This window comes from Helianthus annuus, chromosome 7, assembly GCF_002127325.2.
Source record: "Helianthus annuus cultivar XRQ/B chromosome 7, HanXRQr2.0-SUNRISE, whole genome shotgun sequence".
NCBI classification, from domain to species: Eukaryota; Viridiplantae; Streptophyta; class Magnoliopsida; order Asterales; family Asteraceae; genus Helianthus; species Helianthus annuus.
In genome coordinates this window covers 148679531-148751619 of record NC_035439.2, presented here as the reverse complement: position 1 = coordinate 148751619, position 72089 = coordinate 148679531, and the positions used below count along the sequence as shown (strand labels likewise).

Sequence of the window (72089 nt, the reverse complement as noted above, 5' to 3'; positions counted from 1 at the left end):
ATGTTCAAGAAGTGGTTAAAAATGAAGTCATCAAACTACTCGACGCCGGACTAATCTACCCTATCTCCGATAGCCCGTGGGTAAGTCCAGTCCAAGTAGTCCCAAAGAAAGGAGGTATGACGGTAATAACTAACGAGAAAAATGAATTAATACCCACAAGAACCGTCACAGGATGGAGAGTCTGTATAGACTATAGGAGATTAAATGAAGCAACAAGGAAAGACCACTTTCCTTTGCCCTTCATTGATCAAATGTTAGAAAGATTATCCGGTCATAAATTTTATTGTTTCTTAGATGGTTTTTCAGGTTACTTTCAAATACCGATAGCACCAGAAGACCAAGAGAAAACAACTTTCACATGCCCCTACGGAACTTTTGCATATCGACGCATGCCATTCGGTCTATGTAATGCGCCTGCAACATTCCAACGTTGTATGGTCGCCATTTTCCATGATATGATTGAAAAAACCATGGAAGTCTTCATGGATGACTTTTCCATCTTTGGAGACTCATATGATCAATGCCTCGATAATCTTGAACGAATGCTATCCCGATGTGAGGAAACTAACCTCGCCCTTAACTGGGAAAAATGCCATTTCATGGTAACAGAGGGAATAGTACTCGGACATAAAATCTCAAGCGAAGGAATGGAAGTTGATCGAGCAAAAATCGAGACCATATCTCGATTACCTCCTCCATCCTCCGTGCGAGCAATCAGAAGTTTCCTAGGGCATGCCGGATTCTATAGAAGGTTTATCAAAGACTTTTCGAAAATTTCAAGACCTCTAACAAAATTGCTTGAAAAAGATGCACCCTTCATCTTTGACAAGGAATGCAATCAAGCATTTCTGACCCTCAAGGAAATGCTAGTCAATGCACCTATCATGATAGCACCAGATTGGAAATTTCCTTTCGAAATCATGTGCGATGCAAGCGACTTTGCTGTTGGAGCAGTCTTGGGACAAAGAAAAGAAAAACATTTCCACCCAATCTATTATGCTAGTAAAACTCTAAATGATGCACAAGAAAATTATACAACTACAGAGAAAGAGTTACTAGCGGTGGTGTTTGCTTTTGATAAATTTCGTTCTTATCTTGTTCTTTCTAAAACAATAGTTTATACAGACCATGCAGCCATCAGGTACCTCTTCAAGAAGCAAGACGCAAAACCCCGTTTGATAAGGTGGATTCTACTCCTCCAAGAATTCGACATCGAAATCAAGGACAAAAGAGGAGCGGAAAACACTGCTGCAGATCACCTCTCACGCTTAGAAGACCCAGCTTTGGAGACAACCAGGGACGAGCAAATCAACGAAAAATTTCCCACGGAGTCCCTGGAAATGATGGAAAGCAGACAAGAACCATGGTATGCCGACTACGCTAATTTCTTAGCCAGCGGTATAGTCACCAAAGGATGGCCACATCATCAAAGAAAGAAATTCTTTGCTGATGTAAAGCATTACTTTTGGGAAGACCCCTATCTTTTCAAAATGTGTGCTGATCAACTCATCCGAAGGTGTGTCCATGGTAATGAAGCACGAAGAATACTCCGTCATTGTCATGAAGGTCCATACGGAGGACATCATGGTGCCGCAAGTACCGCAAGAAAGGTATTTGATTCGGGATTTTACTGGCCAACCATTTACAAGGATGCACAAAACCTTGTAAAGACATGTGATGCCTGCCAAAGATCGGGTAATATTTCTTCCAAAAACGAAATGCCTCAAAATGGCATTCTCGTTTGTGAAATCTTTGATGTGTGGGGACTCGATTTCATGGGACCTTTCCCACCTTCAAAAGGAAACAAATATATACTTGTGGCGGTCGATTACTTGTCTAAATGGGCAGAGGCCGAAGCTCTTCCAACAAATGATGGAAGAGTAGTGGTAAAATTCCTAAAAAAATTGTTCTCACGTTTCGGCACACCAAAGGCATTAATAAGTGATAGAGGTACCCATTTTTGTAATCATCAACTCGAAAAAATCTTAACAAGATATGGGGTCTATCACCGGGTCTCAACAGCATATCATCCTCAAACAAATGGGCAAGCCGAAGTGACTAATCGAGGTTTAAAACGAATACTTGAGAAAACCGTAGGGATAAATAAAAAAGAATGGGCTGACAAACTAGACGACGCTTTATGGGCTTTTCGAACCGCTTATAAAACCACTATAGGCACAACCCCATATAAACTAGTCTATGGAAAAAGTTGTCACTTGCCAGTAGAAATTGCTCACAAAGCCTACTGGGCAATTAAAAACGTAAACTTAGACTTAGAAGTTGCCGGTAAGAATCGATTTTGTCAAATAAATGAATTAGAAGAACTTAGGAATTATGCATATTCTAACTCCGAAATTTATAAGGAAAGAATGAAAAATTTGCATGATAAATATATTAAATCTAATGAATTTCGGATTGGAGATCAAGTTCTACTGTTCAATTCGCGACTTCGATTGTTTCCTGGTAAGTTAAAATCTAGGTGGTCGGGACCTTTTTCAGTCACACATGTTTTTCCACACGGTGCAGTAGAAATTAAAACTCGAAATGGAACACCATTCAAAGTCAATGGCCAACGGCTGAAACTCTACAGAGGATCCATTGAGGATGAGGAAGAGGAAATCGCACTTCAAACGGTCAACGAATAAACTCATACCCGACATGTTACAGGTAAGTATACATTCGAAACTGGTAAAATCATCTAACCATTATTCGGAGATAAGGGGCATGCACACAAGCACGTTAAAAAAAAAAAAAAAAAAAAAAAAAAATTAAAATTTCACCCGGCACGGGGCCGTGTCGAGGCGACTGTCGGGATAAAACCCTCTTTTTCTATCAGTTACACCATTCCACACGCCCCGTTTCGCCGAAAACTCTCTGGTTTAGAGCGATTTTCTGCCGATTTCGAACGTTACCACCAAGCCTAACAACGTCAAGGTATGATTCTATCCTTCTTAGTAGTTAGATTAGTTACTTGCATGTAGTTAAAACATCAAAAATTGGGGGAAATCTAGGGTTCTTCATGTTCATCCGGATCGAACTCAAAATTTTTGATGAAAATTGTTAGTAGTAGTTTAGAGTAGAGTAATAGGAAGTAAATAGCCATGTATTGTTGATAGATTTGTCCGATTTCCAACTAAAAACACAAACCCTTGTTCTTGAACCGAAAAACTCAAAATTGAAAGAGTAAATGGTTTGATTTTGGAAAAATGACACTTAGGGTTTCATTTTCGGGGGAAACCGCTGCTATTAGGCTAAAAATTTTCAGGTTTTCGAAACCGGGACGAAAAAATAAAAATTAGGTGTTACAGACGCCTGAACACGGGGCCGTGTTCGCTGAACACGGGGCCGTGTCCAGCCCACTGTTTGCAGTTTTCAACCCGAATTTCCATGTTTCGCACTAACTTTTGTTGTATTCTTTTCAGATGTCCAAATTCACACGGTTCAATGCCAGCGAACTTGACGCCAGGGCTCGCTATGAGGTCCTACAAACAAGGCCCGAAGAATATCCAAGGCGGGCATGTACCGATCTTCTGACAATGGTAAACCAACTGGACCGCTTCAACAACATAGTGACGGGTCCACTGCACGTTGCATTGACTACCCGACTTTGGTCGGTCCACCAATGCACATTGGAATTCTATAGCACGTTCATCTTCAACTCGAGACGCGACCCGTTTGATCACGAGGCGGTCGAGTTTCGATGTGGGGGTACGACCTATAGAACCTCCATGGCGCAGTTCGGATCAATCATTGGGCTGTACAAAGACGAAGAAGCGGGGAACGAAGAGAATACCGGGGGATTGCGAGATTTGGACGCAACAGAACGCCAAGCCGCATGGGCTCAAATCGGTGAGGGGATCTACAACTCCAGCAGCACAAAGAGTACCAAACTGAGAGACCCGTTATATCGCTACATCCACAGGCTCCTCACGTACTCGCTAAACCAACGCCATGACAGTAGTGGCGTTGTTGGGGTTAGAGATTTGGTTGTCCTTCACTGCATCCACAACCGGAAGCCTCTCGATGTTCCTTACCTCCTACTGCGGAACATGCACTTGAACCGCCTTGCCTCTGCTCCTACACCAATCTTCTTCGGGGGATGGGTGTACCGTCTTTTCAAGCACTTCGCGAACATCCCGAAGTCCTTCGAAAGGAGCCCATGGTCGGGACGGGTTGATTACCATATCTGCCGGGCCATGAACTTGCTCTATGAAGCGGAGGATGGGACGGTGAGCTTTCAGAGGACGCAAGGCTACGCATGGAACCCGCAAGAGGCTCTAGTTCTTCATGCACCACCTCCACAGTACCAATACCCTCCCCAAGGCGAACAGGGTCAATCCTCCTCTCAAGGAGGCGGTTTTCCTAATTTCCAAAGTTTGCATGATCTTTTGCAGGAAAACCTCATGTGCACCCGGAACACCTACAACCTCGCCAACAACACACACCTCCGGGTAGGAGCTATCGAACGCAGCGTCAACGACATACAAGATGACATCGGTAGCATCCGGGAGTACATGGCGAGGCAGGGAGGCGGAGGTGAAGACAGTGATGAAGATATGGAGTAGGAGGCCGGGAGGAGCAAAGGGCTAGCTGGTTATGAGCCCACAGGTTTGATTACCCTTCCTATCGAACAATTCATGGCCTGCGTGCCATTTGTCAAGACAATTTACTTTCCTTAACTCTTTTCTTTTTATTTTTACTTTGTTTTTACTTTGTGTTGGATAATGTTTAACTATGGTAAGATTAGGATGTTTGGTGCTTGGTTGGATGGTATTGAATGCTTGAACAGGTGCAATGCAAGGGTTAGAATGCTAAACATTAGCACTCGCAGCCCTAGGAGGAAGAAACCGGGAGAAAACCCTATTTTTTCGGCTAACAGACTGTCACCACGGGGACGTGTTCACCCAACACGCCCCCGTGTCCATCTCCCAGTTCTGCTGTTTGGCTACTGACCTGCAGATTTTTGTCGAACACGTGGCCGTGTTCACCCAACACGCCCCCGTGTTCACCCTCTGTAAGTTCTTCGTTACTGGCAGTTCTCCACGGGGCCGTGTTCAATGGACACGGGGCCGTGTCCAGAGCGCCAGTAACACAAATCTTTGTTTTTAAACACACTTTTACATATTCTAATCAACCAAAAACTCTATTTTTGGACACATTGAGGACAATGTGTAATTTAAGTGTGGGGGGGATGCTAAAACCTTGGAATTTTGCAAAATCCTAAAACAAGCCTTACACAAAACTCTATTGGAACCGCTAAACACCCCAAATTTTTCAAAAACTTTTTCATTTTTTTATTTACTTGTCTTAGTTTAAGTTGGGAATAACAAGTTATAAAAGGGTTATATTTTTACAAACTTACAACCGATAGCGTCGTGATAAAAAGAACTAACATAAGAAAATTATGAAACGGTATAACAAGTCTAGCTAAAATTCGATTATATATGCTTGGTCACATTAAAAACCCATTCCCACAAAAAAGTGAGTTTTGAGCCTTTATTGAGCATAAAAATACACATATTTAGATTAAATGCTCATTTTTCGTTTCTTGTGTGAATAGCCGCTCGGTCTTTACAAATCTAGAACTTGCCACGACGATACATTCCCGGTCCTTACCAACTTAAACCCAAGTAAGTAAATGATGGAGGCATTAGGACTAACTATTTTTCTTTCAAAACCATTATTTTTCATTTTTTTTACCTACCCAAAATCCCCCTAGAAAACCCCTTTGAGCCTAAACCTTTCATTTCATTACCCCCAAAACAATTTTCTACCCACCAAAAACCTTTTTCATTTTTTCACCTTTATTTTAGTAACATACTCGGTTTTTCATAAACATACCCTTTACGTGACGAAAAAAAAAAAAATATATATATATATATATATGAAGTCAAAAACAAACATAAGCTACAAAAAGCTTGTTTGGAGAAATACTTCAAAAATAAATGTCACCAAAAATAAGGTATTTCACGAAAAACCGACACTTGTTACAATTTTCGCCCTTTTTACTAACCACTAACCAACCACCCACCTTTAAACCCAAGCCTTCACCCCAAAAAGACCTCTTGATATTTACAAAGGTAAAAGTTAAAAAGGAGGAGGATTGATCGCTTGGCAAGCATATGGAGAATGTAAATCCGTGCCGCTCTCGAGCGATTCACTTAAATATACACCTTCGGCCGAGTGATTGAGTGATCTCCCGTGAGGTATGTGAACTTGTATATAAATGGAATTTTAATAAGGCATGCTATGCCAAATTAAGTAGTTTATCTTATGGAAAGTTCAAAATAAACCATGACGAATAAGATTGTAAATAAAATAAAAATAGAACCTATCTAAACCTTGGATTCCCGACACTCTAGGACAAGTTGAAAAACTTCTCTTCTACCTATTCCATTTGGGAGTGTAAGCCACATTAAAAGAGTTTTGCTTGAGGACAAGCAAAAGTTCAAGTGTGGGGGTATTTGATGTGTGTAAAATGCAACATATAAAACACATCAATTAAGGCATAAAACTAACCCTTTTTAAGTACTAATGTTGGAAAAAGAGTGTTTTTGTCTTCCTTTTGTATTTTCAGGATGAAATGAGCTCAAAATCATAAAAGAAGCAAAAAGACCACTAATTCTACCATAAATACAAGAAAAGGAACAAAAGTAAACTGCCCGGACCCTCAACGGCACCTCCCAAGACAAAGAGAAGAGAACAGAGCCTGAACACGCCCCGTGTCCAGTGAACACGGGGGCGTGCCCAGGAAGCAGCAGAAAAGACAAACCAGCAGAAGCTTCCATTGCTCACCACGGGGCCGTGCCCAGCGGACACGGGGGCGTGTTGAAAGTACAGCAGGCGCATTAATTGTAATTCGCAATTACAATTAATGAAGAGAGAGAATGTCAGACGGGCACGGGGCCGTGTTCAGCGAACACGGGGCCGTGTCCAGCGTTCTGTTCAGCCTATAAATAGAGGAGCTTGGTTTCATTCTCTCTCATCCCTTGGCACACCACCTCTCTCACACTTCATCCACCACCCACCACCACCATAACACCATCATCCACCACCATCATCCATTGTCCATCATAGAGTGTGTGAGTCGTCTCGGGATCCAAGATTGATCGTAAGAGTTCTTGACAATCAAGGCCATGTTTGCCTAAGTCTCTTACATCACTTGGTGAAGACAAGTGTTTAGTATAATACTTTTTATTTTTAATCTTTTGCACTTTTTATTTGGTTTTGTATTAATGACTTTAATAACTAGTTACTTATGTTGAAGGTGATCTTTCCTTATCGTTTGTCCGTGGTGTCTTGGCATTATTTTACTGTCTATATAAAATAAAAGATTTTCACCATTCATATCTCCACGGTCTATATGGAGGTATGTTGACTACCTGGTCGGGGGTTAAGGGAACGGTTTGGTAAAGGTCTTGCCCTTGTTCAGCGTTTAGAGGTCCTGCTTGGGACCTGGGTCAAATTTAGTAGGATCTCCTTCAATGCCCATAGGTATTGGATGGCGGGGATCCAAACTCTTTGACCCCCTCATAAGCTAACTACTATTAATACTATAACCCGGCTATTTAGGACTGTATCCCTGCTGACTCAGACTACTTAGCCGAGGGTAACGTCACCGCCAAAAGCGGGGCCTACCATAATTTGCATTAATAACTTAATTCATTATCTTTCAATAATCCGACCCTTTAGGATTGTATCCTTGCTGACTCAAACTACTGGGTTGAGGGTAACGTCACCTCCGAAAAAGGGGCCTACTACAATAACTAAGATAATCTCTTAAACAAGTGCAAAAGTGCGAAAATAATCAAAGGTTATACTAATACACGTGTCGGATCCAAGTGATTCATCTTGTCTATCTGTTTTTATTTTATTTTATTTTTCAGCATTTAGTTAGTTTTTATTTTTCTTAGTTTAAAACATTTTTCTAACTTTTTGATTTGATTAGACGTTGAGGATAAACCGGTATTAAAAGCTCTTGTGTCCTTGGACGACCTCGGTATCTTACCAACACTATACTACGTCCACGATGGGTGCACTTGCCCATATGTGTGTTTAGTGTTAGTAAATATCGTGTTTTATAAATTTAAAACTTGGCTAAAAGTGTAAAAAGGGCTTAAATATATATCTAAAAATATAACACACTTCACGCACATCATGGCCCGGAATGCATCTCGATGCCGTGAAGGAATTAAGGAAATGCAGCGGCTGCCAACGGCATGCACCAAAAACCATGCGTCCAAAAAACGAATTGGTACCAGTAACAACCGCATGGCCCTTTCAGCAATGGGGCATAGACATGGTGGGCCCTTTCCCAGAAGCTCCGGGGGCAGTCAAGTTCATCATCGTCGCGGTCGATTACTTCACCAAGTGGGTGGAAGCAAAAGCACTTGCGTCAACCACGTCGGCAGTCGTTAAACGATTCATTCGGGAACAAATCATATGCCGGTTCGGCGTGCCACTCCGGATCATCACCGACAATGGTACAAACTTTGCAGCAGATGATCTCGAGCGATGGTTCAAGGAACTAAACATTGAACATACCTTCTCGTCGGTCGCACATCCGCAAGGGAATGGTCAAGTTGAAGCGGTCAACAAGAGCATCGTCGATGGCATCAAAGCAAGGCTCGGTGAAAAAAGACGCGGGTGGGTTGACGAACTACCCAGCATATTGTGGGCCCATAGAACAATGCCAAAAACAAGCAATGGAGAAACAACTTTCAGCTTGGTCTATGGGTCCGAGGCTGTGATACCAGCGGAAATCGGGCTTCCATCTCCGAGAATGCTCTCCATGAATCTGATCAATAACGAAGAAGAAAGGAGGATCGACCTGGACCTCCTAGAAGAACGGAGGGAGATGGCAGCAATCAATGAAGCCAAATACAAATCAAAGCTCGAAAAGTATTACAACTCCCGAATCCGGATCTACACCTTCAACCCAGGAGATTATGTCTTAAGGGACAATGAAGCATCCAACGCAGAAAAACCAGGAAAACTGGCTCCCAAATGGGAAGGCCCGTACATCATTGATGAGGTCCTCGGCAAGGGGGCATACAAGCTACGCACCATGAACGACAAAGAGGTTCCACGAACCTGGAATGCTCAACAGTTACGAAAATGCTACATATAATGCAAACATGTAATCGTATAGGGCGAATCGCCGACACATTTAACTAAATACAAGAAGTGTTTGGCTACCTTTATTTCATGCAAATTTTTTGTCACAACTGCATTTATTACTTCGGGCGTACACGAAAACATCAATGGCTTGACCATAGGAAACGTTGTAGACCTCCAAGGCTCGTCACAACCAAGTGAACAGCCGGGTCAGAAACACAACCAAAGCCTACAAAACGCCAAAAAAACATAACTTCGTGCCCACATAAACACGAAAATATCGATAGCAAGGTAACTAAACATTGTAATGCTCCCAAGGCTGTGATCCCAGCCGAGCTCACACAATAACCTGCAACTCGATCACTTCGTATGTCACATACAAGCGCGCATACTTAAACGACAGAATAAAAACGTTGTAGTAACACAACATCACCTGTCAGCGCCATCATTCATTCGTGACACCTAATCAAAGTAATTAAACATGCACATATTATGACGATTTCAAAATTTGCATAGCCATAATCAAGGTAACAACATATCTGTCAAATACATAACACCACAGGTAAGAAATTTCAAATTGTCTCAAAAACAACCATTACAAGCCCATTCAGGGCCATACACGGCACGCAGGCCGGAAACAACCTATCAAGTATGGCTGGAGCCAGCACCCCCCGCAGCATCCTCGCCATCTTCTCCCAAGGCTTTTTTCAACAAAGCCACCTCATTCGCTTTGTGCGCCAACTTGCCAGCAGCACGAACAACGGCAAAATCAAGCATCGAGAACTCTTTCCGTTTCTCCGCATAAGCACCATCACAATCCTCCTTGTACAACTCAAAGTTGTAATCCTTCTCGTTGTTAGAAGCTGCAAATCTACCTTCCGCATAACCAAACTTGCGCCCACTGTTATAACCTACCCTACCCAATTCAAACATGTAGCGGGCAAGTTCAGATGACTGCACGATGCGATCAGCAAGCTACACAAAAAACAAAAGCGAGTAAGGTCGCAGAAAGGAACACACAAAAGCAAAAATAAAAAGGAAGAAGACAACGGGGCAAGCAAAGAACATTACCAATGGAACGCCACGGGACAGTAACCACCTACTATCAGCTTGGGCTTCCTCAGCAAGCAGCTCAGACGCACGACACTCAGCCGTTTTCTCATCAAGAAGGCGCTGAGCAGCCTCACATTCCGAAGCCTTCTCCTGCACAAGAAGCTCCAGCTTGTCGATCCGCGCAACATACTCCTTTTCTTTCTTCTCCGCAGCAAGTCGCGCCTGATGCACCTCATCCGCAAGGGTTGTCTTCTCACCAGACAGCCGCACAATAGCTTCACGCTGCGACTGCATTTCAGAATTCGTACGAGCACATGCAGATTCCCAATCTTTCTGTTTTTGCTCGTTCAACTGCTTCTGCTCTTCGAGCTTCCGCTCCGCCTCAGCAACCCGCCATTGCAAACCTTTTTTCTCTGTATTAGATTTCTCTCTCTCTTCAGAAAACGACTTCTTAGCCTCTTCAAACTCAAGAGTTTCTTCCCCCATTGATCGCGATTCGCGAAGAATCTCTTGCGAAGTGGCAAAGAAGTTAACTCCAGCTCTAACATGATCATCTATAAGGGCAAAGCGGTTGCGGTTTTTCTGAAACATTCTCTCCGCAGGCGGAAGAGACAAAGAGAAAAACTCATGACAATTCTTCAAATCTTCCATGCGAGAACCCTGAGTAAGGCTCCAGCGGTGAACGTGAGGCATATCATCACAAGCTGGATTGCCCCATGAATCATCAGGAACATGTTCAAAGTGGGAGTCCCGCACGGTGCCAGATGTGGCCCCACCCCCACCAGGAGGACGCTTTGTGTAAACGGTTTGTTGCGGAGTAGTCTCACTAGACTCCATCTCCACTTCAACACCTTTACCCTTATCACCCCCAGCAACATCACCTCCGACACCGTCACCTCCAGCAACACCACCTCCAACATCACCTCCAGCAGCATCACCTCCCTCAAATGTACCTCCAACAAACCCTTCACCACCCTCCACATTCGCACCAACACTGTCTCGTGGAGGGGTCAAGCCAACAGTCCTCGAGGGAGGAGAAGTAGGTGGAGTAATCTGAGAAATATCCACCGGCCGAGGTTTCTTGCTTGTCTTAAACACTGCAATACGACAACAATTAACGAAAAGACCCAAAGAACAGATACCAGAAACATACAATGAAAATAAGTTACCAGGGCGGGGAGCAGAGGCAGCATATATCTCCTCCAACAAATTCCCATGACCCCCACTAAACACACCCAAATCAACTTCAGATTCAGAAGGTGCTGGGGGGGCATCCTTTTGAAGCTTAGCTCTCTTGACCGCAAGAAGGGCAGCAGCTTGTTCATCAAGATGATGCTTATGATCATCAAGAGCCTTCTTCTTCATATGCTCAGTCAAAGTGGCCTTATCGTCAGGATCCGACCCCTGACGCACCTCCCCAGGGCCTAGGCCAGACAATGTATCAGACACTACCACATAATCTAGATATGGAAGAGTAGAAGGTTGCTTACGAGAAGATCCAGCAGCTCCGCTTTCCTTCTTCTCTTCCCTCCTTCCAGATCTATCAGTCCGTGCCTTCTTTCTCGTCTCCAACTGGGAAGACGGATCAACAGAGGCCTCCGCATCATCATCATCCTCAACAAATTCATGTACCGGCTCAGCAGCACCACCAGGCGCGGTACCTGCACGCGCAGAATGAGATATTAGATCTTCAACATCCCGGTCAGAACTTCATTCGCGTATCTGCTCAAACTAGCATCGGTAGGATGCAGAAAACGGTCCCGTATCTGGTCCAACCACGTTGGGTTCCTGTCAGCCTGGATGGCCTCAACCATAGCACCCGCCGCCTTAGGGTCCAAAGCGTTCAACAAACTATAACCAACTGTAACATGACAACAAAATAAAGGATACATGATAAAAATAAAGGAAGATAACCAAACGGCAGGATAAGAGAGAATCATACATTTGCCCTTATGGCTGTACACAGGTTGACCCAGCGGATGCTTGGGCACCCACAACATACTCATTCCAGCACCAACTAAGGCCATTTCATCCAACTGAGAAATAGCAGTCGGCTTAGCGGTTATCTTCCCATACCATTCTTGAGAAGCATAATCAGGCAACGCATCCACTTTAGGGACCCCTTGACCCACCTGCCTATACGACATATCCGTCGGAATCACACCACGGCGGATGTAAAAAAACTTTTGTTTCCAATCATGAATGCCCTTTATCGGCACCGAACACACCTGAGTAACCCCCATCCTAGCTTCAAAAGAGTAAAACCCGCTGGCATACGAAACGCTGTAGAAAGCGTTGAACATCTCAAACGTAGGCTCAACGCGGTAAGACCTACAGACAAATTCGAAATGAGTAATCCGAGGGAGCCCAATCGCATTTATCTGAGAAATATGGAGCCCATAACCCCTCAAAACAACAACAGTGAACTTCGTAATCGGCAACCTAAAATTGCCTTCCTGGAAAAAAGCAGCGTACAACGTGATAAAACCCGGAGGGGCATCCAATGCGGTGGATCCAGAGGGAGGGTACCGAGCCCCCCACTCGGGACGAAAGTTATGCCCCCTCACAAGCATCTGAAATTCCTCCTCCTTCCAGTTAATAACGGCTTGGTCTGGACCAGGAGGAGCCCTGCCTCTATGCTTCCTTTTCTTCTGAGTTGGATTCTTCTCAGCCATGATAAAGGTCAAGAAGAAGATGTTTTGAACTCAAAAAAATATGAACGATGAGAAAACACAAGAAGAAGGTAGAGAGAAAATCACACTTAGAATTCAAGAATGAAGGAAGAAAGGGATAACCGCCCCCTATTTATACCCATCGCATTTAATGCGATGGATAGTGGACCGTCAGGAAACAGGAAAAGCACCCAATAGATGACTGACACGTCACAAGAGAGAGAAGACGTCGGCTCGTTTTTCGGGAAGCATGGGTGACATGGTCTGCTGATGTGACAGAAAGTCACTGCAAAAGCAACTGTTCGCCTCCGAAAAGACAGGGACGTCAGACGGTCACACCAAACACTTCCCCATAACCACCAAACTTCCAACAGAAGGAAACACAAGAAAGCCAAAACCCATGCGACATGCGTCCATTTGGCTCACTTTATCCATAGAGCCAAAACCCATGCGGCATGCGTCCATTTGGCTCACTTTATCCAGAGAGCCAAAACCCATGCGGCATGCGTCCATTTGGCTCACTTTTTCAAAGGGCCAAAACCCATGCGGCATGCGTCCATTTGGCTCACTTTTTTCAAAGGGGCAAAACCCATGCGGCATGCGTCCATTTGGCTCACTTTTTGAAGAGGGCCAAAACCCATGCGGCATGCGTCCATTTGTGTCACACCCCGATTTCCACGTGTCTCACCGGTGGGCCCGGTGGGGGATTACCGTGACGATGTTGGCAACAATATAGTCAAACCACACAATTATATAATGCACAGCGGAAGCTTAATTTAAATATATAATTTCAACCTCTGATTCTAATATCAAAATGTATTACAAAAGTTGAATATCCACAGTGGATCGTAAATACAGATAAAGTATTGTTCCATTAGATACTGCAATCAAGCTTGCGAGGCTTATCCCGACGCTAGGGAGCTAATACCAGCCAATTACGTTTAGGAACCTGCACTTAATCTTTTTGGGGAAAATACGTCAGTTTACACTGGTAAATACATTCAACTGACACATTTGAAAATGTTTATTTAAAATTGATTTGAATGCACAAGGCACAAACTCTTTTATAACTTGGGAAAATTCATAATGATCTTGTGAACGTTTTACATGTTCTTTTATGCATTCAGTAGCCCGGGTCGTGCCGGGTTAAAGATTTATAGACACACCACGTTTGCGTAAAACCGTAGTACAGAAACCAACGGCTACGTCTTTTAGTTTTAATGTCGACACTTTATACCGGGTGTACGCCTACACCGGGATGTCGATGGTCGTGGCCATTTCGTAAAATGATGCCGAGGATATCCGGGACAACGGTCATAAAACCCCCCAAAGGCTTATAAGCAACAAAACTGTTTAAATGAGCCGATCATATTTAATCAATTAACCACCTAAGCGATGGAATTATATAATGCTCAATCAAGCGGTATTAATATACCGTAACCCAAGCCCATATAGGGGAAATAAGTTAAAGTATTTACCTTTGCAAGTATTAATCCTTAATTTAGATCAAGTCACCGATAGCTTTTACTGGGGCTCCTAATCTGGAACGAAGGTTTTAATTAACCTCTTGGAATCCTAACGGTCCTTGTATTAGCCGTAGCTTAAACCGGTTGATTCCGATATATATGGATATGGTTAATTCGCACGAAAAGGCGAAAACCGAGAATGGAGTATGATTTGGACCCGACAAGTTCAGTGACTTGTTTTATATGGGTTTATAGTTCATACTCTGGATTTTGGGGTTCAATTAGTATAATTTGACCCATATCGGCTATTGCACGAAAACTAGTTCCGTGGGCCGTACCGTGTGCGCAAATAGGCGAAACGGTTAACCATAAGAGTCGTACGCTTATTTCCTAAGTCAATACGTCTTAAAAGTATTTTGGTATCAGTAGGATACCTTCCGTAATGCCCGTAACGAGTTTAAGTTTATATTATGCCCCGTAGGGGCTTTTCGGTCATTTTAAAGACTTTAAAAGGGATTTTCGAGTTCTACAGGAATTCTGAGATTCCCGAACAGCTTATAAAGCTTAAAATACTTTATTTATTATTTAAAACCAGTAGCAACTGGAATCGGGTCAAAAGACCTTGTAGAACTCCCGTTTTGGTCAAAAAGGGCATATTCGGTATTTACCGAACCGTAGCCATAACCGCAGGTTATGAGCAAGGTAAAAATTATTAAAAATCTTTAAAATTCCCAAAATATTATTTTACCACAGTGGGTAAAAGTTTTGGTGACGAAAACTTGGGTTAGATGGGCGTTATGCTAATTGCGCCGTTAATTACAAAACTTTCTTAAAAGTGCGCCTTTTAGCATAATTCTCATTCTAGACCTCGGATTGACGTGAAACTTTAGGGACATGCTTATAATTTAATAAGCAAGGTTTTGGTCCGTTCACGTGTCCGAAATACTCGTTTTAATTTTAAAAGGCCGTTACGGTCAACTTTTAGGCGAATGACGGAAATGTGCTAAAGACTCGGATAACTCATGAACCGACCACAGAGGCTTATACCAACATGTGACCTGGTCCTAAGAGAGTCCTAAGGTATATTTATACCTCACTAAAACGGGTCAGAACTGAAGTCAAAGCAAAAGTCAAACTTTTGCGACTTTCGGCTCCGAACCGGTTCTATATAGTAAATGATCGATTCAAACGAGCGTAAACAAGTTTATATACTTATTACCATGATTTATGATTGTCAAAACAGGTTCCCTAACATATATATTACAGATTATGCTTAAATTGCTAAAATAGCTTTCTGTTGACTTTTGAACCGCACGTTTGACTCGATAATTGACATAGTTAGAGTGGTGATCAGGGGGAACCCTTTTAGAGGTTTAATACCCACATAAATACCAACTCATAACCATTTTTGATTCGCCATAAGACTGAATCATTTGCAAGATATTGCAATGACAACCGTTAGTTACGACGGTTGCGTTTATAGGCCATAACTAAGGAAATGTGACACCACAAAGGGTGAGATCACTTACAGAGGTTGTGTTCTTGACTATAGAGCAGAAGAAAAGCTAGAGAGCTCCTTAGAATGATCAGATAGTGTGTTTTGAGTGTGATGAAGGTTATGAGCACAATGGTGCTATTTATAGTCACACAAGACCCTCAAGATCATTACACAACATGCTATAACTGATCATGGATCATGGGCAGGTGTCCCTAAGGGTTATGGGTCGTGTAGGGGTCACCCATGCTGCCATAATTGATCAAATGATCGTTCAAGAGCTCAAAAGTCAAGAAGTTACAACCATTCTGCATCTGGGCGTCGTACGCGACCCGCATGGACAATCCATGCAACTTGTACGCGGGTCGCCTGGGATCAACAATTCAGACGCGTAATAGAGGGAGCTCGCGGCCCGCCTCAACTTAGGTTTAAACCTTACGCGGGTCGCGTGAGGTTATATTTTCAGAATTTTTCAAATCTTTTACAATCATTACAGAATCGGGCCATTAATAACGAAATCTTTCGTAATGATTTACCTGGCCTTTCGGTTCTGAAGGGGTAACTTTGCGGTTTGGCCCTCGGTTATTTACCGATAGGGGCCTCGTGTTAATTACCCGCATTATTAAGTCCCCGGTTTATTTATTAATTATTTTGGAAAGCCTTAACTTTCACTGTGGACGCTTTTGACCCTTCTTCTACGAATTCGATCGTATCTTTCTCGTTTCATATCGAAACTTCGCGAAATTTATATATATATTAATTTAGTGAGGGTATAATACTGTTACAAAGTCTTGGGAACGTTAAAGGGTCACTCAGAGGTATTATTAAACATGTTGACACAGTTAACCCCTGTAGTTTGTAATCTCTCACTTTCTTCCGCGTTTTATATTTGTACGATCTATAATTTATTCGTTTGAAGGTTTAAGTATTATTTAGGGATACTATACAGTATATTTACCCTTGTTGACATTTATAACCCTCGAATTTGCATACTTTCAAGGTTTGTCAAAATTAGTCCTTTATTTATTATAGATGCCACGTGTAAACAAATGACACGTGTTAACACATCATTGGACACAAAATTTCGAGGTGTTACATCCTCACCCCCTTAAAATAAATCTCGACCCGAGATTTACTCAAATAAATAGGGGTATTTTTCTTTCATTGTAGCTTCGACTTCCCACGTATATTCAGGACCTCTACGAGCATCCCATTTGACCTTTACAATCGGTACGTGCTTTCTGCGAAGCTTCTTTACCTGTCGATCTTCAATCGACAAAGGTTTTTCTATAAACTTTAAGCTCTCATCTATATGCACATCTGTGTGTGGAATCACCAACGACTCGTCGACGAAGCATTTTTTGAGATTGCAGATGTGGAACACATTGTGAATTCCATTGAGCTCTTCAGGCAAGTTTAGTTTATAGGCAACTGATCCGACTCGTTCAATGACCTCAAAAGGCCCTATGTATCTCGGACTCAGCTTGCCCTTCTTGCCGAAACGCATCACCCCCTTCCAGGGTGACACCTTAAGTAATACTTTTTCACCCACTTCGAAGTGAAAATCCTTACGCTTTGGATCAGCGTAGCTCTTCTGCCTATCGCGGGCAGCCTTGAGACGTTCCCGGATTTGGACAATCTTGTCCGTTGTCTGGAAAACAATCTCTGGTCCCGACAATTGGACCTCTCCTACTTCCGCCCAACAAACAGGCGATCTACATTTCCTACCATATAATGCCTCAAAAGGCGCAGCCTTTATGCTGGTGTGGTAGCTATTATTGTAGGAGAATTCGATCAGGGGTAGGTTTTTATCCCAATTACCACCTAGATCGATCGCACATGCACGAAGCATGTCTTCTAGCGTTTGGATAGTACGCTCACTTTGACCGTCCGTCTGTGGATGGTAAGCCGTACTAAAGTTCAAACGCGTGCCCAAAGATTGCTGGAAACTCTTCCAGAAGTGTGACGTGTATCTAGTATCCCTGTCGGAGATAATAGACACAGGTATGCCGTGTAAGGCTACAATCTTATCAACATACAGTTGGGCTAACATATCGGAGCTATACGTCTCCTTTATGGGTAGAAAATGAGCTGATTTAGTCAGCCTATCGACTATGACCCATATTGTATCGTTTCCTTTCCTGGTCTTGGGTAACTTGGTTATGAAGTCCATAGTTACACATTCCCACTTCCACTCGGGAAGTTCAGGCTGTTGTAGCAAGCCAGACGGCTTTTGGTGCTCGGCTTTGACTTGAGCACAAGTCAAGCACTTTGCTACATGGGCGGCTACAGACTTTTTCAAGCCTATCCACCAATAATTTGCCTTTAAGTCTTGGTACATTTTGTCAGCACCAGGATGGACTGAGTATTTGGAACTATGGGCTTCCTGGAGAACAACATCTCGTAGTCCCCCATAAATCGGAACCCATATACGTCCATTCAGCCTAAGAATTCCATCCTTGCTAAGAGTCAACTGCTCCGCAGTTACTCCCAGCTTTTCGTTAGGATAATTAGCTTCCAACACAGCCTCTCGCTGTGCAGCCAAAATCCTTTCAATCAAATTATTTTTAACTTCAATGCTCTTGGCATTGATTCGAATGGGTTTTACCCTTTCTTTCCTGCTTAATGCATCGGCGACTACATTCGCCTTGCCGGGATGGTACCTGATTTCGCAGTCATAATCATTCAGGGTTTCCATCCAACGGCGTTGTCTCATGTTCAACTCCTTCTGATTGAACAGGTGCTGGAGGCTTTTGTGATCAGAATAAATCACAAATTTAATACCATAAAGGTAGTGCCTCCACAACTTAAGTGCAAATACAACGGCACCCAATTCCAAATCATGGGTGGTGTAATTCTTTTCATGCACCTTTAATTGCCTTGAAGCATAGGCAATCACCTTGCCCTTCTGCATAAGCACACACCCCATGCCTGTATGTGATGCATCGCAGTAAACCACGAATTCATCTGTACCTTCCGGTAAGGTTAACACAGGTGCGTTGCTTAGCTTTTGCTTCAGTATTTCAAAGGACTCTTGCTGCTTCGGGCCCCAAATGTACTTTTCTTTCTTCTTGGTCAAGGAAGTCAAGGGCGCAGCAATCCTTGAAAAATTTTCAATAAATCTCCGGTAGTATCCTGCTAATCCCAGGAAGCTACGAATTTCGGTAGGCGTCTTTGGCTCTTGCCAGTTCATGACTGCCTCTACCTTAGCGGGATCCACTTGGATACCACGCTCACTCACAACGTGTCCTAAAAATTGAACTTCTCGTAGCCAGAATTCACATTTCGAGAACTTGGCGTAGAGTTTCTCACGTTGTAGTAATTCGAGAATGCAACGAAGGTGCTTCTCGTGGTCATCTTGATTCTTGGAATAGATAAGGATATCGTCGATGAAGACTATGACGAATTTGTCCAAGCATGGCTTGCAAACGCGATTCATGAGATCCATGAATGCAGCCGGTGCATTTGTGAGCCCAAAAGGCATCCCTAGGAACTCGTAATGACCATAGCGAGTCCTAAATGCAGTCTTGTGTACATCTTCATCTCTGGCCCTTAGTTGATGATAACCCGACCTTAAGTCGATCTTGGAGAAGTAGCTTGCTCCTTGCAGCTGGTCGAACAGATCATCGATCCTTGGTAAAGGATATCTATTCTTTATGGTAACTTTATTTAGTTCTCGATAGTCGATGCACAACCGCATTGATCCGTCCTTCTTCTTTACAAATAGGACAGGAGCTCCCCAGGGAGATGAACTAGGTCTGATAAAACCTTTTGCCAGCAGTTCATCCAATTGGGTCCTCAGTTCTTTCATTTCCGTTGGCGCTAATCTGTAAGGTGCTCTTGCTATCGGAGCTGCTCCAGGAATGATGTCAATTCTGAACTCCACTTGTCTATCTGGTGGCAAACCAGGTAGTTCTTCAGGAAAAACCTCGGGGTATTCAGAAATGACAGGAAGATCCTCGATCTTCGGCTTTGGTTCTTCAATTATCACCTGAGCCATGTAAATTACACAGCCTCTGTTCAAACACCTTGAAGCTTTCAGCATAGATACGTCTTCGGGCAATCCGTAATGCGTATCCCCTCGAATGGTAAGAGATTCACCACTCGGAGTCTTTAAAACTATTTGCCTCTTGCCACAAATGATTTGGGCCTGGTTATGGGATAACCAGTCCATACCTAGCACGATGTCAAAACCCGCAAGTTTGAAAGGAAGTAGAGATAAAGGAAAAGAATGGTTCCTAATGGATATTTCACATCCTTCTAGAACGGTAGAGACGGTTTCTATCGTTCCGTCTGCTAATTCTACTTCGTATTTTACGTCAAGGGTTTTGATTGGCATATTTAGTAGTTGGCAAAATTTCTGGTCTACAAAGGACTTATCAGCGCCAGAATCGAACAGTACTCTTGCAAATATATTATTTACGAGAAAAGTACCTGTAAGCACAGTGTCGTCCTTGACCGCTTCCTTTGCATCCAAACGAAAAATTCTCGCATTCGATTTCTTCGTTTCTTCCGCCTTCTTGGCATACTTCGGGCAATTACTCTTTATGTGCCCCTTTTCGTTACAATTATAGCAGGTTGCGTCCTTTATCTTTTTACACTCCACTGTCTTGTGATCCTTGGACTTGCATAGTCCACAGGATGGAGTCTTTTGTTGCGACTGTGAACCAGACGCAAACCTACACTTCCCGGAGTGAGGTTTCTTGCAGACCTTGCAGTGAGGTCTTCCATCAGATTGCCCCTCCTTCCTTGCCTCCGACCCTTTCTTGCCCTCACCGTTTCCACGGTGCTTTTTACCGGACTTTCGTGAGGTATCATCCTCACGTTTTCGCTTTTCAGCCTCCTTGCTCCTTTGTGCCCTCAGACGGACAGCATCAAGTGTAAGAGACAAGGAGAGGTCAGTAACTGACCTGAAGGTCGTTGGCCTAGAGGCCTTTACACTGGCCTTAATCGCCGGTTCTAAGCCCCCAATGAATCGGGCAATTCTTCGTGGTTCTGGTGTCACAAGATATGGCACCAGGCGTGACATAGTGTTAAAGCTTGTCAGATAAGCTTGACAATCCAGGTTTGTCATCACTAGTGAGACAAAATCAGCCTCAATCTTCTCAACCTCGTGCTGAGGGCAGTAGTTTTCTTTTATGAGGGTAATAAACTCCCCCCATGACATTTTGTACAAGGCAGACTTACCTGAAGCCTGCACCAGAGCTCTCCACCACGCCAGGGCCTCGCCCTTGAATGACTGGGACACAAACTTAACCACGTCCCTCTCAGCGCACCCGCTGATGTCCACAATCGTGTCCATCTCGTCCAGCCAGGTGATACAATCAACCGCACCTTTCTCCCCTGTAAATTCACGGGGCTTGCATGATACAAAGTATTTGTAGGTGCAACCCTTAGCACTGGACGCATCAGTATATTCTCTATCGCGGTGAACGCTGTGCTCAGTAGACGAATGCTTGTCGTCATCTTTCTTGGGTTCAGAGGGTGGTTTGGAGTGTGTCTTTGGTTTAGAGGGTGGTTTTGACACAGATCTGCCTTGAGACTCAGTATGTTGACGATCAATAGCTGCCTGGACAGCATTGTTGATCAGAGCCTTTAGTTGTGCGCCTGTCAAATGTACTGACGCGTTGTCATAGTCATCTTCGTTTGTGTGGCTGTTCTCTCCATTGGGATCCGCCATTGTAACTTGAATCTGTTACAGAAGATAACAAAATTTTAATTTAGGAGATTATTATATGATTGTCTTTTATGACAATTTGTCAACCATGGTACAGAGACCATATTCGGTTAACTTATTAACTCATTACATTAAATATTAGGATTTGAATAGATCCTATTTTAACTATATAAATAGTATTGGCGGCATAAAGCCTAATCATGATGATGTTTTTATAATACTGGCCGAGATTCCAGAGAATCAAAGGCATAGAGAGTTGAACCGTAGTTCTTTTATCTCTTTCTGACAGAGAGTCATAGACTACTACTGCCTTTTGTCTTATAAGACAATTATTATGGCCCATAGGCACTACACCTCTAATGGATGTCTTAATATGGTTGGCCCGTAGGCACTACATCTCTAATGGATGTTTTGATAATATTGGCCCGTAGGCACTACATCACTAATGGATGTTTTAATAATTCTGGCCCGTAGGCACTGCATCACTAATGGATGTTTTAATAATACTGGCCCGTAGGCATTGCATCACCAAATGGATGTCTTTATAGTACTAGCCCGTAGGCATTGCATCACTAAATGGATGTCTTTATAGTACTAGCCCGTAGGCATTGCATCACTAAATGGATGTCTTTATAGTACTAGCCCGTAGGCATTGCATCACTAAATGGATGTCTTTATAGTACTGGCCCGTAGGCATTGCATCACTAAATGGATGTCTTTATAGTACTGGCCCGTAGGCATTGCATCACTAAATGGATGTCTTTATAATATTGATCACCTTCATTGGTGATTTAACCCACGATCTGTATATCATTTAGTTGGGTTTTGAAATCCTCAAAGGATTATTGTATAAGAATGACGTGCGTGATTTTAACGAATCACATCTGCCATGAATGTTAACATGCGTACAGAGGTTAACAGGGAAATCAGAATCTTTTCAGCTAGGTCGTACCATCTTGACTGATCTTAAAAGACCCCAAGCTAGGTTTCACCCCCTTTAAGATTCTTTATTAGGCAGATCAGTATAAAAGGAATGGTTTTGATTTATTTTTTTTTTTATATATATTAAAACAAAACTCATAACATACATTCCGCAATTTCAAATACAATTACATATTGCCCTAAACGGGTCTTTCAAATAATACATACCTCCAGAGAGGTTTAAAATAAGTGACAAGTCCACGCAGGGACTAATATGAGATAGGTGTCCATGCAAGGACTAAAGATAAGTCCACGTAGGGACTGAAATACGATAAGTTGTCCACGCAGGGACTTATTTTAAAGTAGAAATTACAGTAGTACAACTATTAAGGGCTAGTGGTCACGTTTCTTCTTTTTGCCCTTTAGTAGGTTCGCCAAGCCCTTGAGAAATCCTCGGTGGCTTTTCTTTTCTTCCTCGAACTCTCTCTCCACACGATCTAGTCGATGGAGTATTTCTTCCTGTTCAGGAGGAGAGAATCGTGGTTGTGGCGCTTGATGTGGAACTGGAGGTCTGGGAGGTATTGGATACCCATGAGCTGAGTAATCCGGTGGCCCCATGTTTCCATGTGCTCCGTCAGGGTAGCGCGCATTATATCTAGCCGACACCACATATGGGTCGCGCTCATAGCCGTAGTTGTATTGTGCTTGTGACGGTTCAAACGGGTTGTAAGCCGTTGGACCTGTGTAAGCTGGTATGGGTTGGTCATACCCAAATGGTGGCGAATTTCGTGCAGTAGGTGCGGAGTTCGCTTCTTGTATAGGACTTGAAGGTCCTTCTTCTTGTAGCGGCGGATAGTGGCTGCTACTAGAATGTCGAGGAGTGCTGAAGTGGTTACCCCCTCCTCCTTGTGTAGACACACGAGCATTGGTCCTCCTACGCCTCGGCGGATCAGGTATAACTGGTTGTGCCGGTGGCGGAGGCGGTGGCGTAACTGCCTCAAAGCGTGAATCCTCAGATGGATCCTGTGGATGTCTCGGTTGCGATGTCTGATGAGATGGTGTGTTGTACCACTCATGTCGGTCAAACAAGGCCATAAAGCTGTCTGGGCCTTGATATTGCGGACCATGATATGAAGATCCATCAGATACTTCTATCGGATGCGTGGGCGTACCACGAGCTGGTTCAGTTGGATCCTCATCTTCCTCCATGGGATCTTCAGAAAAATGGTCTTGTGGCCCTAGTGGAACAAAACCTGAAGGTTCCTGTATGTAGTCAGCCGGATTAAACTGACCTATGTAGTACGGACTAGGGTCGTCGTAGTTTCGGTGCGATACCGAACGTTGTAGAGGTATGAAGGAAGGTTGTGGGTTATTGGGATCATTTTCTGAATTTGGCCCAAAGGAGTGCCGGTAGGATGGCGTCGAGCTGTGCGAAGTGGAATGCCTCGCTGGTTCGTAAAGATCTCTTCGTCGTTGTGGCTCTTCGCTCCGTGTCATCGAAGGATGTCTTGTACCAGATGGTCCAGCTTCTTGATCGTGATGTGTCACGATTTCTCCTCGGCCTCTACGTCCCCTTCCTCTTCCTCGGAATATAACAGGTGGCATTTTCCTGCTCCAATAACTTATTAAAAATCAAATCGAAAATAAAGACAAAGAGGAGTATCAATCCGAATTTGTCCTAAGTTCTTGTCTAGACTCAAGTATGTGCAATTGTGTCATTGAGATTAAACACAATAGGATAGTGTTTAATTCACTCAATGTTGGCTCTGATACCAACCTGTCACACCCCGATTTCCACGTGTCTCACCGGTGGGCCCGGTGGGGGATTACCGTGACGATGTTGGCAACAATATAGTCAAACCACACAATTATATAATGCACAGCGGAAGCTTAATTTAAATATATAATTTCAACCTCTGATTCTAATATCAAAATGTATTACAAAAGTTGAATATCCACAGTGGATCGTAAATACAGATAAAGTATTGTTCCATTAGATACTGCAATCAAGCTTGCGAGGCTTATCCCGACGCTAGGGAGCTAATACCAGCCAATTACGTTTAGGAACCTGCACTTAATCTTTTTGGGGAAAATACGTCAGTTTACACTGGTAAATACATTCAACTGACACATTTGAAAATGTTTATTTAAAATTGATTTGAATGCACAAGGCACAAACTCTTTTATAACTTGGGAAAATTCATAATGATCTTGTGAACGTTTTACATGTTCTTTTATGCATTCAGTAGCCCGGGTCGTGCCGGGTTAAAGATTTATAGACACACCACGTTTGCGTAAAACCGTAGTACAGAAACCAACGGCTACGTCTTTTAGTTTTAATGTCGACACTTTATACCGGGTGTACGCCTACACCGGGATGTCGATGGTCGTGGCCATTTCGTAAAATGATGCCGAGGATATCCGGGACAACGGTCATAAAACCCCCCAAAGGCTTATAAGCAACAAAACTGTTTAAATGAGCCGATCATATTTAATCAATTAACCACCTAAGCGATGGAATTATATAATGCTCAATCAAGCGGTATTAATATACCGTAACCCAAGCCCATATAGGGGAAATAAGTTAAAGTATTTACCTTTGCAAGTATTAATCCTTAATTTAGATCAAGTCACCGATAGCTTTTACTGGGGCTCCTAATCTGGAACGAAGGTTTTAATTAACCTCTTGGAATCCTAACGGTCCTTGTATTAGCCGTAGCTTAAACCGGTTGATTCCGATATATATGGATATGGTTAATTCGCACGAAAAGGCGAAAACCGAGAATGGAGTATGATTTGGACCCGACAAGTTCAGTGACTTGTTTTATATGGGTTTATAGTTCATACTCTGGATTTTGGGGTTCAATTAGTATAATTTGACCCATATCGGCTATTGCACGAAAACTAGTTCCGTGGGCCGTACCGTGTGCGCAAATAGGCGAAACGGTTAACCATAAGAGTCGTACGCTTATTTCCTAAGTCAATACGTCTTAAAAGTATTTTGGTATCAGTAGGATACCTTCCGTAATGCCCGTAACGAGTTTAAGTTTATATTATGCCCCGTAGGGGCTTTTCGGTCATTTTAAAGACTTTAAAAGGGATTTTCGAGTTCTACAGGAATTCTGAGATTCCCGAACAGCTTATAAAGCTTAAAATACTTTATTTATTATTTAAAACCAGTAGCAACTGGAATCGGGTCAAAAGACCTTGTAGAACTCCCGTTTTGGTCAAAAAGGGCATATTCGGTATTTACCGAACCGTAGCCATAACCGCAGGTTATGAGCAAGGTAAAAATTATTAAAAATCTTTAAAATTCCCAAAATATTATTTTACCACAGTGGGTAAAAGTTTTGGTGACGAAAACTTGGGTTAGATGGGCGTTATGCTAATTGCGCCGTTAATTACAAAACTTTCTTAAAAGTGCGCCTTTTAGCATAATTCTCATTCTAGACCTCGGATTGACGTGAAACTTTAGGGACATGCTTATAATTTAATAAGCAAGGTTTTGGTCCGTTCACGTGTCCGAAATACTCGTTTTAATTTTAAAAGGCCGTTACGGTCAACTTTTAGGCGAATGACGGAAATGTGCTAAAGACTCGGATAACTCATGAACCGACCACAGAGGCTTATACCAACATGTGACCTGGTCCTAAGAGAGTCCTAAGGTATATTTATACCTCACTAAAACGGGTCAGAACTGAAGTCAAAGCAAAAGTCAAACTTTTGCGACTTTCGGCTCCGAACCGGTTCTATATAGTAAATGATCGATTCAAACGAGCGTAAACAAGTTTATATACTTATTACCATGATTTATGATTGTCAAAACAGGTTCCCTAACATATATATTACAGATTATGCTTAAATTGCTAAAATAGCTTTCTGTTGACTTTTGAACCGCACGTTTGACTCGATAATTGACATAGTTAGAGTGGTGATCAGGGGGAACCCTTTTAGAGGTTTAATACCCACATAAATACCAACTCATAACCATTTTTGATTCGCCATAAGACTGAATCATTTGCAAGATATTGCAATGACAACCGTTAGTTACGACGGTTGCGTTTATAGGCCATAACTAAGGAAATGTGACACCACAAAGGGTGAGATCACTTACAGAGGTTGTGTTCTTGACTATAGAGCAGAAGAAAAGCTAGAGAGCTCCTTAGAATGATCAGATAGTGTGTTTTGAGTGTGATGAAGGTTATGAGCACAATGGTGCTATTTATAGTCACACAAGACCCTCAAGATCATTACACAACATGCTATAACTGATCATGGATCATGGGCAGGTGTCCCTAAGGGTTATGGGTCGTGTAGGGGTCACCCATGCTGCCATAATTGATCAAATGATCGTTCAAGAGCTCAAAAGTCAAGAAGTTACAACCATTCTGCATCTGGGCGTCGTACGCGACCCGCATGGACAATCCATGCAACTTGTACGCGGGTCGCCTGGGATCAACAATTCAGACGCGTAATAGAGGGAGCTCGCGGCCCGCCTCAACTTAGGTTTAAACCTTACGCGGGTCGCGTGAGGTTATATTTTCAGAATTTTTCAAATCTTTTACAATCATTACAGAATCGGGCCATTAATAACGAAATCTTTCGTAATGATTTACCTGGCCTTTCGGTTCTGAAGGGGTAACTTTGCGGTTTGGCCCTCGGTTATTTACCGATAGGGGCCTCGTGTTAATTACCCGCATTATTAAGTCCCCGGTTTATTTATTAATTATTTTGGAAAGCCTTAACTTTCACTGTGGACGCTTTTGACCCTTCTTCTACGAATTCGATCGTATCTTTCTCGTTTCATATCGAAACTTCGCGAAATTTATATATATATTAATTTAGTGAGGGTATAATACTGTTACAAAGTCTTGGGAACGTTAAAGGGTCACTCAGAGGTATTATTAAACATGTTGACACAGTTAACCCCTGTAGTTTGTAATCTCTCACTTTCTTCCGCGTTTTATATTTGTACGATCTATAATTTATTCGTTTGAAGGTTTAAGTATTATTTAGGGATACTATACAGTATATTTACCCTTGTTGACATTTATAACCCTCGAATTTGCATACTTTCAAGGTTTGTCAAAATTAGTCCTTTATTTATTATAGATGCCACGTGTAAACAAATGACACGTGTTAACACATCATTGGACACAAAATTTCGAGGTGTTACAATTTGGCTCACTTTTTCAAAGAGCCAAAACCCATGCGGCATGCGTCCATTTGGCTCACTTTTTTCAAAGGGCCAATAACCATACGGCTTGCGTCCACTTGGCTCACTTTATATTCACCAACCTCAAAGCAATGCATAGAAATCACAACTCTCATAAGTTCAGAATCTCTCCTAGTCGATCAACTCAACTAGAAGGCACACTGGACTGGGGGGACTTGAAGAGGTATGGTCCCAATTCCCTGCCTACATGGCAGGGACCACACCACTTTTGTGCACACAAGGCATCCATGTCACCAAAACCTTCTAGAAGCTTCCAGAAGACATCTAGGCGGTTCACAGCTGGCATCAAAGATGCTTTGCCCAACATAAAGGACAACACGTGTCACCATTGACAGAAGGCCACATAGGCCTGCGACAATCCAGGGAGCAGGGCTGACGCGACCAGTACGAGGTACCCAGCACAAGCGAATACAAGGACGCCACGTGTACCACTACACCCTTCGCGACAGAGCAGACCAAGAGGATATTCCCCTTGGTCGGACAGCTGGCGCGCACCCACAGCTGGCACAGCTGCTTCCTCCTTCTTCACCCTCCGGCTATAAATAGGACCCTTCATCATTCAGGTGGATCATCTTGACTCTCTTTACTCACTTTATACACACACTATTTTATTCCTCTCAGAGCAGTACTTATTCTCACGCCGGAGCCTGGTTAAGAGGGAAAACCCCCTTCCCCCCTCTTAACGAGACTAACGGTGTTTACTGTTTTGCAGATCTCAGGTCACCGATACGAGCAAAAGAAGAGGTTGAACCCATAAGTGAAACAACCCTCTTGGTTATCCTTGTGTTAACCATTGTTTCAACACTTTCTTTGTCATTGTAGTTAAAGATTCGTGTTATGTTTAGTATCTAAATCTTTCTCATTACACATTAACAACAATCTAATCAAGATTCCAATGAGATCATTCACTGTCCAATGAGGTATCAGGATGATGAGTTTTAGTGGTGATGACCGATGAAAGACCTAATAATACCTAATATATATAGGTCACTTTGGATTAAAAAAACAAATTGCTGCTGAGTCGTTCTTCCATTTTATTGTTACCCACTTTCTATACCTTTTCTTCCTTAATATTAAAAAATTCTATACCTTTTCTTCTTAAATATTTAAAAAAAAAACAAATTTTATAAGAACACAAATAATATAAATCAAATGATAACCATTTATTTTTCCGTTTAATATGCAAATATTAAAAGTAAGACAAATAATCTCTGCATCAGTTTACATTTTACAAGTAGAAGTAATGCCACACCTATTATAAGAATGAGAAAACATATGTGTTTTTGTATTTAAATTTTCTGATGAGAGATAGGTAAAAACACCCTATTCATAAGCTACATACTATCAGAAAAAGGGAAGAGTTTGGTTCAAAAGAATTAAAAATTAAAAAAAAGAGTTAATTGCTCGGATGGTCATGTGGTTTCACGTTTTTTCACGTTTAGTCCCCACCTTTTGAAAATAGCATGTATGCTTCCTATGGTTTGTCATTTTGTTACTCGGATAGTCCCCCAACATTTACTCTCGGGACTATCTGAGTAACAAAATGACAAACCATAGGGAGCATACCTGCTATTTTCAAACTAACTGACATTTATTCAGGGACTATCCGAGTAACAAAATGACAAACCATAGGGAACATACCTGCTATTTTCAAAAGGTGGGGACTAAACGTGAAAAAACTTGAAACCACAGGGACCATCCAAGCAATTAACTCAAAAAAAAAATTAAAAAGTTTGGAATTGACAGTTGTCAAAGAAAATATAATTTGAAGGAATTTGAATTTTTGTATGCATTTGTTAACAAAATTATCATGTTGGTTTGTTAAAAAAAATATATATTGCGGTGATGATTGTCGTGATGGAACGGCGACAGTGGTGGCTTAACAACAACAGTCATGCATATGACAAGTGCAAGGACCACGGCAGTGACATGGTCATCTATGTAGGGGACTGGTGATGAATTGAGTGATTGTAATTATGAGGAATTTATCTAATCTCAATCAAATTCATTCTTCAACAAAAATATGTTAAAATTTGAATTCAAATTCAAATTCAAATTCTAACAAATTTATCAATCATGTGTACTTTGTAGGTTAGGAATAGAATTATGTATCCAATTTCATTAAAATTTAGACAAACCAAACATCTCATAACCTTAACTAACCAACTTCCTTAGCACATTAATAAAGTAGTGTCTATTTAATTGTTATACTTAATGCTAGATGACATAAATCCATATATCGTAAGAAGTCACTAGTTTCTCACAACATGTTATATAAATATGTCAAGCCATTTTAACAATATTTTAAGGATAATATATATGTAAAAGGATATATTATTTTTCAGTTTAAGATCAGAAAAAATAAAGTAGAAAAGATAGTGTACGCATATACGTGTAATAGTAACAAGTAAAAACCCCCTCCCCCACTAATGCTATGCAACAAAGTACAAAACATCAAAGTGCATGTTCCGTACGATTACGTGCCTACCTAATTGAGTGACGCTATGCTATGTGGACCATTTGGTCTGGTTTGCTATATTCTGACAATGTTATTTGCTTGGTGCCACCGTCAAATCAAACTTCCAACTGCCAAGTGCCATACAGTGGCAGTCGCGGATCTAGAAACTTCTTTCAGTGCGTTCGTTTTGGTAGATTTCTGTATTTATTTCAAATCATACAAAGTTCTCACTAATTTGTTTCCATTTTTTCCAAATAGAGTGGGTTCATGTGAATTGTGAACCCACAAAACATGGCCGGATCCACCACTTCATGCATACGGGTTAAATAATTATGATTAATTATGGTGAAAACACATCCGGTTTAGCAGTGTGTTGGTGTTTTAGAGCATTCACATCCCTTTCACCATCTCCTACTTTGTAAATGAATTAAAAAGCATATTTTTCAAAATTTATCTCTCATTTAAAAAAAAAATCTCTCATATCTCGTTCACCAGATCTCTGCCTATATATGCTACTAGGTTAGTTCCCCGTGTGTTACACGGGTTGAACAATTTAAACTATATAGTATAGATATTTCCTGTAAATGCAAAACAAAGACAGAGACATTTACATACCATATTGACAAAAATGAGTTAATATAAATGTAACCCATCAACTCGCACATATTAATTAATGTCGTAGAGTTCGATAAGACGACTCTAATGTCGGTTGAATGAGGTCAATCAGAGTCTATTTGATACCCTTTGTACGACTTCTTATTTTTTGAATCTTTGTATTTGATTCTAAACCTATTATTAATATTATTGATAATAATTTTAGTTTTATATATATCAATAATATATTTAGTCTAACATATTAATATTGTTATGAATTTCGAAACTTGTTTAGCTAGGATTTAAGATTCTATTGAAGTTTTAGTTTAACAATAGGTTATTGAATTAATAATAAGAATTTGTATTAGATTAGATTAAATATTATTATTATCTGTATTAGATTAGATTAAATATTATTATTATTAGTATTATTAATAATTTTAATCAATTAAATGAGAGAATGACAAGTGTCACAAAACAGGTTTCTTTTATTATATAGTATATAGAATAGATATAGATTCATAAGCTTAAAAATATTAGGAAATTTAAAGAATTTAAGATTAGAATATAATATCTAGTCGTAAGCTTAAAAATATTAGGAAATTTAAAGAATTTAAAATTAGAATATAATATCTAGTATCGAAGAATTTTGGTTTGGATTCGGTATTATCTTTAATCTTTAAACTAAAATAAAATAAATATTTTTTAATTAGAATGTTTGAGCCTTGAGGGTGTAGGAGAAACTGCCATGTGACATTTTATAGAGTCTTTTATTAATATTTAGATTAGATTCTTTTTGTTATTTTTTTCTCTTTATTTTTTATTTTTTTCACCATCTCACCATCGAGTCATTCAAGGAAGATCCATCAGGATGTTCGGGTGAGTGGTCATGTAGACGAATTGAGGACAAGTCGCTTGCCCACAGAGGATGCATTGATCGAACCCATGTAGCCCAGGCCCAAATCGGGTGGGTCTTTGTACCGGGTCAAAGCAGTTTTCAAAATCGGGGGGTGTGGGTAAACGGGTAGTTGAAGTTTAGGAGTAAGCATCACTATTTATGTTTATTTCTATCTTTTATTCTAGTTTTAGGTTTTGTCGATGTTTATTTTATCAAACTACAATTCCTATCTTTGTAATCAGAGACCTAATCCTTCTCGAATTGGATTACTTGTTTCTTTAATCGAATACTTGGTTGAGTTCTGGTGTCTGTGTCTCCCCATGGCCTTGAAAAAAATTCGTTCGTGTTCAGAAAATAAAAATTGATTATCTTGTACATAAATATCCCAACAAAAGGGACTTCAATATGTTCAAGGTGGAAAAAGTTACAACTTTGGGCCTTAACCCAAAAAACATGAAATTGAGCTTTATGGATTTCTATTAACGTAAAACATAAATCAAATATTCTTTTGCGCATCTTAGACTTAATTTTACAAGTTTCTTGTATTGGTTGCTATAGCAAGTGTCAGTATGTAATCAGCCGAAGTGGAAAAAGGTACCAACTTTGGGCCTTAACCCAAAAAACATGAAATTGAGCTTTATGGATTTCGATACGTAAAACATAAATCAATATTCTTTTGCGCATCTTAGACTTAATTTTACAAGTTTCTTGTATCGGTTGCTATAGCAAGTGTCATTAATGTAATGAGCCGAAACAATACCAACCAACTTTCCGCCACGTTTGGCAAAGTTGTCTTACTAGTAAAGGATTAAAACTTACAGTTATAAATATTTCAAAAGTACCAAAATTTACGGTCAAACAAGCTCTTGTACGACACAATCCCGCTACACCATCCCCTCTTTAGTAACAAAATTTGGGTATTTTAACCGATACGTGTGAGAAAAGGCAACTCCTCTTTAGTTCCTTGAGCAATAACCATACAAATAAGTGCATGGAAGATGTTAAACTACTTGCAAAATTCATCTCTCTCTCATAATCTTCTTTAATTTAATCAAAAAGCTACCAAGTGTCTCTTCATCTTCCAGTTCTTCTTCTTCATCTGTTTTTCTATTACACCTTTCATCACTATTATGCTTTCTAAATCTCCTTCTAACATACACTTTAAGTTCCTTCTTAAAGCTTCTTTCAACTTCACAATCTCTTCCTGCCTTTTTCTTTTCCTTTGCCACGTCATCATCCCTGCAAAATCAATAAAAAAAATCATGTGACTTCAATTAATATTATAATATAGAGTAAACTTTAATTTTCGTCCCTGTGGTTTGCTGATTTTAACACTTTCAGTCCAATAGTTTATAAATTACATTTATCATCCATTAGTTTTCTGATTTTAACAGTTTCAGTCCATTAGTTTCCTGATTTTAACAGTTTCAGTCCACACCACGACACTGGTGTGGACTGAAACTGTTAAAATCAGGAAACTAATGGATGATAAATGTAATTTATAAACTATTGGACTGGAAGTGTTAAAATCAGCAAAGCACAGGACGAAAATTGAAGTTTACTCTAATATATTTAACCGCACAAAAAAAAAAAAAAAAAAAAAAAACTGTAATCATACCTTTGATTCCATTTCCGCTTCCTGGTGGCTTTCCTCTCAATCTCACAATCATCGTTCACGTCAAACGTTCTATTTTCTTCAACATTATCGTCATCCAAACAACTGGTGACGCCAGCATGGCCGTCATCATCTTCATCCATTAATCTCAATACTTTTTCAGTATGAGAAACCTGTCTAGCCCTCCTAGATCTAATTTTAAAAACGCCTCTGCAAATCAACAAAAAAGTTTAATCAACAAAACTTTTAACCGGGATACAACCAATGAATTATGTAGAGTAACACCAAATTGTTAAAATCATACATTTCGTTCCCCTTCCGCTTCCCAGTGCCTTTCTTTTTAGTCTTCGAGTTGTCCACACCACTGATTATGATGTCAACATGACTATTATTCTCCGCCACGTCATCTTCATCGATATAGTCTACCTTATTGGAACGAGAAACCTTTCTACCCCTCCTAGATCTCTTTTTAACAACAGTTCTGCAATTTGACAAAAAAAAATCATCATCGAAAACAGTTTCCACAAGGAGAATCTTCTGAACCAATATATAATTATAGAAAGACTTATGATGATGAGATAAAAACACATATTACAGTTCAAAGGCATACCTTTGCTTTTTCTCGTATGAGATAATGGAACCTTCATTGGCTTTGGGACCTGACTCAATTTGCAGAGGTGCGACAAAATCTTTAACGGTGAGATCAGGACGCTCCCCTTCCCGATCTACAAAATTGGATATAAAAGCAGCCTTTTTCATGCTTCTGGCTACTTGGAGCATACGGACTTCATGTGGAAACAGCACCTTCCATCTCCTGTTCATACAGAATAATTACTTATACATGCATACATATATATAAATATATAGATATATATATATATATAGAGAGAGAGAGAGAAAGTTTAAAATACAAAAGTCCCTTAACGTACGTGACCATACACGACCACTCGATAACGCGCGTAATTATGCATATAACATGCGTAATTAGGGTTGAAACAACCCATGCGTAATTTTGAGTTTAACATGCGTAATTTTCATGTTTGGTGGCATGCGGGTTTTAATTTTTTATAACGTGAGTAATTACGCATTACAACATGTGTAATTATGCATTATAACGTGCGTAATTATGTCAAGTTAATTACTATTGTGCGATCGCGTTCAATTGAAGGCCTAGGATAGGTCAGATGTGATGTTGAGATGGTCGCGTACGCTTCGCACGATAAGGTGGTCTTCTACGTTAACCTTCCCCTATATATAAACATGTACAAGTTTTTTGACTTATAGTACCTCCGACATTGACTGTCGGTGCGTGGAGGAACAGCTGCAGCTATCCGAGACCAGCAATATTGATGTTCCTCAATTGCTTCTTTCAATTTCATATCCTCTTCTTCAGTCCACTCATCCATATTAAGACAAGGATCTAAGCAATTAACCCATCTGTCACATGAACAAAGCCTTGTTTATTCTAACTTATCTCATATCAGATTAAACAAACAAACAAGTGAAACTAAGTAGGGTTGCAAACGAACCGAACGACTTGTTCGTGTTCGTTTGTTAAGGAAATATACGTGTTCACGAACTGTTCATGAACACTTACCGATGTTCGTGTTCGTTCCTTAAGGAAATGAACGTGTTCGTGTTCGTGTTCATGTCCGTTTGTGTTTGTTTGTTAATTGTAGGCAATGAACGCAAACGAGCGTTCATGAACACAAATGGAAACAAAAGAACATAAACAAGCGTTCATGAAGCGAATATATAATAGATTGATACTTCTTAAATACTTTTTTGTCGGAATTTTGAATTATTGAACACAAAAGAACATAAACGGACACATCACCGAACGTTCACGAAGGCGGCCCTTGTTCATGTTTGTTCATTTAACTAAATTAAATGAACGAAATTTCTTGTTCGTGATCGTTCATTTATTAAACGAACGAACACAAACGAATTTCCCGCCGAATGGCTCACGAACTATTCGCCGAACGTTCAGTTCGTTTGCAGCACTAAAACTAAGGTATGTGTCTAGTCTAAATGGATACCTTTCTCGGCATTGTACTTGTGTCCTGCCAGGCACAAATTTAGCTATTTTATTCCAGTTTTTGGCTCCGAATAGACTCACAACGACTTTGAGACACTTATCCTCATACGGGTCCCACTTTCCAACTCTTTCCCTTCGAGGGTTCAATGACTTCTTCCATCTGAACAACATAACAGAAAAGTCAGTAAAAATCTAAGTGATATCTTGATATAAAGAACCGATGAATAGAGGCGGCAAAATAGGCACCTATTGGAACATTGGGTCCCAGTGCGGCCTTCGAGTGTAGAAGCAACAAACTGCCAGTTAGTCTCACCATACTCTGCTACAGCCTTACGAAGTTCCTCATCTTCAGATGGGGTCCACTCGTTTTTTATTATAGATGCATTAAGACTCCTTTGAAAACGTGACAAACACTGAAAAGGTGTCCTGTTTGTATTAAGTTCCGAAGCAATCTCAATCCAGTTACTAATCCCTCGGTTCGAAACAATATGCAAGAGCTTCTTATCTTCATTTATAGTCCATGGCCCGTGATTAATTAAAGGATCCTCACAGTTTCTCCATCTGAATCAATTACCAATTTATGTAAATAATAATAATAACAAATCAAAGGAGAAAAAAACACTGGTTCTATAATTTAGATTAAAATGCCATTATCGTTTGGCCTTTGCGACTTTTGTCCAAAGGTTTGTTTTTTCGCATCTGGATCCAAAAGGTTTGAAATCTTGACATTTTCATCCAGCTCGTTAACTTCATCCATTTTTCGCCGTTAAGTCAGGGGTATTTCTGTCTTTTTGTTGAGTTAAAAGGCAATTCAGTCTTTTTTAGGGGTATTTGGTCTTTTTCAAAAAGTGAAAAAGACCGAATTGCCCTTTCAATCAACAAAAAGACAAAAATACTCTTGACCAACAAAGAAAAGTGGATGGAGTTAACGAGCCGAATGAAAATGGCAAGATTTCAAACCTTTTGGATCCACATGCGAAAAAACAAACCTTTGGACGAAAGTCGCGAAGCTGACCAAACCTCGGGAACAAAAATGGCATTTTACTCTATAATTTATATTAAATAAAGATTAATGATACAAGCAGGAAAAACATTAACCTTGATTCACATTCAGCACCAGATCGGCCTGTGACATACATGGAAGCAAGGTCTTTCCATCTAACATCTTTGAGAAATGACTTGATTTCTTCGTGTGTTATTTTATGATCTTTAATTTGTGCAACCATATTAACCCAACAAGAAGGATCTGCATCTCCACCACTGTCAACCATATAAAAGAATACGATTACATAAATATAAGAAAATAACAATACCTCAAAAGCCATCTTTTAATTCAATCTTTAACCAAGTGTATGAAACACTTAAGTAGGAGTACATACAATCAACTATATGTAAAACCTTACATGTAGAACCTAAAAATTTGTGTGTACAGCCTAAGAAGCTATATGTACAACTATATCTACAGCCTAAGAAGCTATAAGTTACAACTTAAATAGAAAAACAAATCAGATATGAAAATTGGAAAAAAAAAAAAAAAAAAAAGAATGAGATCAAAACAAAAAAAAAGAACAAAAAATGGGCTATTGGGTTGCTTTTACAAGAAAAAAGGGCAGATACTTACATTTAAAATTAAGTCTTTACAGGAAAATAAAAGGCCAACACTTGCATCAAAAAAGTATTCTTCAGTTCCTCGTGAGTAGCTTCTTCATGGATTATGATAGTAAAGGATTAGGAATCTTTGTAGTAAAAAATATGTATAATAGAAACAAAAATTTTAAAGAAAAAATAGAGTTAAATGCCCAGATAATCCCTGTGGTTTGGTCTTTTTTCACCTTTAGTCCCTAACTTTCTAAAATTACCTCTATAGTCCCCAACTTTTCAATTTTTCGTTCCCGGATAGTCCCTGGCGCGGATGGAGGTTAGTTTTTTCAGTTAAATGGGTGTGAAATTACTAAATTGCCCTTGTTATTATAAAATAACTTAAAGATAAAAAGAAATATATTTAAACCCCGTCTCTCCTTTCTCTCTTCCTCTTTCTAGTTTTGGTCTTCAAGAATAAAACCACCACCACCAGATCATCTTCCCCACCTTCACCACCATCTCGTTTTTTTTATCCGGTGACGGGTGCACCTCCGGCCGGTTGCCGGTCATCTATCTTACCAGTCAAACACCCACCCCCATACACCAACACCCCTCCTCTCTATCTGATTCGGCTCCGACGACCGAAGATCGTGGATTCCGGCCAGCTCCGCCATCTTCTCCGGCCGACCACACCCACACCTGCAACTCTCTTCGTTTCCCATGCCTGTAATTCGTCAATTATTTTATGTCTTGTTCGGTTGCCCCCTTACATATATTACATTTGGCATCCTTACATTAGTTTTACAGGCTCCTTGTTAACTACGATACATCATAATCTAAGAACAAGTTATTGATGATGATATAAAGCACGAACATTGCTTATGACTTGAAAATTGAAACTGGAAGTATGTGGATCTTTGGAAGAAAAGGTGCATCGGGATTTTCAGCAACTTCAACAGCAGAGGAAGTTACTCAAGGGATCCATGGATCTGGTCTTACTGCCATTGTTACTGGTATCATCACCTCTCTTTATTCAATTCTTTTACCTCAAAAATGGTGTCCCCCGGTGTAGGGGGTGGGTGTTTGACTGCAACCGGCCGGAGGTGCACCGGTCACCGGATCAAGAAAAACGAGATGGTTGTGAAGGGTGGTGATTGGTGAGGGTGGGGAAGATGAAGTGGTGGTGATGGTTTGATTTTTGCAGACCAAAACTAGAAAGAGGAAGAGAAAGGGGAGAGGGGGTTTAAATATATTTATTTTTAAGTTATTTTATAATAACAAGGGCAATTTAGTAATTTCACACCCATTTAACAGACAAAACTCACCCCCATCCGCGCCAGGGACTATCCGGGAACGAAAATTGAAAAGTTGGGGACTATAGAGATAATTTTAGAAAGTTAGGGACTAAAGATGAAAAAAGACCAAACCACAGGGACTATCCAGGCATTTAACTCGAAAAAATAGTACCATTCCACAACTATAATAAAACTTAATATAATCGGCAATTAGAATCTTCTAACTAATAACAGAAATTCAAAAAACTAAAAACAATTCACAAACAAGAAAAACCCGTAGTTCTTCATCGCCAATCAAATAGATTAAAACCTAAATTAAAAACAGAAATAAAATTTAAATCTCGCCTCGCCTATCATAGTTAATTTAAGAAAAAAGACCGTGCTACTGCTAACATGAGAAGACAACCCAGTCACTGACTCACTTCACATAGATTATATGTTCCAAATGATTACTTTCCTACCTATAACATGTAAACAATATTGAAGAACAGTACTCACAGCATGATAGTATGAGTATAACATACCTAAGAAAGTTGACGTTATCCATTAACATTTTTTGAAATTGTTGTCTGATGCCCTTCAAGAGGTTCTCTTTCTCCTCTTTTGACCAAGGTTCTCTAGTCAAAGAGAATGGATATTTCGACACTGCGTCTTTATAGTGTGCAACTTGAGAATTTTCTGCAGGGCCTTGATAAATTGCTAGCGCGTTTTTATCCTTAACCTGTAACTTCAGAAGTAATAAAGTACCAATAACATATGCTGCTAACGGGCATTGTAGAAAAAATAAAAATAAAAAACATGTAAATTAGATATAAACCGTCATCAACATTTTCACAAAGATCAAAAGCAAGAAAACTAACCTTAGAAGCATTGCCTCTCTGCTTGAATACTGAAATAAGCTGGATACGTGCATCCTTTTTCTGAGACAACGCTCGGCCTGTTTTTTTCCTACAAGCCGTCTGAAAATCTTTCAATATTTTAACACGTTCTCTCAATTTTCTATTCTCTTCCATTCTGGCTTCAATTTGAGCTACTTTGTTACGTATCAACTTCTGGCATGCTCTGTTCTTCTTAATAGCCTCAACAAATGCCTGTGCAGATCTCGGAAAACCACCGTCTGTTACCGGAACAAGTTCAGAACCAGGTTCATGTCCTTCACTGACATTTTCATAAGGTGTGTCGGGAGTAATGTTACTTGAAATATCCGAATTCTGATTAGTGGCTCTTCCATCTACACAATCTGAAAATCCTCGTCCATTATTAATTCTCTTCACGAAAAAATTAGGGGAAGGTTCGTTTCCCAAGTCTATGTTATTAGTTGCACCAACCTGCTCTGGTCTCTGTACAGAACTCTCCACGCATATGTTCGTGCTATCTGCTTCAAACATCGATGCACAAAAACATTTTATTAGTTACAAGGCTAAACAAGATACAATGAATTAAAACAGGCCATTTGCAAACATGTTCTACGAGCATGCATCTATGATAACTGTATCAACAACTTGAGGATATAGACTGATGTGAAAACAACCTTTGAGTCTTTGACCTCATAACTTGTGTTACCAAATGCCTTTTATTCTTGTATGGCTACACCGACATTATGGTTAAAAGGCATAAAAGCATTTCATAATTCAGATCATGTCGATGGCAGCAGTGGGGAATACAAGTTGACTTCAACCTTTTAATATAATCTCTAACTTACCACACTTGTGTAGTAGTAAATGTTACTACACGAAGAAGAAACAAAAAGGGGTAATGGTAACTTTACACAATAGTAACCAAGTTTGCCACATAAAGTCACACAATTTTCATTAGGTGCTCCATTCTTGTGATTTAAATGTTCAAAATGAAGCTGAGGCAAATGAAACATATATGAATTTTGATTACTGTTCAGTGACTATTTTTTTCCCAACTTGAATTAACTTGATCAATTATAAGGGAGATCTACCCTACGGCCCGCTGACATTCTTGTTTTTGGATGGGAGGGAGGGAAACACGCGTGTGTCGATTTGACAGGTGTGTCCCCCTCGTTGGGCTAAGGGACCACGGGTTTGTGGCAGGACAGGCGATAACCAAGGCAGAGGCGGGCAAAGTAGCTAAACACGAAAAAGCTTGCATTGAGAATCAGCACGTGTTCGTCCCGTTTGCTTTCGATACCTTTGGCGCTCTCGCCCCTGACGCGGTGCGGTTCCTAAAGCGGGTTCAACAGGTGGTACGCAGTAACACCGCAAATGTTAAGGGGCAGAATTTTGTGTTTATAGCAGGGGTAGGGTTTGCTATTCAGAAGGGGGTAGCGGCGCAGCTTGTTGCTCGCCTACCTGCCATTAGTTTGTAATCGTATTGAACTTGTTCCTAGTGCTTATTCCATCTTATCAATTATAAAACCTTTTATAAATATAGTGAAGTAATTTTTCTTCAATACTACCTCCTACTTGAAACAATTAAAAAAAAAGATAATCACTAAAACATTAGTCAATCTTTTAAAACATACAACTACTAAACACAAAAGATAAACAAAATCAATGTGCACAAGAAGGAATAACAAAACCCTAGAAATAAAACCAAATTTTACCGTCGTATTGCGAGAACCGCCGTTGAATCGCACGGAGAGTTTCAAAATCGTCGTCACTATCATCATTTTCATCGGATAAAACAGAAGGTAGAATCGTTCGTAACGGTTTCGTTGAGCTAGCCTCATGTTCAGTGTCAATGGGAACAGCAAACCGCTTTTGAATGTTACGCAGTAACTCCATGTCTTCATCTTCAGACTCGTCGGAGACGTCAAAATCGGCATCGGCATCGGCATCGGAACCGGCGCCTGTGACGGAGAAGGCTCTTTTTAGGGCTTCCATATCTTCTTCAATTCCGGTATCGGAGTCGCTGCCTGAGTCGGAGTGTGACATTGTTTGTTATTCTCAAAGTGGTTTGATGCAAAATCGGCTTTGATGTTATAGGATTTAGGGTTTATAGGTGTGGGCGTACGATTAATTTAGGAGAAAATATAGTTAGGGTTTCAACTGATTTTGTTGATTTTGTTGTAAATCAACCCACCGTATACTATAAGTAAGATAGGGTCACAAAAATTCTGTCAAATGGCACTAATGTTACATCACCATCACCGTCAGCGTCTACCAGGATCAAAGTTGTGTCGTGTTAATGCGAAAAAAACTATTAAAATATTAACTAAGTTGATCTATAACCTGTGCGTTGCGATGGACTTGTTAAACGAGAAACAAATAGACGTAAAAACTTTGAACGACACATGCGCGTCGCGTTGTGTTAACTTGAAAAAATTTGAACGAAACGTAAAAACTTTGAACCATACGCGCATGTTTCGTTGTGTTAACTCACAAAATTTAGACCGTAACGTAAAACGAAAATTTGAAAAAGATGAAAAGTATAAGAGGCCAAAGTTGAAAGTAAAAAAAAGTTATGAGGTTAAATTGCAAATAGTGAAAAGTTTTGGGTTAAAAGTATAAAATCAAAATTTGTGACTTTAAATTTGCAAAAATAAAAAGCCTTGGTTAAAAGTTCAAATCAATTTATTTTTTATTTTTTTTTTGAAAAACCTCCAAAGAGGTATAAAAGCATGAAAATGTTGCTAATTAATAGTTTGTAAATAAGTGAGCAGTGTCTTCTTTCTAAAGTACGTCGTTTGCATTCACACCGCCTGTCTGCCTTTCTACCTTCTCTTTCACAAGTTTATACTCGGATTTGTTAATACACCGCAGTAGCAAGCAAGATCATATGATCAGTGGCGGAGCCATAAGTTCGTTTTACCGGTTTTACCATGTCAACCCGGTTAAACCAAAAAAAAAATTTTACCATGTATCGACATACAAATGTCCGTGACTATATTTTACCGGGACAAGTCACCAAAACTCCAATAATAAGTTACTGGAGGCTATTATTCGAGTTTTCATCTAAACTTCATTGTTTAGTAGCAAACATCAACCCATCTTGATTGTATTTTAGTTGACTCATTGACCTGATTTTCAGTCTTGATGTTCTTCATTTGATTCTTTAACTGATGATAAAACCGAAGACGATTTCGCATTCTGGTGAACACTTCTTTGTGGATTCACTTGCTTCGAAGCGTTTTTCGATATTAAATTTGTCGATTTCTCCTTCTCTATTGTTTTTCTCTTAACCGGTGGTGTCATCTTTCGAATCTGGTCTATTTTATTCTCAATTTCCTGCTTTCTTTGCGGTTTTGGGACAACATGAACCGAAGCTTTCGGCTTATTAGAAGGCGATTTCGATTTTCCTTTATTCTCGACACTTTTATCTTCGGTTTTCGCCTTTTCTTGATGCAACTTTCTGATCGGATTATCGTAAACTTTAACGTTGTGATTATCCAGACCTAAAGTTGCGGTCTCATCTCTCATCAAAACAATCAGTGGCACATTGTTTATCGAGCGTTTGCTAGTTTGTTTGATTTCTTGCTTATTATAATGATTTCATCTAATGACATATGTTCTCGGTCCGATTTCTGAGCAAAAAACTGTGGCTTCGTAACATTTGGCAAGTCAACATCGAAAACGGGCCTCATTTTGCTAGTAACATCCGACTCTTTTCGGGGCGGTTTTGAGGGAACTCTTCTAAACCCATGAGTTTTGCTATCAAGTTTGACCCCTTTGACTTTTCCTCGGTAGCCCGTGATGAAATAGAGTCCGATGAAGTGAATTCGTGAGTCGAATACATCATTGACGATGATCAGCTTGAGCTCATTGAAGCAATATCGGGAGATAATCGATAAGACTTGTTTGGTGGCAAAATATTTTGTTTCGAAAGCCCGTCTTTAATCACTTCTCTAAGCTCCATGAAGCAATCTTGTGATGACCCGTTTGCTGATTTTCGTTCTTTTTGATAACCCGAATCATAAGATCGAAAACTCTCAAACCGATCCGAACCAACTCTACTAAAACTTTCGTCACTTTGTGTTTCTCGTTTCTTCTTCGAACTTGGCATACATGATGCTTCTTGCAAATTGCCAAGCATCAAGAGCGATTCTTGAAGATCAAGCGCGCCTTTTAGCAAATCGTTCGCGATATCTTTCGGTTGACTTTTAAAACTTCTAAAAGGGGTAGCGGCGCAGCTTGTTGCCCGCTTACCGGCTATCTTGGTGTAATTGTCCTTAAAGTCTTTAATGTATGTTGGTGTAAAAAAAAAAAATTATTATCATTAAAAAAAAAAAAAAAAAAAAAAAAAAAAAAAAAAAAAAACTAACCCCATCTGACAATGAATCAATAGCTTGATTTAGCTTCTGAGCTCCATTTTTCACCTCAACAAGAGGCATTTTTTTCTTTTCCTTTTGAACTCTTTGATTCAAATAGTGAGCAAATCAACAAATCCAAGAAGCAAAATGGAAGAACAACTAATCCTCTTGATTGAATCTTGATATTAAATATAAATCAATATGAAACAAAATCAACTAAGGTATCAGTTTGTTATTACCCAAAAAAAAAAACGAAAATAAATAGAGAAAAAAACATAATCAACAAAAAACGATCCAAAACCAAAAAAATGAGAATGTTAATATATGTTAATCTTTCTTAGGGGTAGGGACGCTCCACTAGTGATGGAATTCCATCACTCACAATATCCAATCAAGTTCCGACTTGTTATCGAACATTATTCCATCACTAGTGATGGATTTTAATGGAAATGTCCATCAATCACCACACACTCATCTTTCATCATCAACGGTAATCTCAACGGTTAAAAACTTGAATTCCAACGCGTGATGGTGAGGACGCGTTATGTATTCCACGCGTGAAGATTTGGGGTGGCGGCGGTGTTTCACTCTATTCAACGCGTGAAGAAATGTTCACCACGGGGTGCCCCGGGTCACCTTATAGGTGCCATCGCCAGAAAATACATGCCGCCTCTTGATTTTATGACATTATATATACACATATAGTTTTGACCGGTGTCCCTACATATGTAGTGCCCGTCTCAAGATAAACTACGTACATAGTACCAAAAATAACAAAAGAAAGACTAATAAGACATCTCTATAATGATACTAAAGGGGATATATTCAAACTCAACGGTGTTTTGAGTCCTTCATTGCTAGATTCATTTACCTCATTGTTAGCAAGCATTCTTAGGTTCTTTAAGATTTTTTTGATCGGATTTTAACTTTCTTCTTCCTATAATGTACCCATACTCCCCATTTTGATGAAATGTCTTTGTTTGTAGAAGATACCATCATATTGGACTCGACCAATTAGTTGAGGCTCTATTCAGTTTGGCTCATTAGGACTACATGGAAACAACCACGTCAGCACCACATCAGATGCCACTCTGTTTTCACATTCTTTTCCACTTGAGGGGACTGTCACATCAAAAGCGTTTAGAGTCAAACCAATCCGACCCGCACCAAAATTGCCTGTTCTGAACCAGTCCAATCATGATTTTTGACACGTTACTCAAGGCTCAGGTAACATGCCCATTTTTTCTTTTCGCTAATGCGAGATTGTGCAGTTATATGTATGTTCTTGCATCTTGTATTATTTTCTTCTTCCTACATTCAAGGTAGTCAGTTTCATGTATCACCTGTATACTTACCGACATTCGTTGGTTCGAACTACTGTGCAGAGAGAGTTAAATAACCGACCCTTTCCAACGAAAGAAACCCATCAAACCAAACTCTTAACAAACTTGAAGTAACAAGTTAGTAGGCACTTCTTTATGTACATAGCCGGCCATTTCTTCATCATTCTTTATAAAGTTAACACTTAACAGTCATATAATTCACCATGTTGTTCCCAACAAATCATTCAACAACAAATTTAATTGGTCTGGACACTTTTATTATAGAAGCTGTTTAACAATCAACACCACTTGAAGTCTTGAATCATCACCAGACCCCTTTTATACTCAACATACAAACAATGGGCTACAAAATGACTGCATCTAGGTCCTTATTGGTGAGTTGGCTAACACGGTCTGTCTAAGGTTTAACAACGGTTTCATATGCTAATTGAGCACTCAACAGATCCACAACCGCCGAACCAACAGAAACAAACACAGTAACCTCCTTCTCATCCTTCCTCCCAATCTTCACCCCTTTAATCAACTCAACCAAATCCCCTTCAACCTCTTCCTTCTTCATCACCCCTCGTTCAAACGCCCCAACCAACTCACCCGCCTCCACAACCGCCGCTTCATTATCAATAAAAACCCTCCCTCTCTTCATAGCTTCATCATCACACTCCCTCATCGACGGCTTATACGATCCAACCAGATCCAAATGTGCCCCTGCTTTCAACCACTTCCCCAACACCAATGGTGATTCCGAATTCGTCGCACAGGTTACTATATCCGCCTTATTTACCGCCGGTTCAATATCCTCACACACTTCAAACCGCACACTCTCCATTCCGCTTTCCTTCTTCATTTCCTCCACCAGAGTTTCCGATTTTCGTGAAGTTCGGTTCCAAATCATAACATGACTAACACTCGGTCGAGTTGTTAAATGCGCTTTAATCAAGTGTGGAGCTAACGATCCGGCGCCGATCATTAACAAAACCTAAAGAAACGGTAAGAGATCAACTCGAGTCATCATATCATCATAATGTGTAACATACAATTCATCATCCTAGAGCTATAACTAGGGGTGGAAACTTAGCCGAGCTATTCACAAGCCACTCGAGCTGGCTTGGAAAAAAGCTTGTAACGAGCCTAGCTTAAACGAGCTCGAGCTCGAGCCCGAGCCAAAAAAACAAGCTCGTTAAGTTAATGACCCCGAGCCCCAGCTTCGCTTATATAACTCAAACAGACTCGCGAGCCTAAGCGAGCCTATTGTTTATATAATTCTTAATTAATACATTAAACATTAACATTTACTATTTATAAAATTATGAAAAATAACTAAATTATATATATAAAGTGGTAATTACGATTAATATAAATTAATTAAAAATAATAAACGAACCGAGTCCGTGCAAAGCTCGAGCCTGAACAACTACCTACCTATGAGTCAAGCTCGAGCTTTAAAAACAAAGATCGAAATGAACCGAGCTTGAGCTTTCACAAGTTAAACTAGCTCGTTTACACCCCTAGCTGCTATGACCGACTCAACTAACTCTAGTAACTAACTACCACAATCACCTGAGAGCTAGGGTTTGAGAGGTAATGAGAGGCTACGGCGGAGACACATGCGGTACGGCGGACGGTGATTTCGGTACCGTCAAACGAAGCTAGGGTTTGGCCGGTGACGGAGTTGAAGAGGACGTAACTGGCGTGAACTCCGGGGAGGTTTAGCGACGAATTATCGGGGTGAGTGGTGACAAGTTTGACGCCGATGTATGGAAGAACGGTTGAGGAGAGAGACCATGCCGGCATGAGGAGGAGAGTGGAGGAAGAGGAGGTTGGATGAGAGTGGCGGATCGGAGATTGGATGACGGAAGTAGCGGATGCCAGTGATGTTTGGAGGTGGTTGATTAGGGATTTGTACGGGAGAACTGACCGGATTGTTGGTGCGTCGATGAAGATTTGTGGTCCGGCAGGGTTCAGATTGGTGGTTACGGTGGCCATTGGTGGAGTTGTGAGGGTTTTGGTGTTTGTTGGAGAAATATAATAGTAATTTATTGATGTTTTTTAGTCAATAGTTTTTTTTTTTTTTTCGACAAGAACTTTAGTCAATAGTCAAATAGTCACCCTCCATTCTCATGCACCCCTTTTCCATGGAGGTAGATAGATAAGAAAATTCTCATGCTCTCTATCTATATGTTAATCTTTAAATTTTAGAGAATATTTTAGAAAGCAAGTTAAAACACCTTTATATTATATTCTCTAAAATAGAGATAACTTTTATAGCACTATAGTACTCCTTCAAGAGAAATGGTTGAATTCCAAGTTGTAGAATGGATCATGAAATTGAACTAAGCAATTACAAGACTTGGACAACATATATGAAGTCTTACCTTCAAGATCAAGACTTATGGAATGTTGTTAATGGCACCAATACCCAGATTCCTACCAACAATATCAATGTATTACGAACTGAATCGTTAGCCAATTGATCCAAATAAAATAGATAAGAAGCTTGAAAGGACTTAAAGATTTTTAGAAGAGACTCAATTCATATTTTTTATTCATAAACTCAAAACAAACTATTGGCTATTAGGAGAGGCGGGGCGGTGCAAAATTTGCACGTGATGGAAATTATCAACGTGTGAAACAAACAAACATACCACCGCCACCAACATACTTCAACGCGTGAACATATGTTTCCGTGATAAAATAAACGCGTGATGTAACAACCCTCGAGAAACGACCCTAAACGCTCCCAAATACATCCCGTATACAAGAAACGGACCCGAAATACCCTTGTGCTTGTAAAAATCAAGAAAAACAAGATTCAAGAGTGGCTTGCGCGCCGCGACAGACGAAGACAAAGCCGTCGCAAGGCGCGACAACCTGTTGCTTGGCGGACACTCTAAATGCCACGTGTCAGGACACGTATCGACACTACCTCATGACTCAGCAACCCTATCGCCGCCTCTGGGGCTCTCGCGTCGCGGGGCGCGAAAGATGAAGAAGAGTCCGTCGCGGGGCGCGACAGACTGCTCGATTAGCTATAAAAGGAGCAGAAGAAGACGACATTCCAACTTGTTCATTTTCTCTGATTTATCTCTCAACGTCTATAGGCTAAAACTATAGCCAAATACCCTTGTGCTCCTTCAATGAAAACCTAGTTTAGTTTCCAAATAAACGTATTTATTTAGGCCTAATATATATACTATATATAAAAACTTTCTAAAAACTTGGAGACTCTTATTTTTTTAGTGGTTCTAGGCCCATACCTAGGTTTGCAAGCCTACGGTGCCGGCCTTGCTAATGAGTGACCGACAATGCCTCCAAAGAGATGTAACTAAGGGTAAAGAATTTAAACGATTAAAGATGTTTGTGAGGTACTTGATTCATTAAAAGATTGAATTAAACCACGCTTAAATGATTTTGAGCGGAGCTTAAAATTATAAAAGAAATCTCTTTAATAAACTAGTTTTATCCAAAGGTTAATATAACTTAACTGATTTACTTTGCGAGTCTAAATGAGACCGATATTTATATGATTGTAATAGTATTTATACAACATAATGCATAACTACAAACAATTGTTGTTGGCTATAGAATCTAAATAAGTAAATAATACACTAGATAAATAATTATATAGACATGCATTAAAACGGTTAAACAATAAATGAGTTGAGACAAGCTAAGCTTATATATACATGAGATTGATTTTTAAAATAAAAATAAAACAAATAATTCTTGATAAGTTTTCCCGTGTTGAAAATAACAGTAGCGATGCAATTATCAAGTGTGGAAGAAAATGAATCCATTATACCACCGACAAATGGAATCAAAAATAGTAACAAAAGTCAATTCATGAATAGACTAGTTGAATATATGGAATTAGGATTTTTATTTAATATGTAAAGTTTATAAATATCGAACAATTAATCTTATAACTCATCTTAACACTTACAAATATAAAAATTATTGTTATTGGTCATATTCTATCGATAGCAACGATGGTCAATTGTTTTTATCTTTATATGTTCAGTCATTCATTCGAGTGCATTGTGCGACACCACGAGCTTATCAAAGCACGACTGTCGACGGATTATACTTACAACGATAAGACTATCCACATCAAGGATGTTTGTAGGTGATTCTTGGCCTATGTGGAGGGCATTTGTGAGAGGGATGGATTAGTGAGTGTTGTAGAGGATGACATGGAGGGTGTTCATTCTTAAGGATTCTTGGGGAAGAATGGTGAAGAATGGGGAATGGTGGGTCCTTTCTTTTTTTTTTTATTTAGTTTAAATTTAGACTATCCGCATCAGTGAAATGCTATCCTTTCTACAAACAGCCTAATCAGCATGCCACATCAGCTTTTCACTTATTCTTCTCACAAACACTTTTTACCCACAACAATAACATATATATTCTTCCCACAAACAACCTTATAAAAAAAAAAAGAAAGGACCCACCATTAGGCCATTCTTCACCATTCTTCCCCAAGAATTGTAAAGAATGAACACCCTCCATGTCATCCTCTACAACACCCACTAATCCATCCCTCTCACAAATGCCCTCCACATAGGAATGAACACCCTCCATGTCACCTACAAACATCCTTGATGTGGATAGTCTTAATAAAATAATTATAATAAGGTTGTTTGTGGGAAGGATATATATGTTATTGTTGTGAGTAAAAAGTGTTTGTGGGAAAAATAAGTGAAAAGTTGATGTGGCATGCTGATTAGGCTGTTTGTAGAAAGGATAACCTTTCACTGATACGGATAGTCTAAGTTTTCATGATAGATAGTAGGGGATGCGTGCTCATTTAAATATGGTTGAATTTTCTTCTCATTTTACTAAATTTAAAGTTTATAGACCACTTATCACTTTATATTATGGAGATGCCATATAGTCGTGGAATGGTTCTCATTAAATTGCCAAACAACTCATTCCAACAAGCATTTATCACAATTTGTACATTTATAATATTTTATATTGCTTCTTTTGCAAGATTGAGTGATCGGCAATGTTTACATTTTGTTTTCACATAGCATTAGATATTGTTTTAGGTATTTCACTAAGTTATAAATAATCTAAGCGTGACATAACTTTTAATTGCCATTTTTATAAACAGTTATATTATATTATATCTTCATTCGTTTTACAAACCTTCTCAAAACGACATTATACAAATAACAGTAAATGACCAAAATAAATTGACAACGTGTTACATGCCATCGTTGGTTGGTCATCAACTTTGAAAAAATTCGGCGTGTTCTCGTGCCCCAAAGCGAACCATCAACATACATTGCTCGACCCAACACCGGCTATAATGTTCGGTTCGCTGGTTTGACCGACGCTAGTTGCATTGACACTTCCGGCTTCTTGAAGCTGAAGTGCGTGTTCCAAGTTCCACAACACATCACCCATTGTCGGTCTATCGACACCATATTCCGCCAAACATTTCTCGGCTGTGTTCCCATACGTTGCCAAAGACTCCGGTTTTATCTCGTCGACGATACGGGGGTCCACGATCTTTTTAAGCAACCCTTTCTTCTGCCATCGGACCGCCCACTCACCTAAGTTGATCTCTTCGCGACCCAACAATGGGTCAACAACGGGTCGTGCGCATAGCACTTCGAAAAGCACGACCCCAAAGGAATAAACATCTGATTTATCGGTAAGTTGTTGTAGTCGAAAGTATTCGGGATCTAAATACCCGAAACTACCCTTCACATTTGTGCTAACATGAGTCTCACTCATACACGGGCCTGACCTCGAGAGCCCAAAATCCGACACTTTCGCGAGGTAAGTTTCGTCAAGTAATATATTAGTCGACTTCACATCTCTATGAATTATACCTTGTGTCGAGCCCGTGTGAAGATAATGAATCCCCCTTGCAGCCCCAATGCAAATTTCGAGCCTTTGTTTCCACGACAATGGCGGTAGGTTTGACCCGTATAAGTGGCTCTTTAACGGGCCCTTTCCCATGTACTCGTATACAAGGATCATCTCGGAATCCTCTTCACAATAACCAACTAACGCAACAAGATGGCGGTGTCGGATTTTGGACAAAATCGTAATTTCTGTTTGGAACTCCGGGAGCCCTTGTCTCGAACCCGAAACACATCGTTTCACCGCAACTTGTAAGTTGTCACGAAGAACACCTTTGTAAACTATACCGAATCCCCCCGAACCGATTATCAAACTCTTATCAAAATTATTCGTTGCAGCCTGTAAATCGACGAAAGGGATCTTCAACTTGTTAACATTATTTGTTACTTCCGAAAACTTACTATGCGTACTCCCATGAACGCGTAAAGGAGTCCACCCGTTGCTTTCAACCCGTCTAGTTTTCGCTCTAGTTTTCTTCCTCAGTTTCAAAACAATCAACATCGCTAATACCAAGCAACAAGTAACAATCAACCCTCCAACAATCAAAACAACCAAACCCCAAACGCTATTCTTCTCCCGCGAAAACCCCCCACCCGCCGGCTTCACTATCTTCATAACCTCCACACCATTCAAAATCGCATTCTTCCTCAAACTAGTACTCAAATCCGACGGGCCAACGCTTATTTCCAAAACCCCCGTCCCATCCGAATCAACAACGAAATCCGCATAAAACGGAGACGCCAACACATGAAACGACAACAACGAAAGATCAAGATCCTTATACGCCAACAACCGGTTAACATACACATTGAAATACAACTGATTCAACGACAAACTAACTATATCACAAAAATGCAGCCTAACAAAATACCTAACACCCCGATCCGAATCAACCGGAAACCCCCATGTTAAATTAAACACAGAATTTATACTCAAATTCCCCCTATTCATTTCTTGTGCAGTCATATAAACATTATCAGGAGCCACTTCGTTTGTAGCACCCCCCTTTTGATAATTAGGAACATGTGTTGTTACAACACTTTTTGCAGATGATTTTATTAACAAAAACTCTTCATCAGGTACCCAATTTCTCCAAAGGGTGTCATTAAACGGCGTTAACTTTAAACCACCTACGTTAATTCTGTAAACAGTTTCCAAAACCTGAGATGACAAATTACTAAATTCTTGAATTCCGTTACCGTTACCGTTAACTAACTTTGCTCCACCGTCAACAATGAGATCAAGTGGAGCAGAGAACACTTCGATTGCATTAATAAACGCAACATTAGTATCTCCGAAAGGATTAAACGTTAATTCGAGGTGGGTTTTGTTTACCATGAGTATGAACTCTTTCACAAGCGTTGACTTTGTACCAAAATTGGTCAAAATTGAAACCCCGTTGACTAAAACACTGAAATTCGAAGTGGTGAGAGTGTAATTTGTTGAATTAAACGGGGCAAAATGTAGACGAACGAAATGGGTTCCGGTTTTGTTGAGGTTAAAACGGTAATTTGACACGCTAGTGAAAACTCTTGCTGTAGTGTAAATGTTGAACAAGTTCGGGTCCGGGTTTGGGTTTGAGAGAGTGATTGATTTGTGTGAAGAGAGAAAACCCGACCCGGGTTCAATGTTGTCACTAACGAACTCTCTGCCGGCGAACATGAGATTGGTGTTTGAACCGCAGTTGACGAGGAAGTTGTCTGGAGGTGTGAAAGCGATGGAAAGGGTGGAGATGAGAGAGAGAAGCAGAGTTAGAGAGAGAAAGTTGGGTTTTATGATTTTTGTAGGCATTTTGGTTGAGATTTTTCTTTTTTGTTGAAAGAGTTGAACTGAAGTCAGTATTGATGGAGGATTTAAGAGAGAGAAAGTGAGTGGAATTGGAAAGTAATGGCGGGGAATGAGGAGGAGATATTGATGCACATGGGGTTATGGTATCTTAAGAGACAACAATGGAGGCTATGGTTAATGAGGATGATGAAGATCTATGAGCTGTCTGTGTTTTTGTCTATTAAAGTTATTAAAGTACCCTATACGGTTGATGTATGCTTTCTAATTATAGAAAACCAAAGAGTAAATTAAGGCTAACGAATTTTTCGAATAACTTACTCGCGAAATTCATCTTATTAGGATACACTCGTCTTTGAACCAGGGAAATCCATCACCTAGAGCTGAATCTCGTGAACAGTTGCCCGAATGCATGACAGTACGGTGAAGTAAAACCCCGTAAAGTTCAAGGATAGAACTAGCAATCGCCGCATATTTGTCTAGTTTCTCATCATCACCTGGTGCCACCAAAACTAATGGGAGAAAGCAGGAATCGCACCTAAGTCTCTTGAAAACCTAGGTTTCAATAAAAGCCAGACGTATAACTTTGTTCGTTTTTTAGTTGAGTTATTGTAAAAAGATAGAATCCCTTGTTTTACAACAAGAATCATTTATGTAGTCAAAATTTTATAAGAACGACTTATATAAATTGAAATTGAAAATGAAAATGAAAATGAAAAGGAAATAAATTAAAATACTAAATTTGAAAAACCCATCATCGTTCTCCTCAACCCTCGATGTATCACAAAATAGATCAATTTCACTCCTTGAACGAGTCTCTACGCCCCACTTGAGGTGTGCAGATATAATGTATAGATGTGCGGGCGCTCTAGGGGAAAAAATAAATTGCACTAATTTTAACATTATTTTATTAATTTCGTGAACATAACGTTAAAAACGGCGGACAGTTAATTATGTATCATATGGTGGCATTAATAGCCGAAAGACAAGGGGGTACATGCACCAATCGGTCTTTGTCCCGATTGCTAAACGTTATGTGCCTTATGTCCAAGGCTTGATGCAAAACTACTATCGGAGTCAGGGTCTCACTAGAAGCAGTCTTTCTATTCCTACGGGTAGAAGTATGACTGTCTAACTCTTATCTTCTTCAAATTTCATCTGAGCTTTACTATTGGTATGATTCGGTGAGTATGATGATTATGATGTGGTCTAATTGAGAAATGGGCGGACAAAGTTATGCTTACTAAATAAAGTTTTGAATGTAATGACTTAATGATCTAAGGTTTGTCGTCTAAGTGAAGAATATGTTAAAACTAAAAAATCTAATTCGACTTTTTCTTGAATTTTAATGTGATCATGTGATTTGTGGGGTCAGAATTGACTTTTTGTGTCTACTTCCAGAAAGTCTCGATTACTTTACTCCATATATAAATTATTTATTTCGTTTTGTAATAACCACGCGTTATCTTAGATGTATGAATTATATGATTTTCCTACATAAAATTTAGCTAAAAGTAGTTGTACTTATTTTTGTAATAAAAGATATGTTTAAAACTAATAACACATATTTTTGTAATAAAAGATATGATTAAAACTAATAATACATAGCATCATACGGAATTTTAGTTATTCTACTACTAGTTTATAAACCCGTGTATTATACGGGTTGAATCACAAAAAAAATATAAATTATAAACTTGTATATAATCCTTATTAAATAAAATAGTAAAACAAAAGAACAGTTATATTTTCAATTATTTAAAATAATTTTCTAAGTTTTCACTTCTCTCTTGAGATAGTACAATCCATCTTATTATATGACTTAAAAGAAGTAACACTAAAAAATAAAAAAAATAATGATCATAAAATTGTATGTACTTTTAAAAATAATTATAAGTTATGAGGTTCAGATGTTATGCTAAATGAATTGTAATTAAATTATGCTATGTATATTAATGATATATTAAATACTTCGATATAAATATTATTTTTGGATATATAGATCATGAGACGAGATATGAATATCATCTCATAGTATAGTAAATATTACATATTAAATAAAATCATACTACAAATAAAGTATACGTTTAAAAAAATAGGACTAAAGTTTTTTAAACTATAGTTTTAAGCGTCTACAACAATCTCCTTAATTAGTAGTCGGCATTTAAATATTCAAATTAAAACTCGCATGAAAAGTCGGAGTTCTTTAAGTTCTTACAACTCAATGGGGTAAGAACGTATACGTTTAAAAAAACAGGACTAAAGTTTTTTAAACTATAATTTTGAGTGTCTACAACAACCTCTTTAATTAGTAGTCGACATTTAAATATACAAATTAAAACTCGCATAAAAAGTCGGAGTTCACTAAGTTCTCACAATTCAATGGGGCAATAAAGTATACGTTTAAAAAATAGGACTAAAGTTTTTTAACTTTAATTTTGAGTGTCTACAACAACCTCTGTAATTAGTAATCGACATTTAAATATTCAAATTAAAACTCACATGTCGAAGTTCACTAAGTTCTCACAGATCAAGAGGGTTTTCTCTTAATCCAAAATGATGTAAAATATAAAAAAATCCTATTTTTTTTTTTTTTGAAAAGCAAAATATAAAAAAATCCTATGTAAAATTTATTTAACCATATCCGGAATAAGAAAAGTTACTTGATATACATTTATATTAGTTATAGATAATTATTAATTATATTTGAAATTATATGTTTGATCATATTACGCAACTAAAGACATATTTTCATCATGCTAAATAAACACATTATATAATATTATAAAAATTTTCATTTGAATATTTAAATGCCAACTACTAATTAAAAAAGTTGTTGTAGACGCTCAAATATATAGTTTAAAAAACTTTAGTCCTACTTTTTTAAACGTATACTTTACTTTTAGTATTATTTTTTTAATATTTATAGAAATTGTATCAAGTATTAACCATAAACGGAATTTTAGTTATTCTACAATTACCCATTTATAGAAATTGTATCAAGTATTAACCATAACACAAATGGTGTTACCCCAACACCCGCAACATTTAAATTTAAATTTAAAGTATAGTAATATAAGCAAGTAACCAACCGCATAAGGTTAATTCAGAAACTCTACATAAATGTTCAACAAAACATATAAATCACAATATTCCACAATAGCATATCACACAACCTTTTTTAAATCACCTGTGTTCCACAATATACATCACGCTTCTTAAATTAGCTATAGAAGTATATACATCACGCTTCTTAAATCATCTATAGAAGTAGTTATCAGTATGTTATAATTATTACAGACCATATTATTTTTATGATCCTTTCCAATAATTCGATAACACGAATTACTTATAGTCTAAATTCTCATATGTAAATATAACATAGTCAAATTAGCCTCTTTAATCTTTAAAACAACTAGTAGCATGCCTAAATTCGGGTTACAATTGACTGTATATGATTTTTATTACATACATTAGAAATATACATCCCTCAAAAAGATTTTCATAAATGCACCTTATGGCGTATAACCAAATCAAACGGATGACGGAAAACCAACTCGAACCAAACATTTTCCCTCTCCGTTGGTCGCTTTTACGAGTTTGGTTAGCATTTTGAATAAACGTTATTGAAATAAAATTTTCTATTTTAAAACCAAGTAGGTAGATGAGCATAAATCACAAAGACCCCTTAAGTATCATTATGTAATCATAAGATACAAACTAAAAGGTAGATTAATGACATCAAATTTGTTGAAGCATAGGAGTATGTATACTTCAATGTTTCAGGATAATACCCAATTGGGTCAAACCGATGTTTTGTTGTAATTGATAATTGGCCTATCGTCTGGTATACAGTCTCTTTTTCGGGTTTTTTTCTATTAATTCTAGCAACTCATAGTCTTCAAAAGGAGAATGGTAACCGGCCTGAAGTTTGTCCTCTAAATCTCCTTCAGTCATGTGATCCTGTTCTTCTTGAGTAACATTTGAACCACAGCACTCACTCACATGATCTGTAGTAATATTGTTGTAACAAAAACCTTACATTGCTTCTTCGGAAACAGGATGCTGATCTAACTTAGGCACTACCACAACGGTTTGTTCCATCAAAACTTATGTGGTTGAATAGGGGTGTAAATGATGCGCAACGGCTCAAGAGCTACCCGGGATCGGATCGGTAAAAAGCTCGAACGAGTCAAGCTTTAACGAGTCTGAGCCCGAGCTCGGGCCTAAAATATGACTCGTTTAGCTATCGAGCCCGAGCTCGAGCTTTGCATACAAACATCGTTTAGGCTCGCGAGCCTAAACATAATTTTATATCAATTATATATATATATATATATATATATATATATATATATATATATATATATAGGGGGCTGCTAGAATGAGAACCACCCCGAGTTGTAAGAACCGCGAGAACTACACCCCACGGAGGGGCGTTCGCCGCGATTTTTTTTTTACAAGTAAATGTGTGCATTATAAACACGGCCGTAAAAAATCACGGCGAACGCCCCTCCGTGGGGTGTAGTGTTTTACACCTCAAGTTTGGTGTTTTTTTAATTTTTTTTCTTTTTTCTTTTTTTTTTCACCAAACTTGAGGTGTAAAAAACTACACCCCACGGAGGGGCGTTCGCCGTGATTTTTTACGGCCGTGTTTATAATGCACACATCTACTTGTAAAAAACAAATCGCGGCGAACGCCCCTCCGTGGGGTGTAGTTCTCGCGGTTCTTACAACTCGAGGTAGTTCTCATTCTAGCGGCTCCCTATATATATATATATATATATATATATATATATATATATATATATATATATATATATATATATATATATATATAACATTAGTGGGCCGAGTTCGAGCTGAGCTTTGACTCGTTTAAGCTATATTGAAGCGAGCTCTGGCCGAGCTTGGAACTCGTTTAAAATTGTTCTCAAATAATCTCGAGCCGAGCCGAGCCGGACTCGAGCTTTGGATTTTACTTACGAGCTCGAGCTCAAAATTTTAGGCTCGAACCAAGCCGAGCTCGAGCTTCACAAAAACATCACGAGCCGAGCTCGAGTAGTGGAAGGCTCGGGCTCGGCCCGGCTCGTTTACACCCCTATGGTTGAACCAGAAAAATATTCACGCTTGCCCGGATGAGTCAACAACTTTGGATTTACTTGCAGGACTCTCACCATCTGATGATGTCTTAATACTAATCTTCTTTGTTAAATATATTAACATATATGGAAACACGTAAAAAGATTCATAAATCTTGGATTATACTTTTTATTTTTGAATCTTACGTAATTTTGTCCCAAAAACTGAAAAAAAAAACCGAACAAAACCGTTACTAAAACCGGAAAACTGAAACTGAACGGTTTTCAAATATCCAAAACCGAACATTTTAGTTTCGGTTTCACCATAAAACCAAACCGGACCATACACACCCCTAGATACCAGCATAGAAAGGGTCAGATCAACCTTGCACAAGGCCACAAGTACATTGTACCCTATCTTTTGCTAACATACATGTTATTTCATATTTATGTCTAGATCAACCATAGGTTAGATATAGCTATACTTCCACTGTCTGGTTTTATGTAACTTTTTAACATATTCTTAAATGCTAATTATTCTATAATGAAATACATTATGTAGATATTTAGAAATTTGTTATGCATTATAGTAAACTTAAGAAATCTGTTAACCAGTTTCACCCAATTTAGATACTGACTTAATCCATTTGGTCTGTTAAACATACCTATAACTCGCATCAATATGTTTACAAGTAATAGATCGTGGGCAAGAACCAAACCGGACAGAACAGGCCCGGGTTTGATCCAGTCTGGTTTGCTGGTACAAATTGAAAACCATGTTTTTGCACATTCCTAGGTTAGCTGGAGTTGGCGATGAAACAAAACAAAAGCCTTAGTACAAACCGAAATGCATCGGCGAGATTAATTTGTCAACATCATTTCGTCTTTGGTTCTTGAATATAATAGATAACTAATGCATTAAATATGTTATATAGAAAAATGTACAGAAACTGACCTATTAAAAAATCATTTTAGCATTAGAAAAAAAAAAACTTTTAACTCACTTCACCAGAATTATTGTTCACTGCTTCATAAGATTTTACTAGAAAAATACATAAATATTATAAAAATAAAGAAAAAAAAGGAAAAAAATACAAAACGATGTGATGTTTATTGTCATAAATTAATGAGCGCGTACAAAAGAAAAGGGTCTTTGTTAGCAAAAGCGTAAATCATCCACTCCACCTGCATCGCTTTCATTCTACACCACCTCGATACGTATTCAAAGATACCTTCTTTACGTATTTCTGTCTGCTTTTTTTCTTCATTTTGCTTATCTACCGCTGATGTGGCTGCACAAAACATACTTTTACTATTAAACTCCTCCATAATGACCCGAACCCGTCTTGACCCGGACCAAAACAAGCCTTTTCTAAATCGACTCGCTGTGACCCAAACCCGTTATAACTTGAACCCGTTCTGACCTAGCATGCCGTCCAACCCAAACTGCCCGTTTTGCCAGGTTTAGCCATAACAATTAAATAGAACAACCAGAGTGGGAACAAGATCGACCTTTTAACAAGATTAACGAGTCTCTTAATGGTTCAGACCTCTTACTGGTTCAGTACTTAATAGTTCAGACTGTTTGTTTTGCAAGCAGATGTCGGAATGGTTCAGACATTTGCCTCTGAATGGTTAAGCATTATACAGAGTCTGAATGGTTAAGACCTCTAATTTGAATTGGTCAAACATTTTCCAGTGAACGGTTAAGCATTATACTGGCTCTTAGTGGTTAAGACCTCTTACTGGTCCAGCACTTAATGGTCCAGACCTACCTCTTACCGGTTTAGCACTTAACCATTTAGAAGTTGCCAAACGGCCCCTTTGATTCATCTCTAAATCAGTTGCCTTTTTATACATTGCATTATGTATTTTCCATGTGAAAGCAGGTCAACGAGCAAAATACCCGTGTATGCACTTGTAATATATTTAATTTAAAAATAAATAATATTACCCTACAGTGTTGTTGAAGAGTTTAAGACTTAAAGTAACCAAAACATATCCTTCTTTCGCAACAAAAATTAGAGTTAAGAATAGAACGAATACCTTGTTCTGAATAGGGTGAGTGATCAGTAAGATTTAGCAAATATTGCAACTTCATCAGCTGGACTACCGGTCATCAGACACTTTTTTGGCCCTTGAGGTTGGTCGAAAGGATAACATCTAATTGTTGCCCCTGTTTCTTCTTTGACCTTCAATTCATCTTCATCACTTCAAAAACCATAACAAAAAGGTCAGATGGGCTGTTCATGCGGCTCGTAGCCCGCTCGACTAATGCTCAAAAAAATCTAGCTAAAAAACTCAATTTGAAACGACCTGAGCCGAGCGGGCTCATTTTGTAACTTAGCCGAGCTCGGCTCGTTGGCTCGTTCTTAGGCTCGTTTAACTTCTTTCTCAACTGTAGTATGAAAGCTAACAACATACCTTGATACGAACCTATTGTCTGGCGGGAACAGTTTCAGCCATTCCAAGATTTCAGGAAGAGATCATAACTGTTCCCACCTAAAGTTTAGCTTAAATAATCAGTTTGTGCATTTTAATTCTTGTCTTGTTATATGTTTATCTGAGTTTTACTTGTAATTGGAGAATTGCCCTTCTCGAATCGGGCCGACTTAATAGTCAATTCTATCAAATTACAGCCTTCGATTTCCGGTATCTAACATACCTTCCGACCCATGGACCCCTGGCCCATTTTCCTTGTGATATTGCCACTTTCAGTTCATCATATGAGCTCACATCCACAATATTGCTGAAATAAAATCAATACTCATTAGCCTTAATACCCTTTGTTTCTTAACAAACATTTAAAAAAACAACGCAAAACAAATTCATGGCCTCTTGTTTGCGATAGGAATTGGGAAGAAAGGTGAGAAAATAGTAAATTACGATATTGCCCATAAGCCGTATACCTATCTCGAAAAGCTATAGCTTTATCCAAAAGGGATGATTGAATTTCATCGAGCTTTTCTTTGATATAGGGTACAAGAACCGACGATTCCATCGATATTCCAAAAACCTTCCCCGGTTTTCCGGGAATATCTCTTCTGGATACGACCACACTCCCGCTTGAAACGTCACGTGGACCGATTTCAATTCTTAGCGGCACGCCCTGCACATGTAAACTAACCTCAAAATAACTTTATTACAAAAAATAAAATTCACTTCAAGAAAAATCCCGACTAGTCTCCGATTAGTCGTCGATTAATCACTAATCGGAGGTTCACCGATTAATGGCCGATTAATCACTAGGCGGTCAATGGCGGTCCTGTTCTGGCCAAATTTTGGCCTGACGCCGGCCGAATTTCGACCAAACCTTATAAATTCCTTCCAGTTACTTAAAAAACGGGTCAATGAGGGGCTAAGACATGCATACTTTAAAAAACTACTACATAAATATGTGTGTGTGTGTATAACAAAAAATTATATATAAAATCTCAATCCGATTAATTCGGATTAATCCCAATTAATCGCTAGTCGGTACCCCACCGCCCGACTAGCGCCTAGCGATTCTTACAACACTGCTATTTAATACCTTACCTTCATTTCCCAGAAATTAAATTTCCATCCAGGTGTTCGTTGATCAGAATCATCTAGCTTTACTTTAATACCAGCACTATGAAGAACATCTTTGACGGACAATGCAGCATCGAGAACTTCGTTTTTCTCATTAGCCTTCTTCCAAATTGGTACAATCACCACCTTTAAACCATGAAAACAACTTGTCATGAAAGTAAAATAATTATTAAAACACGTTTATGAAATAATACTGATAAGAGCTTCAGATTAAAGAACAACACCTGTACAGAAGCGAGTCTTGGGGGAAGCATTAATCCAGCATCATCACCATGGGTCATGATAATACCACCAACAAATCGAGTACTTATAGCCCAAGAAGTTTGCCACACATGCTGCCTTTGACCATTTTCATCAGCAAACTGTATGGAATAGGTTTTAAGGCTTTAAGCTATGGAGTTCAGAGTTGTCAGGGTAGTAACTAGTAGTAATGCTATTAAAATGGTTCTTAATAAGATATCAGATTCTAAATAAGTCTATTCCCAAGCTACATCCAATCAACAACAATTTACAATTTGATTGTAAGTTGTAACTACCAAAGTCTCTTTCCTTTTCTACTCTTTTTACATAAACCATATAGAAGAAATTCATGAAGGTAGTATTTGATTACCTTGATTGGGAGACAATACAAATTACACAGTACATATATATTACACGCTAGAAAAATAAGAGACCCTATTTAACAAAATTACTATACTACCGTGAAGGGATATGGTCCCAAATCTCGCACCAGGCTTGGGCGCGAGTGACCAACACCCGGCTCATTGCCCCTACCGACAAGGACTCACCTACGTTCGTGCGGGCACGCGCGAACCCGGTTTGCTTTCCCACTCGGGGAAAGATGAGAAGACTCACCTTGTGTATGAAAATGGTTGTTTTCGTCAACATACATGGGCTACGGTAATCACTACCAAGAATGGTAGTGGCTACTACCATTCACTTTCTGTCTAACACATTTCCAGGTTGCGGTCATGTGCGGGCACGCGCATAGCGGCAACAGGAATGTTTAGTTTCTGCTCAGATTACCGCACACAGCGATGCGGTCCTAAGCCGCATCCTATTGTCATACAAGTGGAACTGACACTTTGACTTTAGTGACCAAACCAGCAAGTGGTATGCCCGAGCACTGACAGCAGCGTTCAGCTGACTGCCCAATGCACAGCTGCCCAGCCCGCATGCATAAAAGTTGGTAGACTGTAGACAGACTGACAACACCAGCAGGACGTGGCAACACCTCCGCGTGCGCCCAACACTCTCGTGACCTGCACTCCTGACACACCTACAAAAGGCTACGCATTGTCAGTCAGGCCCTAGACCCATCTAGCGGCCCCTTGGGCTTTTCTCCTTCACTCTTCGGCTATAAATACCCATCCCGAACCAGGTTTGAGGTTACGCTAATCAGCTCTCTCACAACTACTACTTAAATACTTATCTTGCTCCCAAGCAAATACTTATTCTCACGCCGGAGAGTGGTAACAAGGAGCAACCCCCACCCCATCCTCCTTGTTACGAGTCACAGTGTGTTTTCATTGTGCAGAAGACGGATTAGAGGACGACCCGGCCATCGATCGAGGAAAGAAGGGATTAACCCTACTTGACGAAACTCGACCTGTGGACTAACCTCTCGGTTAACAACTGTTTCATCATACCCTTAGCTAATTTATACCAACATTCCCCCTCAAGTAGTTTGCACTCTATACACACTGCACTGATTTTAGAACTATGAGGCACTGTTCTTTTTTTTTTTCAAAAAGAAATGGACTAGTGTTAATCTGATTAAAAAAATTCTCTGTTCTATAATATCGAAATAGACAAGCTGAGCTGCTAGAAAGGAAAAGACAAAGAAAGATTTGTCAAAAGGAACAGAGAGTAAAGGATCAGTATGATGACATGAAGGTAGAACTATATACTGCTTCTGATGTATTTTAGAGTGTGTCATCAGCAGAAATTCAAGCCATCAGATCTCTCTCCAGTGATCGATCTTCTCATCCCAGATGAAACTATAATCACACCCCTCAATCTTAATCAGTTGTCAAGCTATGCAGGATTATTAAGATCCAACTGTTAATGAACAAGAGTAGATGAACAGCTCACAGCATTTCATTGCTAGATGGCATGTGCCAACATTACAAAGAAATGGTCACCATAATAATCAAAACGGTAAATTTCCTTACACTGCTGACATATTCATGAGTGTCTCATCAGCAGAGAATTCCAACTGCCAGATCTCTCTGGTGACCAATTCTGTCATCCCAGATGAATATATGCACCCCTAGATCCTGTTCAGATCATAGTTATTAAAAGCCATCGCCTCTTGCGCCTAGGCCCATTTTCTAAGCTAGGCGAGGCCATTACGCTTTAAGTCAGGCGATTTTCATTCTCCAGATGATGGTTCAGGCACAAATTTCGGCAAGATTCCTAGATTCCGGAGAGTTTCCGGCCAAATTCTCTAAATTCTGGCAAGATTTCAGCCAGATTTCTACTTTTATCTATGGAAAACAGAAAACTACTTTTCTACACTGGTATTTTAGAAATTTTGGTACTAAACAGATGATATTAAATGTTATATAATAGCTTTTGTTTATTTTATTTGAAGAATAGTATTAATTCTCTAATACATAAAATATTTAGTTTTTTTTTTCATTATGCGCTTCTTTTCCTCAGGCTCTTGCCTTTTTTGCGCCTTGCACCTAGGCCCCAGGCGAGGCATATGCACCTTGAGTGCGCCTAGCGCCTTTAATAACTATGGTTCAGATATCTAGTTGTGAAGAAGCCATTGATCATTTGGATTAAACTGTTAATGAGCAACAGAAGATGAACAACAGCTCACAGTATTTCATTGCTCGACAGCAGGTACCAACATCCCAATAATCAAAATGGCCATTCTTCAAACAGTACTTGATGACTCTATTAATCAAACAGCTGTCAACTTATGATTGGTTCCATATCAGTTCCAAAAAATCGAAAACACGGAAATCAATACAAAAACTGTCTAGGATGTTCCGAATTGTTCTAATGTCAAGATTTGGAAACGCGAGGTCAGTTGGCTGAAAGAACTAAAAGTTAAATACTGGAAGAGGATCTGACATCAGCAAGAGGCGTTGACCAAACGGTAAGGATTTGACTCTTCCATTCTAGATAATTGTTAACATATAGTTCGATAGAGATTAAACTAGCTAATTGTGCAATGTTTGATGCGGAGTTTGAAAAGCAGCAATGGTTGAAGTTTAGGTCTATAAAACAAAGAATCATAGATCTAAGATTGTAATATAAACAGATGAAGCAAAAGATGATATATTATGTGTTTTTGACTGTTGATGATGAATATTGCAGGTGAAGAATAGGAACAGAATAGAATAAGATGCCGATGAGAAAATGAAACAGAGATGTTAAAGGTCATAAAAGAGAAAGTTATAGGAAGATAATACAAACTAAATGTATGTAGGCTAGAAATAAAATAAACTCTATTTAACTAAGTTACCATACTACCCCTTGGCTAATTTATGCTCTAACACCATACATTTCGCAACCAATTAAAGTGACGATTGACGAGCATGACTTAGATTAGAAAGAAACCTGCGTTCCAAAAGCACGGGAAAAATTTTGTCCTAAATTGTGACTGGTTCCCGCCTGCAAAGCTTTACGATCACCCATCATAGCTTCAATCGTATAAGTTCTATCCGCTCCAGCAAATGTCTCTACCCTCGATTTTCGACCCGGTATAACAGGTATCGCAGCTTGCTCATAAGCAAACTTTGTATAAACATCAATCATTTGCATCGCCTGCAAATGAGAAGCACAAACCCGTTAGATAAAACAAACAGTATTGTCTTTTAAACATAAGATATATCATATACAAACCTCCTTTTCGGCTTCCTCTGGAGTCGCGTGTGCGGTATGCCCTTCCTGCCATAGAAACTCGAGAGTTCTAATAAACGGCTTTGTGCGCATCTCCCATCTTGTGACATTCGCCCACTATTATTTTTCACCAAAAAGAAATGAGTACAAAGTGTTACAAATATAAATATGACAATGACTAATTAAACTAAAAGCAAACCTGGTTGATCATAAGGGGAAGATCGCGATAACTCTGAATCCACTGAGTAAACATGTGGTTAACGATGGTTTCACTAGTGGGTCGAACCTGCAAGAGCCTCACGAATTGCAAGAATCAAAGTCACACTCGAGCCGTAATTATCCAACTTAAGATCAACATTCGCAAAATTTCATTTCTATCTAACCGTCCAAATATTACAAAACAATATCAAATCAGTATAACTGTATAAGTGTAAATCAGCTGTTGTAGCGTAACTGAATCGGTACCACAAGTTTTTCTTCAAGTTCTTTCCCACCTCCGACAGTCACAAGAGCCAGTTCTGGACTAAAACCCTCAACATGGCTAGCTTCTTTCTCTATAAACGAATACGGTATAAACTGCAGCCAATCCAATCACACTCACTTAATTAAACTCAACAAATAAGTAAATTTCATTATCTAGTTTAGTAGATTAAATAACCAATAAAAAGCAATGACTTATTAATACCTGTGGAAAATACATGTTACTATGCCCTGTCTCTTTAAATTTAACGTTCAAATAATCCTGCAAACAGGAAAACAAATATTACTAAGTTTCCAGATAGAACACCCGGTACATTCTAGATGATCATATGGAACTATACAATTACAAATACACTTTCACGTGCATCACATAAGAATTGATAAGTATGTGGAAAGAGTTCTAGTGCAATTAAAGTTAAGCAGCCGCTAGAGGTCCCCATCTTTAAGGAGCCTCCGAATTCTTTTTAGGGTTTTTGAGTTTCAACATAAGGAGAAAGGGAAAGAAAGTATCACATGTCTATTACTTTCTAATTCAAAGCTTCTTATCTCAGTCCGTAGTATTGAAAATTTCTACATGGTATGCTTAATGTTCCATACATTGACCAGAAAACAACGTATGGATGTTATTTTATTTTTCAACGTTTATATAAATTTGTGTTACAAAAACACGCTTTCTACTACAGGTAAGGTGTTCGTAGAAATGATTGAGCGATTCTTCATCTGTTAGTTTTATAATAAAAAAAAAACCACTTTCTTAAAGTTTACTGAGTCGAACCTGTAATATTTATTCAGGTACATCTTGATCTACCCTCAAGGGTGATGTGATGTCTACAAACATTTAGAATGATTGCTGGTTCTTGTTTATTTATTTACAGATTACAAACATTTAGACATATGCCCTTAACTTGTTTGTATTCATTTCTTGTGGTAACTGTTGAAATTTAAAAATTTTGAAAATATGTGTATTATAATGAGAATATGAGATTATAAAAAAACAGATTAACTTCAGTGTAATCTCATTCTGAATGCATTAAAGGGTAGTTATAAATGATAGTCTTGTACTGACCGTATCAACCATCAAGCACAATCTTGTACATCTACAATATGCAGTTTATACTACAATCTTGGATTTAAAATGTGTGTGGCGCAAAAACTAAGTAGTTAATGCGGTAAAATACCGGATATCGGTTAAGGACCGATATTTGAGATATCGGTTATCGCAGTGGGATATCGGTGAGATATCGGTAATTTTAATATCATGATAAATTTATATATATAGCAATTTAACACTAACAATTGTAACAAGAAAGAAATGACTAAGACTTAAAACACTAACATTTAACAGTAACAACTAACAATTAAGACTTAAAACGCTAATAGCAGCATTAAGAAGAAAAATGAAAGGTAGAAATAAGAAGAATGGTACTGATATCGGGAAAATCAGTGATTTATCGATCAAATATCAGTCCTATTTCGGTCAAATATCGGACAATATCGCTGACATTATCGGTACCGATATTGTGACCAATATTTTGTAACGCTATCTCGGCGGGGGACCGATAACCGATATATCACTGATATATCGCTTGATATATCGGTTGATATATCGGGATATTAACTACAGCATTTAGATACCAAAAGCTGATGCGCGAGCGTGCGCACTACGTAATACGTATCACGTATGCAAGGCATTGATTCATTATTAACCTTTTTTTCCTTACATAACATTTTAGCTTGTAAACACTGAAATCCAAGATACTCTCATCATCTTTAGTCCAATTTGTTCAATCCATAGTTATTAAAGGCGCTAGGCGCACTCAGGGCGATTTGTTGGGCCCGGGGCTTTATTAGCGCCCGGGCGCTCGCTTTAATAACATTATTGGCGTACATGAACTAACCTGAAGATTAAAGGCGTGAGGCGCACTCAGGGCGATTTGTTAGGCCCGGGGCCTTATTGGCGCCCAGGCCTGGGCGCTCGCTTTAATAACTATGGTTCAATCAATAGTCTAATTTGTTCAAATACTTAATTAAACCAATTGCTCAATCAATGGTCAGATATGTTCAAACACTGGTCAGCTGCATACCGCATCATGAAATCGCATTGTGAGATTATTTTAATTTGTAAAGTTACTAAACTATTCAATTCACACTTAGTTTACAATCCTAACAATTTCAACCATATAGAAACATAGTCAACATAATAACACTAAAAAACTAGGGTTTAAACTATGAAATTACAAAATTACCTGAATAGCTTCCCAAATAGCATAACCGTAGGGTCGAATAACCATAGTACCACGAACAGGACCGTAATCAGCGAGCTCAGCCATGGAAATAACATCGAGGTACCACGCATTGAAGTCCTGAGAACGAGGCGTTATTCCTTGCTCCTGAACCGGAAGCTTCTGGTTCGATTCAGCCGGCGCAACCTCTGTGGCTTTAGCGAATACTTTGGCTGAAGAAGTGAGTCTGCGGACATTGAGGCGGTTGCTGCTACGGCGCGGGAACAAGGATGAGCGAGCCGATGAGACGGTGAAGATGGATGTCAGAGATGGAAGCCGCAGAGCCCCCATTTTTGTGTACCTGAAGGGAACTCGTAGTATATCTCAAGGGATGAAGGTTTTTGACTGTAATATGCGAGTTTTCACTTCTGCCCCCTGTATTATGAAAAATGTTCAGCTTTGTATAATCCACTAACATAATACTCCCTCGTTTTTATTAATCACTAGTGCTCTAGTGGTGACAACGGGTATTTAAGTTTTCACCTATTGTAAACTCGGGTGAGTTTACTCTCCCGGTCTCAAGTTTGAGTTTGGGTGATATAGGTTTATCATTAGGGGTTTACATTGGGGATCTATTGTGCTAGGGGACTCTCTAGCGCGGACTCGGTTAAGACAACGTATGTTAGACCTCCCGACATTTGTGAATAATTCACACTTTTCAAAAAAAAAAAAACACTTATTACTAGGGGTAAATGATAAGACAATCACCAGTGACGGATCTAGAAGAAAACTTCAAAGTATCTTAAATTTTCTTTTTTTACCGTATATTCATAAAATGGAGAAATTGTTTTTTAACCATACGTTCATTTAGGGCAATGAGGTCTGAACTAAATTTGTTTTTTACATTCACAACTAGTATTGTTACACGCACTTTGTGACGGAGGATTAAACAGAAATATAAAAAAACATATAATAATTATTTAGGAAAAAAAGGTAATCTCCTAAAAACAATATATTAGTAAAGAATGATTCAATTGTTGGAAAACCAAATAATTGAAAAACAATTACTTTCTAAGTAAATTAATTCTTTTTTATTTTCAACTTGTTTGTTTACATCTGTTAAAGGCCAAATGAAAGCAACTTTTATAAAATAAGGAAAAAAATCAAAGACGTAAAACTAAAAGAGAAAATTTGGCCTAATACTAACGATTTAGGTCATCTTCTTCACAACTCCCACATCTTCTTCATAGTTTTACACAGCAGATATGGATGACATAAAAATTCGTTTTAGTTTCACTCTTTTGTTCATTTCAAATACTCTTATGAGTATCCTAATATCTGCTAAGGTGTATCCTATACATAAAACGAAGAAAAAAAATAAACAAATTTACACTTGGAAGACAAAGCTGAGGGGTATTACAGGCAACCCCTCAGCTAGTGCTAAATCTGCCCCTGACGATCGTTAACGTTGTGTTCCCGAGTTTCGTAAACAAAAGAAAGAAAAAAAAATAGATTGTTAATTTCATGGTCCAGAGTTAAAAAGAAAATAAAGATTCTATTTTCTAATTTCCTTCCATTTTCTTTCATTACTTACGAACAAAGTGTAAGGTTTCCGGTGATAAGATGTGAAAAAAAAAACAAGTACTTAAAAGTCTAAAAAGGTAAAATTATACATATAAGTGTGTAATTGACTTATAGTTTTACTATGTTTAAATATATAATATAGAAAAATAATAATTTTGGGGCCTAAGCGGTCACCCACCCGATATTTGGTCAAGGATGACCCTAGTGACTGAGATTCGGTTTAGGCATGAGTAACCAACCTAAATCAACCGAGACCGTTTACGTACACCTTTAGCTAAACTGGTAGTATGAGGGTCAACTCCGGCTTAGCGAGTTAACTTGTTGTAACTTAAATCGATTGAATGTATGCTAAATTTTAATTCGTGTAAATATAATACTAAAAAAGGACTTGGATGTAATTAGGGAGATATATAATTTTTGGGTTGAACGTGTGATGCAGCTGAACGACAGAGGATCAAGAACCTCAATGAATCACCACTTACCACATCCTTTATAAAGTATAAACCCTCTCATGTTATGTGATTATAATTCACAAAGAAAAAAGTTAGAAATGAAAGACGTGTAAACAATAATTATAAGATAGAACACGAGGACAAAAATAAGTGATTTAAGGGTCGGCTAACCAATAAAATCTAGATAACCTCCATGCTTAGCCTCAAATTACATATCGTTCGTTAGGATTGCGAAGGGGTTAACTATTATAGTGTGAGAAGGTATCGTTCATAATATATGACATAAATCAAATGATGCTTCATGCTAAAAAAAAGTTACATGTAATTTGTTATTAGGGTGTTGAAAATTGGAATGTTAATTGACATGTCATAAGAGGACTCAAAAATTGGAACTTGTTACAAGTCATTTTGGGTTACCTAAAAGTATTTAACTAAATTTCTGGTGACTTAATTGTTTGACTAAGCCATCAATATTTTTTTATTATTAGAACGGACCAGGTTTAAAGTTTCCGTTGGGTTCATAATTGGGCCTTTTTTTTTTGTTCTTTTGTTCAAATGGGCTGAAAGCCTGAAACCCGATATATACGCAATCAAATTAGATGATTCATGAAATTTGGATTTGCTAAAGAGTTATTTGTTTTAAGTTTTATAGGATTAGTTTTGATTAGATAACATTCTTATTGTATCAATCTAATCTATACTTCTATACTATATAATAAAAGAAACCATTTTTGAGACACTTGTCATCATATTAGGGTATCTCTTATAGATAATTATTATTTTAACTTAATTTTTTATAATTAATTATAGATAACTCTCCTATTAAATATTATTTAGTTTAATATCTTATGGATAATTATTATTTAGTTTAATCTTTTCTTCTCATTTATAAGAGTAAAATACACAGATAGTCCCTGTGGTTTGGTAAAATTTCACCTTTAGTCCCCAACTTTTCAAAATTACACTCTTAGTCCATGTGGTTTGACAAGTTGTTACTCGGATAGTCCCCAAAGCGGATGAAGGTTACTCGGATAGTCCCTGTGGTTGACATGTTATTACTCGGATAGTCCCTGTGGTTTGACAAGTTGTTACTCGGATAGTCCTTGTCCTTTCACACCCACTTAACCAGAAAAACTAACCTCCATCCGCTTTGGGGACTATCCGAGTAACAACTTGTCAAACCACAGGGACTAAGAGTGTAATTTTGAAAAGTTGGAGACTAAAGGTGAAATTTCACCAAACCACAGGAACTATTCGTGCATTTTACTCCATTTATAATATTATTTAGAGAAAATTATGATTTTGGCCCCTGTAGTTATATCACTTTTACCCTTTTAGCCCAAAAAAATAATTTTTTAACATCTAAGCCCCAACGTCTTCTTTTCTAACCCTTTTGGCCCATAACACTAACCCCATCCATTAAATGTTAGGGGCCAAAAGGGTTAAAAAAAGACGTTAGGGGCCAAAAGGGTTAAAAAAAGACGTTAGGGGCCAAAAATGTTAGAAAAAAAGACGTTGAGGGCTTAGATGTTAAAAAAATCTTTTTTTGGGCTAAAAGGGTAAAAGTGATATAACCACGGGGGCCAAACTCGTAATTTTATTTTTTGATGCATAAAATTAGATTTATTCAATTCGTACAATACACGATGTTTTTTAAGGATGTATATATTTTTTATTATTTAGTAAAGAAAATTACATTTATTCAAACCGTGTAACACACATATATTTAAAGATGTAATTTTTTTTATTATTTGGTATATAAAGTTACATTTATTCAACCCGTGTAATAAATGAAATTTTTAAAGATGGATTATTTTATTATTTGGTAAACAATATTACATTTATTCTACTCGTGTAATACATGTGGTTTTAAAAATATAACTTTTTTATTTTGTATATAAAATTACATTCATTCAACCTGTACAATATTGTTCTTATAGATATAACTTTTTATTATTTAATATATAAAATTATATTTATTCAACTCGTGCAATAAAGAAGGTTTTAAATATATATTAGAGTTAATTACATAGTTAGTCCTTGTGGTTTACACAAAATAATATACTTAGGTACTAATAGTTTAAAATCACTTTCTAGGGTATTAACTTTTCATTTTGTAACGTTTGGAAGTATTAACTTCTAGGGTATTAACATAGTTAGTCCCTTTGGTTTGCACAAAATAACATACTTAAGTACTAATAGAATGTGATTTTAAACCTACAAATAACGTTAATACTTCCAAACGTTACAAAATGAAAAGTTAATACCCTATAATGTGATTTTAAACTATTAGTACCTAAGTATGTTACTTTATGCAAACCACAGGGACTAACTATGTAATTAACTCTATATATTATTTTATTATTTAGTATATAAAATTTATTTATTCAACCCGTGTAATACACGGGGTTATAACCTAGTAGTTAACTAAAGTATTATTCTCTGCTAAATTTACTATTAGCACTAGCAGTATACAAACGGATTTACAATTTCATATAAAATC

General features: G+C 38.7%; 4 protein-coding genes across 11 annotated transcripts; all 4 read right to left on the bottom strand.

The window, feature by feature from the left end:
* Positions 1–32237: 32237 nt before the first annotated feature.
* Positions 32238–41150, bottom strand: LOC110869272 (myb-like protein L). Of its 8 annotated transcripts, none has more exons than XM_022118567.2 (12): positions 40689–41150; positions 39445–39491; positions 38977–39356; positions 38641–38843; positions 36339–36500; positions 35487–35801; positions 35242–35400; positions 34490–34639; positions 33813–34016; positions 33507–33683; positions 33206–33412; positions 32242–32826 (listed from the first exon to the last, which is right to left on the bottom strand). In XM_022118567.2, exons 2-12 carry the CDS (start codon positions 39476–39478, stop codon positions 32607–32609), a joined length of 2211 nt encoding a protein of 736 aa, XP_021974259.1. In that variant the 5' UTR covers positions 39479–39491; positions 40689–41150; the 3' UTR covers positions 32242–32606. The 8 variants fall into 8 exon arrangements, with proteins under 8 accessions (XP_035831338.1, XP_021974259.1, XP_035831341.1 ...); XM_035975448.1 differs by having other exon boundaries at positions 38641–38837; XM_035975449.1 differs by having other exon boundaries at positions 38641–38837; positions 39445–39494; positions 40689–41145.
* A 3733-nt stretch (positions 41151–44883) lies between these two features.
* On the bottom strand, positions 44884–46753 carry LOC110869275 (protein SAR DEFICIENT 4). The gene is made up of 2 exons (XM_022118569.2): positions 46235–46753; positions 44884–45653 (listed from the first exon to the last, which is right to left on the bottom strand). Exons 1-2 carry the CDS (start codon positions 46658–46660, stop codon positions 45075–45077), a joined length of 1005 nt encoding a protein of 334 aa, XP_021974261.1. The 5' UTR covers positions 46661–46753; the 3' UTR covers positions 44884–45074.
* A 3024-nt stretch (positions 46754–49777) lies between these two features.
* LOC110869274 (probable receptor-like protein kinase At5g24010) lies at positions 49778–52481 on the bottom strand. The gene has a single exon (XM_022118568.2). The coding sequence runs from the start codon at positions 52340–52342 to the stop codon at positions 49955–49957; it is 2388 nt and encodes a 795-aa protein (XP_021974260.1). The 5' UTR covers positions 52343–52481; the 3' UTR covers positions 49778–49954.
* Positions 52482–58437: 5956 nt separating this feature from the next.
* On the bottom strand, positions 58438–67995 carry LOC110869276 (proline--tRNA ligase, chloroplastic/mitochondrial). The gene is made up of 12 exons (XM_022118570.2): positions 67575–67995; positions 65534–65590; positions 65314–65424; positions 65048–65134; positions 64852–64965; positions 64567–64773; positions 61215–61352; positions 60955–61116; positions 60327–60526; positions 60083–60166; positions 59464–59628; positions 58438–58709 (listed from the first exon to the last, which is right to left on the bottom strand). Exons 1-11 carry the CDS (start codon positions 67899–67901, stop codon positions 59487–59489), a joined length of 1629 nt encoding a protein of 542 aa, XP_021974262.1. The 5' UTR covers positions 67902–67995; the 3' UTR covers positions 58438–58709; positions 59464–59486.
* Between the last annotated feature and the right edge of the window lie 4094 nt (positions 67996–72089).

Bases quoted from the DNA above. Each gene is read 5' to 3' on its own strand.
- LOC110869272 (XM_035975445.1), bottom strand. From the start codon at position 41,019: ATGTCACACTCCGACTCAGGCAGCGACTCCGATACCGGAATTGAAGAA. The intron at 34,640-35,241 runs GTATCCATTTAG...TTCATGTGACAG, and splicing joins CAAGTACAATGCCGAGAAAG to ATGGGTTAATTGCTTAGATC. The intron at 34,017-34,489 runs GTACTATAAGTC...CTGTATGAACAG, and splicing joins ACCGACAGTCAATGTCGGAG to GAGATGGAAGGTGCTGTTTC.
- LOC110869275 (XM_022118569.2), bottom strand. From the start codon at position 46,660: ATGGCCACCGTAACCACCAATCTGAACCCTGCCGGACCACAAATCTTC. The intron at 45,654-46,234 runs GTGATTGTGGTA...CCGTTTCTTTAG, and splicing joins TCTCAAACCCTAGCTCTCAG to GTTTTGTTAATGATCGGCGC.
- LOC110869274 (XM_022118568.2), bottom strand. From the start codon at position 52,342: ATGCCTACAAAAATCATAAAACCCAACTTTCTCTCTCTAACTCTGCTT.
- LOC110869276 (XM_022118570.2), bottom strand. From the start codon at position 67,901: ATGGGGGCTCTGCGGCTTCCATCTCTGACATCCATCTTCACCGTCTCA. The intron at 65,591-67,574 runs GTAATTTTGTAA...TCCTGTTTGCAG, and splicing joins CTATTTGGGAAGCTATTCAG to GATTATTTGAACGTTAAATT. The intron at 65,425-65,533 runs GTATTAATAAGT...GATTGGCTGCAG, and splicing joins GTAACATGTATTTTCCACAG to TTTATACCGTATTCGTTTAT.